The following is a 53843-nucleotide window of genomic DNA, read 5'->3' on the forward strand; positions in this document are numbered from 1 at the left end:
TGGTCAGGCCATAGAGAAAGAGCAATGGACAAAGGACAAAAAGGTCAAAGGATATGGACAGAGGGATGCTGGATCACGGGGAGAGAGGGCCAGACAGGTAAAGGGCCTGGAGAAGTGGCGTAGGAAACAAAGAGGAAGGAGAGGACGGGAGACAGAGTCAATAATTCAGGATTCCATTCTCCTCTGTCTGCACCCCCATTTTTGCAGCCCTGTACCACCCGTTCTCATTTCTAGTTCTGGCTTATGGAATCCAGATCTTCAGTAATGGATCCAAATCCTCAAACCTCTTCCTGGTCTACCTCATACATTCATTCATTTGACAAATATTGATTAAACACCTACTACGCACCAGACACTGTGCTGGGCATTAGGGACACCTCAGTAAATCAGACTGACACCAGCCCTGTCTTCATGGAGCTTATAGACTGATGAACCAGAGAAGAGTCAATTTATTGCCCTTAGGCCCAGGCAGGAGTGGTCCGTGCCCTAGGCCCTGTGATTTGAAAGGCTCCACTCTGGCCCTCTTCTGGCTGTGTCCCTTGGAGTGAGGGGTCCAGGCATCCCCTGCCCACACCCCTTCTGGGGTCCCCTTCTGGACCACACTCCAGATACTTAGGAATTCCTTGTCCAAAGATCCCCAAGCCCACTTCTAGGGCCCACGTGGACCTCTTTCCTGGGTTTGCCCTCCCGAGGGTAGATCACACTACTCGTACACACATTTCTAGACCCAGTGGGTGGCCAAGGGGTGGCTGTTTGCAGGAGGCTGTGGACAGAATTGGGATGTACAGACAGGAGGTCCACGTGCATGCACATGAGGTGTAGAAGTAGAATATGGTGTCAGAGGTGGGAAAAGAAGTGGGCCCGAAGGCCAGTGGCTGAAAGCTGCTTCTCTCCACACCACCACATTCTGCTGTGGAATCTTGAGGATTCCAAACAAAATCCACATTTGAACCAAATTCCAGACCACTGTGTGTATATTTGTCAAGGTAGAAGGATAGAATATATTTTATTTAATAGTTTGTTAGCTTGAGTCATACATTTAAAATATTTAAACACAAGGTTTGTGAGCCTCTATCTGTACTCTTGCCCCAGGCCCTACATATGCTAGGGATGGGCCTACATAAAAACAGACCATTAGAGCTTCCCTGGTGGCACAGTGGTAGAGAATCCACTTGCCAATGTAGGGGACATGGGTTCGAGCCCTGGTCCAGGAAGATCCCACATGCCTTGGAGCAACTAAGCCCGTGCGCCACAACTACTGAGCCTGCGTGCCTAGAGCCTGTGCTCTGCAACAAGAGAAGCCACCGCAATGAGAAGCCCTCACACCACAACGAACAGTAGCCCCCACTCCCCGCAACTAGAGAAAGCCCATGTGCAGCAACGAAGACCCAACACAGCCAATAAATAAATAAATAAATAAAATCTATTAAAAAAAAAAACCGTTATAACTGTTTCAGGAAGAGGGACCCCTTCCAGGGCCCAAGAATGGGCTCTTGTCTAACACTTGGAAATGAATTGTCCAAGGAGACACACATGCTGACAAAGCAAGAGACTTTATTGGGAAGGGGCACCTGGGTGGAGAACAGGAGGGTAAGGGAACCCAGGAGGACTGCTCTGCCACGTGGCTCGCAGTCTCGAGTTTTACGGTGATGGGATTAGTTTCTGGGCTGTCTCTGGCCAATCATTCTGACTCAGGGTCCTTCCTGGTGGTGCACGCATCGCTCAGCCAAGATGGATTCCAGCTAGGAGGATTCTGGGAGGTTGGTAGGACATACGGACTGGCGTCACCTTTTCACCTTTCCCAAATTCTTCTTGTTGGTGATGGCTTGTTTGTTCCATGTTCCTTACCAGGACCTCCTGTCATAAAACAGCTCATACAAATGGGTTAGTGTGGTGCCTGGCCAGGGTGGGCAGTTTCGGTCAGTGGTTCCCCTAACATAACGAGATGGGTGCTATGCAGGAGAAGGGCAGGGGGCTATGAGACTTTATTTCATGAGGACCTAATCTAACGTGGGGGCAGGGGAGGTAGTAGCATTGCAGGGACAGCTCGCCTAAGAAGTCACATTAAACTGAGACTGGTCAGGGGAGTAAGAAGTGACCATGCCTGGTGGTGTGGAGAAGATGGAGATTCCAAGCCACAGGAATAATGTATGCAAAGGCTCTGGGCAGGGAAGAGGTAGACACATTCATGAAACTGAAAAAAAACCCCAGTGCAACCAGAAAGCAGATACCAAGGAAAGTGGGAAGAATGGCAGTAGCTGAGGGTGGGGCTAGATCATGCAGAGACTTGTAGGCCAAGTTTAGGATGTGGGGACTCTACTCGAAGGGCAATGAGAAGCTACTAAAGGATTTTCAGCAGGGATGTGGAATGATCAGATTGTGTCTGAAAAGATCACTTTGGATCTAGGGTGGAGGATGGCCAAAATGGAATCAGAGTCAGATTAGGGGGTTAATGCAGTTATCCAAGTCGAGTTGGGGGGATAGCTTAAGCTGGAAAAAAAAACCCAAAAACAAAAGAGTCTCCGAGACGGAAACTTGTGTACAGGTGATTTGTTGGAAGGATTTTCCAAGTCAGTGAGAGAAGTGGGACTGGGCAACAGGAAGAGTTGAAAAGCATTACAGCTGAAACAGAGGCTTCAGCTGACCCCATAGGAGCTCTGGAGCTGGGACGGACCTTCAGAGTATCCCAAATTGAGGCAAGGGGGCCAGGACTTTGGAGCCCTGCATCAACCAGTCATTGGATACCAGCTGCCCCAGGAAAGGGGGCATTTGGCAAGACAGCTCCCTTCAGCCACAGGTGGTGCTCAGGGAAGTGCTCAGCTTTGCACCATCAGCAGCCAACACTCAGCCGCTGGGACATGATCCTGAAGCGGGCATCTGGGCAGCACACCACAGCACCCACTGCAGGGAGTCTGTGAGATGTCCAATGGCTGGGCCCAGAAGGCCCTGGGGAGGACAAAACGCAAACTAAGGCAAAACTGGTCACACTCTGCCCCTGTTACTGAGCACAAGTTCGCATGCCCAACAACGCACAGTGAGGCCAAACAAACTGAAACGTTGGAGTCTGAAGTAGAGGAAGGTTTACTGCAGGGCCAAGCAAGGAGAAAGGGTGGCTTGTGCTCAAAAACCCCAAACTTCCCAGTGGTTTTCTGGGAGTTTTTATAGGCAAAATCTGGGGTGGGAGCTGCAGGGTATGTGACTTTTCTTCTGACTGGTTGGTGGTGAGATATCAGGGCAGTGTTCCAAGGATCTTGTGCTCAGCCTGAAGTTACCATTCTCCACCTGGGTGGGGGCATTAGTTCCTGCAGAAGAGTTCAAAGATACTGTTATGTATATCCCTTGAGGAGGAACCAGGACCCTGCTTTATCGCTGCCCTGTTGTTTCTTGACTGTTCCTCCTCTGTTTCTGCCTTACCTCCCCTCCCTGATTAGTAACTGTTTGAATCTGCCCTTTGGCACTCAGGGAAGGTCTACGAGGCTGAAGCCTTTTTCCTACAACTAAGAAACCGGGGACACAAAAAGGATTTGTACCTGGGAGGGCTCCACGGAGTCCTGCTCAGTTTCCATGAATGCCGTGATCCTGAAGGGGGGATCTGGGCCACACTCCCCAGCATCCACTGCTGCGGGTCTGTGAGACATCCAAGGGCTGATCCAGAGGGCCCTGGGGATCAGAAAATGCAGACCAAGGCAAGGCTGGTCACACCCTGCCCCCTGGTGGTGGCCGCGGACACTAGGCCAGCTGGTGGACCAGGCTAGCAGGAGGGCTAGAGAACTGAGCAAAACTGTGAGGCACATAAGGGGAATCGTATAAGGAAACCCTCAAGGGAGCCCCTTGTTCAGTCTGCCTAAAGTTAAGGAAGAATGGGGGAGGGGGTTAGAAATGTGGGATTTATTCATTCTTCTACTCCACCAATGTTGAGTAAGTGCCCAATTATTATGGGCCAGATTCTTCTAGGAGCTAGAATAAAAAGAAGACTAAAATTTGGGTCCTTTTGGAACGTCTCTGGTGGTCCAGTGGTTAAGAATCCGCCTTCCAATGCAGGGGATGTGAATTCGATCCCAGGTCGATCGAGGAACTAAGATCCCAAGTGCCGTGGGGCAACTAAGCCCTTGTGCCACAACTAGTGAGCCTGCATGCCGCAACTACAGAGCCCCCATGCTCTGGAGCCTGTGTGCCACAACTAAAGAGAAGCCTGCTCACCACAACAAAGAGCCCACATGCCGCAACTAAGACCCGATGCAGCCAGAATTAAATAAATAAATATTTAAAAAATAAAAGGAAATTTGGGTCCTTTTTTCAAGTACCTAACACTCCAGTGAGGATTACGGAGATACAAAAACAACTACAATAAAGTGTGATTAATTTAAAAGTATAGGTATGTACACAGTATTGAACCAACATAGATGAGACAGATGTTAATTCTAAGGGGCACACTGACCTTCACACAGAAGGTCATGTTTAATTTAAATCTGAAGGGCAGAAAGGTTCACAGAAGTGCTCTGGGAACTGCAGAGTTTGGTATATAGGACAGAAAGCAGCAAGTAGGGAGGTGGGGGTGATACCATTGGATAAATGGGAACCAGATTATGAAGGACATCAGTTGCCATGTAGTAGGAAGCCTTGAAGGAATTTTAAGCCTAAGAGTGATATGATCTCATTTTTTCCTTAAGGACAAATCAAGGAGACAGTATAAGATTGCAGGGGGGAAAAAATACTTGGTAATTAGAGTCAGAAAGACTTGGATTCAGATTCCATTTCTCCTGCTGATCAGCTGTGTGACTTTGAAGAAATGACTTAACCTCTAAGCCTCAGTGTCCACATCGGTAAAACAGGGCTGTTGTGAAACTGAATGAGATTATGCATGTAAAGCTACTGGCTCAGAGCCTGGCACCTGGTGTCCATACAATAAATATTCCTCTCTCTTAATTTTCCAAAGTGAACTTATGCACAAAGTTTGGAGAATAACTTGGTGGGAGGGAGAGGGGGTGGCATTTGGAGAGGTAGGAGGCCAAGGCGCTTGGAAGCTATTGTTTGAAGCCAAGTGAGAGATAAACCCTGAACTAAGGCAGTGGCCAGGGGGCACAGACACAGACTTGAGAGCTAATTGTGAAATACAAATCCAAAGTTCCTGGTGTCCGACTGGACGATAAGAAAGGAATAGTCTAGACTGATCCAGGTTCCTCTAGGGCAACTGGATAGATAGTGGTGCCATTTGCTGAGAAAGGGAACCATGAGAGCAGGTGCAGGATCACAGAAGAGATGATGATCTTCAATAGCTTGGCCATGATGCCACCAGTGTGCACATCTTTAGGCCCAGAGAGTGACCGAAGAGGAGCTGTTTGCAGTGGAGTGGGTATGAACAGAGTTTGGATGTAGGGACTGGAGGGAAGAGTCCCAAATACATACACATGAGGTTGAGTCCAGGATGGAGCCTGGGTGGAAGAGATCAGGATCAGCAGCAAGCCCAAGGCTGGAGGCCAGTTCTTTTGTCCCATTATGTTCCAGTACAGAACTCTGAGAAATCTGAGAATTAGGGTTGTTTCTGCTGCAAATAGCAGAAGTCCACTTGAAATTAGCTTGAGCAAGAGAAGAAATTTATTGACTCCTATACCCGGAATTAGGAATCTGTCACTCTCCATCCCTCAGCCTGCTTCCTCTAGCCTGGTTTCCAGCTCAGGCAGGTTCCTGCTTTGCAGGGCCAAGCTGACACCCAGCAGCATTAGGCTTAGGTTCTACCAGCCCAGCAACCCCAGCAGAAGGAGATCTCATTTTGAAAGTTGACAGAAAAAGCCCCAGAGAGAGACCTCATGCCCATTCCTGAACATTTCCACTGGCTGTGGCCAGAGTGACGGACACACAAATTGGCCAAGCTGAGAGCCCACCGGTAGTAGACCCACAAGACCACACAGACTGAGGAGGTGGTTCCCCAAGGGAACATCGGGGTGCTATTACCAGGAAGGGGGAGTGGATGCTGGGCCAATGCTTACCATAGCCACATTGAGTTTGAGGTGCTATGGCCTTTGGGGTGATACCCGTGGTCTCAAGCTGAAGAGAGATGTCTGGCTGGAGACATAACTTGAGAAATTACCAGAGGACTTTGTGGTGGTGGTTGGGTGGGGCAGATGCATTCTCCAGGGGAATGTGGAGAGAATGACCAGGCTAGAGGCCCAAAGAAGAGATTCTGGGGTGGAGAGACATCACCACTTCACGGTAAGGCAGAAAAGAGCCCTCATCACGGGAAGAAGAAACAGGGATTTGGGAGTTGGGGACTGAGGGAACCATGGCATTAGGGCCCTGGACAACAGAAGAGCCTGGGCTCAGAGTGCCCAAGCCCCGGGAAGAAGGGGAAAGGCAATGCCCAGCCCCCGGCTTCTAGACTTCCAGCGCCCCATGGGCTCCAGCCCCTGGCCTCTCCCCTTGTTCTTAGCTTGTTTGTCACCCAACATCTCCCAGTCGCTCTCTGCCGGGAGCAAGAGTCCTCAAAGTTACATCATGTGCAGGGGGCGAGGCGTAGCGGTGGGGCGGGGCCTCGGGGAGGAGGCAGCCGAGAAGAGGACCCAATCCTCCAATGAGAGACAAGGGTTTGGGGGCTAAGATGCAGGAGGTGGGGCCATGGCTGGGCTGACCTGGGGCTGGAGCCCCGGGAGGAGAGAGGGTCGCGCCGGCCCGGCTGGGTCCCGCCCCTTCGCCCGCCCTCCTCCTTTTTAAGCGCCTCCTGCCTAGCCTGAGCTCCCGCTCTCTGCGCCGCGCTCCCTCCTTCCCCGCCTTCCTTGTTTCCCCGGCTCCGCTCCGTTCGCGCGACCACCCCGCAACCCCCGCCCAGGTGCCATGGCCGCTGTGTACCGCCCCGGCCTGCGGTGAGTGACCCCCAGTCCGGGGCCGACCCGCACCTTCCGCCGCGCTCGCCCCCTCGGGGCTGCCATTTGCGTTCTCCTGCTCGCCTGCCTCCGCCTGGTTTCTCCTCCTCCTCCGAGGAGGCGGGCAGGTGGCGAGTGCGTCTGGAGCCACGGCCTCTCGGGTCGTGCGTCTCGACGGAGATCGGGGCGGCCTCAGCCGCTCCGGGTCTCTCGGTTTCCGTCCCCACTCCCCCACCCCCCACCCCCGCTTTGCTGGTCCCTGACCACACCGTCTCTATCTGCCACCCTCAGAACTTCCTTTCCCCTCCTCGCTCGTCCTCGCTGGGCCCGGTCTCCGTGTCTCCTTTGCTTTACAGATGTAGCGCTTGTGCCCCAGGTTGCGGTGAGGAGCAGTAGGGCCTTGGGGTCAAGGGTGCATGAGCCCCTGGGGATTGAGCTCAGAGCTCCCTAAAGAAGGTAGAAGGTAAACAGCCATTCCCCAGCCTCCCCCCGGCGACTGGATCCTGGCGGGAAGCCCAGCACAGCCAGAGGGGCCTGGGGCCCGGGAAAGGAGGGAGGCAAGGTGGAAGAGGAGGCCAAGTTGCCTTCATTCTTACCTGGCTGGCTGCATCCCCTGTCCAGGACGGGAACCCCTAGGCCCTGCTTGTCTGCCCTCTCCCCCTTTTCACAGCTTCCTGTCTTCCCTCTGTAGCCTCCCTTCTCAGCTTTTGTCCCAGGGTCTGAGCTGACCCTCTGTCTCTCCCACAGCTGGTTCCACTTGGCCAGCCCTTGTGGGTGGTCTCTGGAGAAGGGGAAAAGGAGAAGGTGCTACTCAGGAGGCTGGGGGGTTGGGGGTGGGGGAGGGAGCTTCCCAGGAGACTTCCTGAGCCAGCCTCCCTGTGGAGACAGGTTCTCCCCAAGGCTGTCTGCCTTTAAAATTAATGCTCGGGGGAAATTTCTCTCTGAGGGGGAACAGAACCAGGTCCCAGGGGGCTTCCGCCTCTGCCCCTGGGGCCACACTGGGTCTCCACCCTGCCCTGCCCAATGAAGCCACCCAGCTCACACATTCACGGTCTGAGCGTCCTCCCTTCCCCAGGCTTATTCCCTGTGAGTCTGAGCGCCCTGCAGTCTAATGTTCCACCCCACCACCAAGAGCCAAAGTTCTAGGCATGTGTTCTCTAGGAAAGAGAGCCAAGGGAGGGACAGGGTCATGCGGTGCTGGGAGTGTGGGGCACAGTTTCTGGCGTGCCCCGGCATTAGGAGGACAGCTTCTCTCTCTTGGCCTTTGCTCTCTCTGGGTCACTCCACCCTGGGTCCAGGCCAACTGGAGAAGACCTTACTTTTCCCTCTCCTAGGGGTGTGAAGGGACAGACTCCAGGGACCCTGTTCTAAGAATTGGGGCATGCACCCCAGCCAGTGACATTCTCCAACAGTCATCCTTCCACACAGTTCAAAAATGCCAAACCAGGGCATTGCGCGTCCGCCTGCCGGTGCAGGGGAACCGGGTTCGCGCCCCTGTCTGGGAGGATCCCACGTGCCGCGGAGCGGCTGGGCCCGTGAGCCATGGCCGCTGAGCCTGCGCGTCCGGAGCCTGTGCTCCGCAACGGGAGAGGCCGCGGCAGAGGGAGGCCCGCGTACCACAAAAAAAAAAAAAAAAAAAAAATGCCAAACCAGTGGCAGCACTTTATGCAATCCTTGTTGGCCCAGGTGGGCAACCGCAGATCCAGTGCCTGGAACCCTGACATCCAATCACCCACTCTCTGTGCAAGGGCCCAAATCTAGAAACCTGGGACTTACCATCTCAAAGATCTAGTTCTCTGCTTGAGGCTTTCACAGTCTTACAGCATGCACATCAGAAGAAAAGAATGAAGACAGCTGCCTTTTTGACTTGTAAAAACTATACTTGGGAATAAAAAGGACACCAGACACATGAAGCTGTCAACTGAGCACAGTTTACTGACATTTGGGCCATAGGACACCTGCTCATTTCCAAACATTGACCAGACATAGTAAAAAATGGGCATGAGCTAAGCCTCCAATAACATCAGCATGCCTTATACATACAGCCACACAGCCAGGCATGTGTCTTTATGCTCGTTTGGTGATACCTGTCCCTTGCTAATCAGGAGACACCCTCACTAAGCCTCATAAAGGCCACAAGACAGATGTGGCCTGAACCCATCTTCCTTACCTATTCCGACCTCTTCATGGTGCCTGTACCCAGACCTACTTTAGCACATCCCCAGCAGCCCAGCTTTCTGTCCCCTTGACTTGCCCATCTTCCACAAGAACACCTGGCCCATTACTTCTCTGTTTCTTCTCTCACAGGCTTAGATGGCATGGGCTGAGCCCCTGGGGCTGGCCCTCACGGCGCAGTATCCAGACCCTGCGAGTACTGAGTGGAGACCTGGGCCAGCTGCCTGCTAGGGTTCGAGACTTCGTGGAAAACAGTGCCCGCCTGTGCCAGCCAGAGAGTATCCACATCTGTGATGGGACCGAGGCGGAAAACACTGCCACACTAACCCTGCTGGAACAGCAGGGACTCATCCGAAAGCTCCCAAAGTACAACAACTGGTAAGCCCTGAGCCCAGCGACCTGCGAGATGGGGGCAGCTGCGGGGACAGAGGCCACTTTGGGTTTACCAAGACGAAATCAAATTTAAGTAGACCATCCCAATGGAATGAGTGAGAATGGGAGCTTTGGAGGAAACAATCAGGAATTATTGGGATTGGTCTGTATTTTTATGTTAAGTGAATAAGCTGATACAAATAAAAGCCTTTGCTTTTTTTTTTTTTTTTTTACTTACAAGTTCAGGGAGTTTTTGCCAGGGCAGAGGCCATTAGGGGGCTGGGGCCAAGGGAACTACCCCTTAGACTGGGACAAAATCTGGAGGAAGCAACTGAGATGCAAATGGATGGGAAAAAATAAGGCCAACAGAAGACCTAGAGACAAAGTTGGACTTGAAAGAGTGGGTCTGGGATGAGGGAGATCTACTGGCCACTATCTTCTTTTTTTGCGGTATGCGGGCCTCTCACTGTTGTGGCCCCTCCCGTTGCGGAGCACAGGCTCCGGACGCGCAGGCTCAGCGGCCATGGCTCACGGGCCCAGCCGCTTCGCAGCATGTGGGATCTTCCCGGACCGGGGCACGAACCCATGTCCCCTGCATCGGCAGGCGGACTCTCAACCACTGCGCCACCAGGGAAGCCCTGGCCACTATCTTCTTGATATCCGCTCTCCCCCAGCTGGCTGGCCCGCACGGACCCCAAGGATGTGGCACGAGTAGAGAGCAAGACGGTGATTATAACTCCTTCGCAACGGGACACGGTGCCCCTCCCGGCTGGCGGGGCCCGTGGGCAGCTGGGCAACTGGATGTCCCCAGCTGAGTTCCAGCAAGCCGTGGATGAGAGGTTTCCAGGCTGCATGCAAGGTAACCAGGGCAGGGACACAGAGGCAGGGGCACTGAAGGAATAAACAAGTTGGAACCCTTCAGCCAGGTGGCGTTTTCCTCCACAGGCCGAACCATGTATGTGCTGCCATTCAGCATGGGTCCCGTGGGATCCCCACTGTCCCGCATCGGAGTGCAGCTCACAGACTCCGCCTACGTGGTGGCAAGCATGCGGATTATGACCCGGCTGGGGACGCCCGTGCTTCAGGCCCTGGGAGATGGCGACTTTGTCAAGTGCCTGCACTCCGTGGGCCAGCCGCTGACTGGGCAAGGTGAGCGCCTGCTCTGCTCGGGGCAGGGGGGGGACACAGAGGCCTGCTTGTACTCAGAGGGAACCCCGCATCCTAGCCATCCTGATTAGTGAGATACTGAATTCCCAAGAGCTAGGGCAGCAGTGCGCTGGGGGTGAGGCTGAGCTGGCAAAGCAGTTTGCTCAAGATTGAGAAGAGTGAATTATCCATGTCCAAGAATAGGGGCATGGGAGCTGATGTATATTATGAGGTGGGAGGCCTCAGCCACCCATTGACACCGCCACTGCTGTTGAGTGTCTTTCCTGCCACCCCCTGATCCCTCCAGCCCCTGACACCCCAGTGCCTGATGCCCCTGCCAGCAGCCCCATGACCCCATTGTCCCCAGGGGAGCCGGTGAGCCAGTGGCCATGCAACCCAGAGAAAACCCTGATTGGCCACGTGCCCGACCAGCGGGAGATCGTCTCTTTCGGCAGCGGCTATGGTGGCAACTCCCTGCTGGGCAAGAAGTGCTTTGCCCTTCGCATCGCCTCTCGGCTGGCCCGGGATGAGGGCTGGCTGGCGGAGCACATGCTGGTGAGGGCCTGGTGAGGATCTGGGCAGCTTCGGGGGGCAGGCCAAGGGCGGGGCCTGGCCAGTCAGCCTCAGCCTCGCCTCTCCACTGCCAGGTGGCCAACTGGCGGGCCAGGGACTCTGCGCAAATGCCCAAAGCTTTGGCCCGAGGCTGCTGAATGTCGGGGGGGGGGGCTTCCCCTTGCTGCCACCCCAGGCCCTGTAGCAAGGCAGTGCACCTGTTTCATGAATAAACATTGGTCCTCCCTGTTGACCCCTAGCTGTCCTTCCCATGCAGACCATGCTTAACCTCTGGTGACCTCTTGCTTGCTCCCTCTCCCCACCTGGCAGATCCTGGGTATCACCAACCCCGCGGGGAAGAAGCGCTATGTGGCAGCTGCCTTCCCCAGCGCCTGTGGCAAGACAAACCTGGCCATGATGCGGCCGGCACTGCCAGGCTGGAGAGTGGAGTGTGTCGGGGATGACATCGCCTGGATGAGGTTTGACAGTGATGGTGAGAGGCCCTTGGATCGTCCTCGCCGTTCTGGTTCTTACCAGAGTGTAGGATTCCCACCTCCACTGCTCAGGGTGGACTTGGTCAGTGAGAACCTTCTCCTGAACAACCACCCCTCCCCCATGCCTCCTGGCAGCCCAGCCGCCCTGGAGATGCAAAACCTTTCCCCTCAGATCTAGGGTCCAGCTCGGGGCAGGGAGGGGCTGAACCTCTCGACTCTTCCTGGTTAGTCCTTCCGTTTTTTCACTTTTCCTCCCGACAGGTCGACTCCGGGCCATCAACCCTGAGAACGGCTTCTTTGGGGTGGCCCCTGGCACCTCAGCCACCACCAATCCCAATGCCATGGCCACAATCCAGAGTAACACCCTTTTCACCAACGTGGCTGAGACCAGTGATGGCGGCGTATACTGGGAGGGCATTGACCAGCCTCTTCCACCTGACGTCACCGTGACCTCCTGGCTGGGCAAACCCTGGAAACCTGGTATGGGGCAGGGAGGGGGTATAAGTCAGCCCCCAGGGCTCAGCACCTTGATGACATAAAAGCCTTTTCCTCAACTGCAGCCATCTGCCAGGACCTCTGGGACTCAAAGGGAGTTATGCAACCCTAAGCAAGATCTCAGTTGACGTCCCAGTTCAGTTTGTGGTCTGGCTGAGTCGCTTAACCTCCTGAGCTTCAGTTTCCCCATCACATGAATGGGGGTAGTTATCATAGTACCTATCTCATAAGGTGTTGGAGGGTTAAATTAAATAATGCACGCAAAGGATTCAACGTAGTGCCGAATACATAGTAAATTCTCAATTACTATAAGCTGGATATTTTTAAGGCGGGGGGGGTGTCTTGGAAATTATTACAGAAGGAATTAGACTCAAAGCACAGTCATAAAGTTTGACCCATTAGGAGGGAAGAACCCTGCCCCTCCCCCTGCCACTTGCACCCTCACCCCACCCCGACTCCCCATGTAATAACCATTGTCTAAAGGTCAGTATTGTTACCCTCACCCTTCCCCTGCCCCTCCAACACATACACCCCAATCTTTCCGAACGAAATCAGACCAGCTCTTTAGCCTCTCCCAGAAGCTAGTTTCTCAACCCTGTCATTACTCCCTTGTGCCCTGCAGCCCTGCCCTTTCCTCCAGCCCTGCACTCTGGACCTTCAGCTTTCAGTGGCCTTTGGCATTCCGCGAGCCCAGACCTAGGGGTGGGAGCAAAGAGGAGCCTAGCAGGGGAGGGTGGCCTGTGGTCACTGAAGCCTACATTCCAGTTTTCCAGGCTGGCTTAGCAGTAACCCCCCTCATTTAATCATCCTTCATTTTCTCTAACACCATCATTAAGCCCTCCTTAGCCTCCCCACCCAACTGAGAAATCCAAGAAACTTTCATATTTCACCACAGGCTAGTTGCCCAACCCTTTCATCACCTCTGGATTCAGGGGTGTAACGAGGGCATGTTGTGCCCAGCTTCAGTTCTCAGAATAATACCTTGTGCTGGGTCCTCAACTGGGGGCTGATGAAAGTGCAAGAGAGAAGCATAAGGATGGTTCTTACATGAAAGTGGAGGCAGGAACTGGGGGTCAGAGGGGGGCGGGGGCGCTGGCTCCGTGACTCCCTTGCCCCCCAGGTCCAAACAGTAACCTCTGGCAGAGAAAGCACTGTGTCCATTCAGGGCCCCCGTGATGGTGCTTTATACATATGCCACTGGCTCGGTCCCAGCTCCTCTCCAGGCACCTGAAGGGGCCAAATGACCTGGGCTCCTCAGGTTATGACTGCCCAGGGTATGTCCTCATCTGAGTTCTTCAAGCCCTATCACTCCAGCCGGGTCTGAGCAGACCCAGGGAAACCACCAAAATCCCGCTAGCTTTAAAATCAGTTCCTGTTTGCATTCTGATAGCTCAGGAGATTCTGTCTTCCGCCATTTGCTGATGGAAAGTCAGCTGTCTGTAAACTGAAGAAACAACACAACAAAGACAATAGCAAAGAAGAAAGTCGGTTGTCTGAAATACTGACCTGTCGCAGTTTTTCCTCTAGGTTTGAGTGTTTATTTAAATAATAATCCCGTAAATTAAAAGAAGAGTTCCTGGGGGAAAATTTCCATTATAACACTGTGCCAATATTTAACCCCATTCCCTTGAGCACTGCTCAGTGCCAAGTGGCTGTAGCTTGACATAAACATTAGTGTCCTGCTAAACACCAATTACTCTCTCGCTCTTTTCTCCCATAGTTCAGCTGGCAGTACCATTATGGATAAATAACCTGATCTTCAGGGGAGATGTCCTGGCTCCCTTCTCCCTGCTCCTTACCAACCTCCAACCCGAGATTGTGGGGAGCTGATGAGGCAAAAAGAAACTGTGCCAAGAGTGTCTGCAAATGTCTCTGTGTATTGGGGGTGGACGTGCCCTTGGAAGTGATAATATTTGTATTTGCTCTGCCAGGTGACAAGGAGCCCTGTGCACATCCCAATTCTCGCTTTTGTGCCCCGGCTCGCCAGTGCCCCATCATAGACCCAGCCTGGGAGGCCCCTGAGGGCGTCCCCATTGACGCCATCATCTTTGGAGGCCGCAGACCCAAAGGTAAACATCGTGTGGGCTCCATGCCATCTGGGTTAAGGGTTGGGCTCTCTATCAGGGCCCACCTCCCTCTTGTACTTAAAGCTCAGAGAGCCTAAGCCTGGATCGCCAACTACAGCTGTCTGCCTCTAGAGCACCCCCCTGGAGAATGCAAAATCGAGGTGGAGTGGGGAGGCACGGGGTTTGAAATGGGCAGCTGAGGTCCTAGGAGAGAGAGAGTAAGAGTCAAGATCACCAGAAGGGATGGAGTGATCGTACAAAGATAAGGGCTGCCTTTGACCATGTGCACTGGTGTCCCAGGAGTCCCCCTGGTATATGAGGCCTTCAGCTGGCGCCATGGGGTGTTTGTGGGCAGCGCCATGCGCTCGGAGGCCACTGCCGCGGCTGAACACAAAGGTGAGCTCCACTCCTGTGTGCCCAGCTTGCCTCTTCTCTCCCTTCCTGAACCAGACCTTCTTCCTGCCCACCCCTTCCCACGTGTATCTTTTCCCCATTCCCTTCCCCTCACCCTGCCTCGAGGATGTTCCAGAACCACCAACATTTCACAGCTTCCTCCGGCTGGAGGCGGGGTACCTTTCTCTTCTCCAGTAAGAAGGGAGGTTCCTTACCCATCCTGCTCCCCTCCCCAGGGAAGGTCATCATGCACGACCCATTTGCCATGCGGCCCTTTTTTGGCTACAACTTTGGGCACTACCTTGAACACTGGCTGAGCATGGAGGGGCTCAAGGGGGCCCGGCTGCCCCGCATCTTCCACGTCAACTGGTTCCGGCGCGACGAGGCAGGCCACTTCCTGTGGCCAGGCTTTGGAGAGAATGCTCGGGTGCTAGACTGGATCTGCCGGCGGCTAGAGGGGGAGGACAGTGCCCGAGAAACGCCCATTGGGCTGGTACCAAAGGAAGGTGCCTTGGATCTCAGCGGCCTGGGAGCCATAGACACCACCCAGCTGTTCTCGCTCCCCAAGGACTTCTGGGAACAGGAGGTTCGTGACATTCGGAGCTACCTGACAGAGCAGGTCAACCAGGATCTGCCCAAGGAGGTGTTGGCTGAGCTGGAGGCCCTGGAGGGACGTGTGCGCAGAATGTGACCTGAGGCTACAGCTAGCGAGAGAGAGCATGTCCCCCACCCCCACCCCCCGGCTCCAACCCTCCCAGGAATAAGCGAGCTACCAGACTTGTGAAAAATATGAGCAACTTGACATAACTATCATCTTCTCGGTGCCATGAGACCAGGCCACAGACCTTCCCCCACATGCTGCCCAATAATGAGATGCTCATTTATTTAATATATCATCTGTGCTGTTTTCATTTCCTGCCTGTCTTCACAGGCTTCCCTTTAACACCAATCTCACAATCTTCTTCCAACCCTTCCAAGTAGCTGGTGTCCCAGTGCAGCCTGGCCTGGCACAGCCTGGTGGTATAAGGACCTCTCTCACAGGCATCTCTACCACCGAGCCACTGAGTAGAAATTGCTGGGAGAAGGCAGTAACTACTCATGTCCTGAGGTCTTAAAAAGGTGGGGCCTCTGTGAGCTGCTCAGTACAGCCTCCAGGCCTAAAATTCCCAGTCTCCCATCAGAGACACAGAAGCCTCTATAACCCCACTCACCAGTGAAGCAGTTCCATTGTCGATTCTCAAACCTGTTCTTCCTCCTGCCTGACCTGAAATTGGGACCCGCAAAGTATTCATGAAAGCTTATTCAATATTAAGGCAGCTTCCGTAGTACCTTCTGTGTGCCAGGTGCTGTTCAGGGGTGTCAGCTGAGAATAACTTCACCCGTGATCTGGATCAGGCTGAGTGAATGTATAAACTGAGATGGGTACAAGGGAAGTATGTACCCAGAAAATCAGGACAAATATTAACAAAATAAAAATTACCATTTTAAAAATGGGAATAATAAAACGGGGAATTCCCTCAGAAGAAAACACTGGAGGAGGAAACACCAAGTGTTCTCATAGAAAACAGCCAATAACCAGTTATAATGTGTAACAGCAGAAAAGAATCTAAAGGTAAGAGTGGATCACATGCTGAAACACAGCAGTGGAGTCCATTGTACTTAAAAATATCTAGCCAAATCCTCAGCTTCATAAATAGCATGTGACAACTGAAACAATATGATCAGAGGCGGCATAGTATAGATGTTAGGCACCTAGCAGACTCAGGCCAGGGGTACCTCTCAGTTTCTTCAGCTGTAAAATGGGGATGTGCCTACATCTAACAGTGTTGTTTGGATTAAGAGTCAGTGAAGCCAGGCACTCAGAACTATGCCTGACAAGGAATAACCATTGAATATATGTTAGCTGTCCTCACCTTTCCGCTCTACACTTATTAGAGTGGGCCCTGTAGGCATATGTTATACATTGCTGGCTCCACAGTTTAAGAGGAAAACGAGCAATGTAAATACAATTTAGAGGAGAAAGAAAAATAGGTTTGGAAATAAGTCCTTCTTGGTAAGAGGCAGGGAACTGGGGTTCCAGACACCTCTCTGGTAACTAAATGTACAGGGTGTAGGAAGATGTTAGCCTTAAAAATGATTTAGCCTTAAAAATGATTTTGGGGACTTCCCTGGTGGTCCAGTCATTAAGACTCCGTGCTTCCACGGCAGGGGGCACAGGTTCAATCCCTGGTCGGGGAACTAAGGTCCTGCATGCCGCGTGGCACAACAACAAAAAAAAAAAAGAGAAGATTTTGTTTCTCCAAAGGAGACATACAGCTGGCCAACAGGCACGTAAAAAATGCTCAACTTCACTAATTATTAGAGAAATGCAAACGAAACTACAATGCGGTAACACCTGATACTGGTTGGAATGGCCATCATCAAAACGTCTACAAACAATAAATGCTGGAGAGGGTGTGGAGAAAAAAGAACCCTCCTACTCTGTTGCTAGGAATATAAATTTGTGCAGCCACTATGGAGAACAGTATGGAAGCTCCTTAAAAAACTAAAAATAGAGTTACCATATGACCCAGCAATCCCACTCCTGGGCATATACCCAGAGAAAACTAGAATTCAAAAAGATACATGGGGCTTCTCTGGTGGTGCAGTGGTTGAGAATCTGCCTGCCAATGCAGGGGACACGGGTTCGAGCCCTGGTCTGGGAGGATCCCACATGCCGCGGAGCAACTAGGCCTGTGAGCCACAACTACTGAGCCTGCGCGTCTGGAGCCTGTGCTTCGCAACAAGAGAGGCCGCAATAGTGAGAGGCCCGCGCACTGCGATGAAGAGTGGCCGCCGCTTGCTGCAACTAGAGAAAGCCCTTGCACAGAAACGAAGACCCAACACAGCCAAAAATAAATAAATTAATTATTTTTTAATAAATAAATAAATAAATAATTTAAAAAGATACATGCACCCCAATATTCATTGCAGCACTATTTACAATAGCCAAGACATGGACGCAACCTAAATGTCCATCGACAGATGAATGGAGAAAGATGTGGCACATATATACAGTGGAATATTAGCCATAAAAAAGAATGAAATAATGCCATTTGCAGCAACATGGATGGACCTAGAGATTATCATAATAAGTGAAGTAAGCCAGACAGAGAAACACAAACATCATATAATACCGCTTATATGTGGAATCTGAAAAAAAAAAAAAAAAAAAGAAGATACAAATGAACTTATTTACAAAACAGAAATAGACTCACACACAGAAAACAAACTTATGGTTACCAAAGGGTAAGGTTGGGGAGTGGGGGGGAAGGGATAAATTAGGAGGATGGGATTAACATATACACACTACTATATATAAAATAGATAACCAACAAGGACCTACTGTATAGCACAGGGAACTATACTCAATATTTGTAATAACCTATAAAAGAAAAGAGTCTGAAAAAGAATACACACACACGTATGTGAATCACTGTGCTGTACACCTGAAACTAACACAACATTGTAAATCAACTACACCTCAATTTAAAAATTAAAAAAAAAAAATAAAAAGTCTGGAAAAACCCCAGTAAAAATGATTCTGTCAATGAGAATAAAATTGGGCTCCCTGCCCTGCAGCTCCAGATAAATGATAAAATATAGTTAACCTTTTAATTTCAAAATAAAACAGATAAACAAGACCATACAAAAGTATAGCTTAATAAGCTAATATAAATGGAACAACCTTGAAACCATTACCCAGAAAAAGAAACAACTTTGCCAAACACTAAAAGCCCCCCCCACCCCCTTGCCACGCTCCTCATCTTCATCACAGCCCCTCCTTCCTGGTGGAAATGTACACCATGGTTCATGATAGTCACATCCTTGCTTTTTTTTTTTTCCCCTGGAGTTGTATTACCCAAATCCAGATCCCTAGACATTATAGTTTTTGTAGTTACAGTCTTGCACAGTTAAAAAAAATGTATATGCCTTGTAAGTCTCTTTCAATCTACAGGTTCCCCCTCCACTCTTTAATTTTCCTTCAGTTTAACCATTGAAGAATCCAGGCCTAGACGCTCAATGCCTAGATTCATTCATTTATTAGGGATTTCAAAACAGCTGTACTCAAACTCTGTCATAATAGTTGGAATAATTTTACAAAGGGACACTCCTTTTATCTTCTGTTTCATTACTCAAAGGTACAGTTATATAAGAACAGCAAGTAACTGCTTGATTCCTTTCCTTTATTTACCATCTTCAAAATAATGATTTGGCTTCATATCATTCTTCAAAAAGGTGACCAATTAGTAACACACACACACACACACCCATTATGAACTCATGGATTTAAACATACTTAATGTTTATTAAATTATCCTTATAACACTCAAATTATCTCATCTTTGGTCATAAGCTTGGCTCCTGAGTCCTTTTGACATCACCCTGATGATGTTTATTGGCTTCTTTGCTACCTGGAATGGTAAGTTGTTCCATGCTCATCTTGTGCATTTCCTACCCCAGACCTAGAATCAACCATTACCCCAAGCTCTGGTTTCTTTCCATGAGAAATGGTATTTTAAGATTTAGGTGGTAGGAGTGTTTATTGCTACTAGATTGTTTCTAGATCTTTTCAGTGAATAGGGATAGGAAGATAAAACACCTCATGAGTTCATACTGATAGTTCCTATTCAAACTCAGGGCTAAAGGGTTTTTAACTTCTATATCACATTTGTAACTCCTATCACCACACAAAAAATTCTGGTTCCCAAGGACATAGGAGACAAGAGTATTAGAAATCCCATAATTACTCAATTTCTTTATAGTCAACACATTTTAAGTCCTGGGCAAATTAGCATACTTCCCCCGTTCCTTCTACATCGAACGTGCTGCAAGAAGATAAGTTATAAACACACGTCATCCGTCACTTCGGAAGACAGAACTTTCCCATGTGTTGCCTGAAGCTGTACACGTGTCCCAGGAGCTCTGTGCAGTCACCACGCTGGGAGCTGGGACTGGGGAGAGAGAGGATAGGGGTAGCCAGAGAAAGAAAAATTTGCTTTCCTTCTCTCCTCTCAAGCTCAGCCCGCCCCCTGGTGGAGATGCTAATGAGCCGGGAACAGCCCAAGGCAGGTCAGATGGGAAGTCAACTAGCTTGACATGTACAGAGCAGTTACTAGAACCAGTCCTAAAATGGGTGCTAAAGGTAGAAAACCTGTCTGTGGCTTCAAGTGGCTTTAAGTGTAGCTGGGGAGAGTGGAGGTTGCCCAAATGAAAAGCACTTACAAATTGTCACCAAGCAACATGCCAAATTTCAAAATCATGAGAGGGAAGGCCAATAAAGTTTATCAAAATGACTTCATTATTTTTAAAGAAACACCATTGTCTTTCAATGAAACACATAGTATAGCCTAACATATAAAAGCTCATATACAGGGCTTCCCTGGTGGTGCAGTGGTTGAGAATCTGCCTGCCAGTGCAGGGGACACGGGTTCGAGTCCTGGTCTGGGAAGATCCCACATGCCACGGAGCAACTGGGCCTGTAAGCCACAACTACTGAGCCTGCGCGTCTGAAGCCTGTGCTCCGCAGCAAGAGAGGCCACGACAGTGAGAGGCCCGCGCACCGCGATGAAGAGTGGCCCCTGCTCGCCGCAACTAGAGAAAGCCCTCGCACAGAAACGAACACCCAACACAGCCATAAATAAATTTATTAAAAAAAAAAAAAGCTCATATACATTTTTTAAATAATGTAACTCACAAGTGATATAATCAACTTCATAGGCTTAAAAATCTTTTTTACATTCAAAAATCAACCAATGGATCCAGAGATGAAATCCTATATTCTGTAGAATTTGATGTTAAAGACTCATTTTGGCCATAAAACCTCAGATTTTTCTTTTTAACACTTACCATGACTTTTAAATGTCTTATTCAATAATATACAAATTCCATATTTCAAAGGCTTGAATTTAGATTTTATTCAGTTTTAAACGGCATTTGTAAATTAAAAGGATTTGTAAGCTAAGGAGAAGAGGAAAGAGGTTAATTTAAAAATGAGTTAAGGGGGGCTTCCCTGGTGGCGCAGGGGTTGAGAGTCCGCCTGCCGATGCAGGGGACACCGGTTTGTGCCCGGGTCCGGGAGGATCCCACATGCCGCGGAGCTGCTGGGCCCGTGAGCCATGGCCGCTGAGCCTGCGCTTCGGGAGCCTGCGCTCCGCAACGCGAGAGGCCACAGCAGTGAGAGGCCCGCGTACCGCAAAAAAATAAAAAAATAAAAAAAAAAATAAATTAAGGGCTTCCATGGTGGCGCAGTGGTTAAGAATCCGCCTGCCAATGCAAGGGACACGGGTTCGAGCCCTGGTCTGGGAAGATCCCACATGCCACGGAGTAACTAAGCCCGTGTGCCACAACTACTGAGCCTGAGCTCTCGAGCCTGCAAGCCACAACTACTGACTCCCCCGTGCCACAAGTACTGAGCCCACGTGCCACAACTAGTGAAGCTGCACGCCTAGAGCCCACGCTCTGCAACAAGAGAAGCCACGACAATGAGAAGCCCGCGCACTGCAACGAAGAGTAGCCCCCACTAGCCGCAACTAGAGAAAGCCCGTGTGCAGCAATGAAGACCCAATGCAGCCATAAATAAATATTTATTTTAAAAATTTTAAAATAAATAATAAAAATGAGTTAAGATGAGTGTAACAGAAGTTTTTGTTTTCTGTGGACCTCAGGTGGTCGAATTGTGTTAACCATGATGCTTTGTTCATACTGTATCTTTGTCATTAGTTCATGCAAGGCCTTCTCCATTTTATTATTTAATGATGTAATGAGCCTAGGTATTTTTATACTTTTTAAATGCAAATTTAAACCATATTGTTTTTGCATCCACCACATGTCACCAGAAGAACTACCACCTTTTTTAAACCTAAAAATGTAACTTGCACAATTTCCCACAGCATAAAAATAGAAGACTACATCATTTTAATGGCTACCTGGCATTTTTGTCTAACATATGGACCATCATTTATTTAACCAATCCCATCCCGTAGCAGTGTGTTTGGATCTATTTTGTTTCCAGTGTTTTACTACTATCAATAATTGCTCTGCTGAACATAAACATTTTTGCTAGATTTAGCATAGAGGTCAGGGCTAGATTTCTTAGAAGTGACACCACTGGGTCATAAGGAAGGGAGTCTGACTGGTAGAGATAAAGCTTCCCCCAGATAAGAAATTCTCCTGGGAAGGTGCAGAAGGGGAAACAAGCAAGGAGTTTATGGCCATATTTGCTTGGCAGAAGTAACAAAAAATGAGGCTAGTGAAAAAGACAACCAGGTTTGGAAGTTTGTATTTGAAACAATAAACAATAGCGAACCATTTGTAGGTTCTTAAGAACTAAATGCTATTAGAGAAGAATACTTCTAGCAGATCAACTAACTAGGAGAGGCGTGAAATAATGAAAATTTGATGTTGGGTGATGACCCTGAAAAACCACCTCAACTAATCAGCTAAGAATCCATAGGACTTGAAGAACTGAATTAAAAGGGCAAAGAGGAGGGAAAGATCATTTTGGAAAATGATTCCAGATTTTCCAGGCTGGACAACCCAGAAACCAGACTCCTAAGATTCTGTGATTTATAATTTAGAATTATTTTATAATTTATAAATTTAGAACTTATTTATTTCTAAATAAAGCTAAGCTTTATTGAGACAATACTATAGGGCAGATAGTAACCTGGCAATAGGAGATGGCTGACTGGCAGAGCCGGCTACATAATTAGTAGAGCCCAGAGCAAGAGGAAAATGTGGGGCGCTTGCTCAAAGACTTTTAAGAATTTCAAAGGGTGACAGCAGAACATTAAGGCAAGTGTGGGCCCCTGAAGCCGCCCTGGTGACCACAGATAGATACTAAGGTCCGATCTAGCGATCTAGAAACCAGGAGGCCTCACCCGAAGGACTAACCACACCCTCTCCCTCCGAGGGAGAGCGAGCCTCAGAAGGAGATGCCAGGGAATCCAAGGGCCCCCCGCTCCCCTAAGCAGCACTTCTAAGAGAGTGCGGGCTGGGGGCGCTGAGGTGCAGCTTGGACCCTGGGCCTATGCTCCCGGCACGGTCGCTCGACCTACCCCCGCCACCCCACCCAGCACGGGCGAGGATCCCGAGGTACACAAGTCCTGGCCTTGGACTCAGCTGGGTTACTCATAAACCCGGAGGAGGGGGTAGGAGGCGCCGCGTGTGCACACCCTGGACCAGCGGCCCGGGGCGGAGAAGCACCCCAAGGACAGATGGTCTAAGAAAAGTCCGCAAATCCCTGAAGGCCCAGGAGGAGTCTGAGTGGAACAGACGAAAGGCTGGCGGAGACCCTTGGGGATGCTAGGAAGCGTCTGCAAAGAGCGCGGAGGGAAGCCAGGGGTCATCTAAAAAGCTGCCAAAGCGGCTAACGAGCGGTCTAGAAAGGGCGGTCCCCACAAGAACAAGGCTTCCGGAAGCTAAGCCCGGAAGGACGGGTGCAAAGGCCTGTGACTTGAGCACATTCCAAAAGCGCCGGGCACCCCTTAGGGCAAGGACGGCTGTAGCTGCAGCCGGCGAAGAGAGAAAAGCTAAAGCCGGACAGGGACCAGGGGAGGAAAGAGTAGGCCCTTACAGATCGTCTGAAAAGTGAGAAGCCCAATTAACCTAAGGGACCGACAGCAAATTGTACCCTTTGCTAAGACACCTCTCGGAAGCAAACAAACTTCTTTTGTAAGCCCCGCCCCTCGTCCATTAAGTCTAGTTCCGTTGTCTCTGATTCAGGAAGCAGCCGGTTCCCTACTTACTCCTCCCACAACAGGAGCTACTGCCCATACTGGGTCGCGCGCTTTCTCCTCCCCTCAAACCCCTTGCGCACTTTCTCCCGCCCATCTGTCAATCACCGCGCTCAGCAGTCCAGTGAGCGGGCCAAGGGGGCGGGGCCATCAGGGGCGTCGCGTGACGTCTACAGTCCGCCAGCCGCGGAGCCGGGAGATGAGTGTCGAAGGAGGCGCGTGACGGAGGAGCGGTTGGCCGACGCCGCGGCGGCAGTCGTTGTAAACAAGGCCTCGCGCCGCTCCGGGCCCTGCGACCGCTCCTGGCTGGTGGGTGGTCTCGCGCGGGGCGGTAACCGCCGGCTTTGTGGGAGGTGCTTCTCAGCTTTCTCCCTGCCTACCCCCGCTTAGTGTACACACCCCCGGTACACCACGTGGGCGTGAGGCAAGGAAGGAGGGGGGATGTAGGCCGAATTTTAACCTCATTGGTTGTTGCTGCCTCCGGCTTTCGCAAGGGAGTGCTCTGATTGGCCGGTAAGGGGGGCGTCGGGGGGAGGGGGCTCTGACTCCTAAGGCTTCTGATTGGTTAAATATGGTAAGCTAATGAGACGCTTTCTTCCGCGAGGGGTTTTGATTGGCCGGCCAGAGAGGTTACCTGGGAATCCACCCCCACCCCAGGGACTTCGATAGGTGAGTTTGAGGGAGAAACTGAGAAATTCCTCTTCAAAGGATTCTCCCTGGTGAGCTAGGGTCGTGCCCTAGGCGTCAGTCTGCTTTTTTTGCTTCACAGGATCGGGAAAGGTTTGTGTTCCCGAAGCCTTGGGAGTTGTTACAGGCTAAGGAGAAGGGATCTCAGTCTCTAGGAAGGGTCGCCCTCCTAGAGACAGCTACTATCGTATCTCAGGAGACTCTGGTGTTTCTAGAGCAGGCTTTGCTTTCACCAAATCCAAGGAGGTGACAGGAGGAGTCCCTGCACAGGACTTAAGGATGCTGTGACCAGAAGATGGGATCACGGAACAGCAGCAGCGCAGGAACTGGGTCCGGAGACCCCTCCGAGGGCTTGCCCCGAAGAGGGACTGGCCTGCGTAGGAGTGAAGAAGAGGAAGAGGAGGATGAAGATGTGGATCTGGCCCAGGTACTGGCCTATCTCCTACGCAGGTAACTTACCCCCTGGTGTGTCCCCACCAGGTGCCACCACAGCCCCTTGATCCCAGCTCCAGTCAGGGAAGTTACAGAGAATAGGGAATGAGATTAGCCCAGGACAGCTGTTCTGTTTGAGCAGAACAGCTTTCCCTGCTGGACACTCGCCGCACTCAGCTTCATACCCAGTAAGAGTGGTTCTTGCCTGGGGAGGGTCAACAGGATGACTGGCTCTTGTGTTTGAGAGGACTGTTCAGGGGAGTCTCTCTACCTATGACTACACAAATGTAACCTATTTTCCAAGTAAGTAAAAAAAGGGGGGGGTGGGGGGGTTCCCTAGTGGGAAGGGAGTGATGTGAGGGGTGAAGAAAAGAGTTAGGGAAGTGGGTGTTGAACTTAAGTGAAGTTATTGACACATGATATGAGGCCACGTGGATTTACTTGAAAAACAAGTTTAAATTAACCTAACTCTAATCCTGTTCTTGAGGAAAGAATGCTTTGAGGGAAGTGACCACCAGGAATTGACTGGAAAGGGGTGCAGCTGGCTTTGGTTCTTAGCTATGGCTCCCTGGAGAGAAGACGAGCTTGGGAATCCCTTCAGAAAACAACGTTCTATGCTGGACTCTTTGGGCAGAGGCTCAGAAGGAAATGCTCTCAGAATTTTTAGCTCTCTGGGAAGTCAATTTAGTAGATCTGTCAACATCCATGCAATGTTGGGGTTTTCTACTCCTGCTGTAAAAGTGAGAATTAGTTTCCCAGTGTGTCTTATAGGAGACAAAATAACAGCTAAGTTCTAGTCAGCCTCAAACCTCAAAATGGGGACAGTATGAGGGTTTGAGGACAAGGTGGTCTAAGAACTGCAAGGCTATTGACTCTGAATTTGGTTGATTTGGGGAAGGGATCCTCCCCTTTATCATGGGGGCTCTCTCCACAGAGGCCAAGTGAGGTTGGTGCAGGGAGGAGGTGCAGCAAATTTACAGCTCATCCAGGCCCTGTCGGACTCGGAGGAAGAGCATGACAGTGCCTGGGATGGTCGTCTTGGAGACCGATACAACCCACCCGGTAAGATGAAAGGCAGACTGAGACCTAATATCAGAGGACTTCCATTAGAAAGCCTTTTTTTAAAACTAACTTCGGCAAAAATTGAAAGAAAAAGATGAGATAATTCAGGGAATGAGGGAGTCTTTGCAGCCCCAGTATATTCAGCCACATTGAGTAGACTGAGCACAGCTCTGCTAACTGTCCTCTGAGGCTGGAAAAGACCTAGGATGAAACTTCTGTTTGGTACTCACAGTGGATGCAACCCCTGACACCCAGGAGCTGGAATGCAATGAGATCAAGACACAAGTGGAATTGGCCACAGGGCGTCTGGGGCTTAGGCGGGCAGCCCGGGAGCACAGCTTTCCTCAAATGCTGCACCAGGTAGGCCTCTCTACTTCCAGCCAGCCTGGCAGCAGGCCTATCAATGCAGCCAGAAGCTACAATCCCAGAGAAGAGGGAAGTAAACTTCCCAAGGATGCCTCAAGTGCTGGAGCTGGAGAGCTCTTAGCCAGCCTGAACTGGAGTTTGGTGGGACATACTACTGTGTGTGGGGTTCATTTCTGTAGCAAGAGCAATATTTTTGGAGGACAGGGGTTGGTGTGGCTGAAATGGCCCTCTGTTTCTGCTAGCAGTATTCCCCATTCCCTTCCTTTAGAGAGAACGGGGCCTCTGCCACCAGGGAAGCTTCTCCCTTGGAGAACGGTCTCGAATGATGTCTCAGTGAGTATGGGGCTTGCTGGAGAGGTTCCAAGGGCCAGATAGGTCTTATTTCCTAAACTGTGAAGGGATCAGTGTTAAAGGATCCTCAGGGATATGAAGTTTAGGTTATGTGGGGCTGAGGCTTTGCGAGTGAACAAAGTGGAAAAGTATAGCAATTGAGAGGATGATAGAATGATTCAAAGAAAGAGGCTTATACCCAAAGCCAAAGGGAAGAATGCCCTTGTACTCACATCCAGCTCTGTTAGGATTCTGCAAGCTGGGACATTCCCCATCCTGAGCTCCCCTTACCCTCACTTTCCCTCTGCTTCCCAGCTTCTTGCCCAATGATCTGGGCTTCACTGATACCTACTCTCAGAAGGCTTTCTGTGGCATCTACAGCAAAGATGGTCAAATCTTCATGTCTGCTTGCCAAGGTACCAGACCCTAGTCCTACCAACTGCCCTAGAACAACAGACGTTCTCCCTGACTGAGGCTAGAAAGCCCCAGACCCAGGGAGCTCAGACCCTGGCTTAGGGATGCTTAGCTAGAACACATGTCCCATGATCAAGGGAAGATTCCACAGATCAGTGGTGAGTGAGAGAGGTCTGATCTAGGGAGGTTTCCAGGAGGGTGTTCCCTAATTCTGCCTGATCCCCACTCACACAGACCAGACAATCCGACTGTATGACTGCCGGTATGGCCGCTTTCATAAATTCAAGAGCATCAAGGCCCGGGATGTAGGCTGGAGCGTCTTGGATGTGGCCTTCACCCCTGATGGGAACCATTTCCTTTACTCCAGCTGGTCTGATTACAGTGAGTGTGCCCCAGACCACCATCATCTCTTCAGCCTGGGACCTGAGGTCTCCAAATGCCCATTTCCTCCATGCCATGACTCCACGCCTTCTCCTGGGCAGATCACTCCCAGGGTCCAACATCCTTCCCCTTTGTTCCATCTCCTCCCTAGCTTCACTTCCACCCTCCTAACCTCAGCTCTGAAAGATTCTTGTTTCTTTTGCTTCTCTTAGTTCATATCTGCAACATCTACGGGGAGGGAGACACACATACTGCCCTGGATCTAAGGTACTGGCTTCCTTTCCTGGTTAGACTCATCAGAAACTTCTCAAGGAAGGCTCTCCAGGAGCAAACCTCTTGAACTGGAACTCCTGCTTAGAGGGAAAAGTGCACTGGTTGCAAGTTTCTCTTTGTGGATTCCTGGGAGGGGACCACCCAGCCTGTCAGCCAGAGGACCAGAGTAAAATAGATGGTTGCAGGATTCTTCCCGGCTTCTCACTGAGGTGCTCCACGTTCTGGCACGTGCTGGCACGACTTCTTTTTCTCTCAGCAGTGTGCCCCACGGCCCTCATCAGATTCTATATAGATTAACCAGGGCTAAAGAGAAGTCCACTTAATGCAGCTCCTCCTTTGCTCTTTTCAGGCCAGATGAGCGTCGCTTTGCTGTCTTCTCCATCGCTGTCTCCTCAGATGGGCGAGAAGTGCTAGGAGGGTGAGTGTTTGTGGGGATGCCTCTGTTACTTAATGAGATAGGAGTTCTCCTAGAGACCAGCTCTGCCGTCACAGAGACTGCACTGGACACCTGTACCCAGGCAGCTGTGGAGAACAACCAGGCCTTCTCCGGGGCCAAGGTTTATGAGTTGCTTCACTTCTCACTCACCATTTCCGCAGCATGAGATGGGAGGTCTCAAACCTCCTTGCAAACACAGCTAACTCTTCTCCCACCTCCTGTATAAGAAGAGAGAAGGGCTCTCCCCTCAGCAGGACTTCGAGACAACAGTCTCTCCAGAGCACACGTAGCATGGGTCCTCTCGGTCCTGGCTCCAGAACCCTCTTTTTCCCTTCCCTTTCAGGGCCAATGATGGCTGCCTGTACGTCTTTGATCGAGAACAGAACCGACGTACCCTTCAGGTATTGCTCCCGAGACTTCAAGCCTCTGCCTCCTGGTCCTTGGCCTATTGGAAGACCTAGAAAGACCTGGCCCCCTTCTCCCCTAGATTGAGTCCCATGAGGATGATGTGAATGCGGTGGCCTTTGCTGACATCAGCTCCCAAATCCTGTTCTCCGGGGGTGACGATGCCATCTGCAAAGTGTGGGATCGACGCACCATGCGGGAGGATGACCCCAAGCCCGTGGGTGCGCTGGCTGGACATCAAGATGGCATCACCTTCATTGACAGCAAGGTGGGCGTGGAGTCAGGACCACACAGCCAGGCGACTGAGGTTGTGGTTGTCCAGGAGGGCGTCAGAGTGGACAGGTGTGGGAACTCGCCAAGCTGCTCATTAGCCAAGGTTTGCAAGAGCAGGAGTTTAGGGAAGAGGCTTAAACCACGAGACGTGAGGTCCATCGGTACCCACCATTCCTCAAGGAGCAGGGCTTTCTGTACAAGAAAAGTAGAAGACGACCTGACCCAATATAGAACAGGAGCCCAGCCAGCTCCCTAGGCAAAGAAGGGGAAACCTAGCCAGGGTGTGGGGTCTGTGGTAGGAAACCAATGGTGAGGCCCACCTGGATGAAGAAAGAGGCAACCAAAGTCAAAGGACCAGGGTTCATATTCCTCAACTGGGGAGGGGGAGCTGGACTGACAGACACTGACATCTGCAAGCTCCGATGCTTCATTATCCATCTTGGGATTCACAGGGAGATGCCCGGTATCTCATCTCCAACTCCAAAGACCAGACCATCAAGCTCTGGGATATCCGACGCTTTTCTAGCCGGGAAGGCATGGAAGCCTCTCGCCAGGCTGCCACACAGCAAAACTGGGACTACCGCTGGCAGCAGGTGCCCAAAAAAGGTGAGAGCAGAACTAGAACCCGAGATCTGGAGAGTGAAGGGTTGGGGGTGATGGTTAAAACATTTAACCCCTGGCAAGGCCTGGCATGGGCACCGTGGATGGGCCAAAGCCTGGAGCCCTCCCCCTTGCCAGGCATTAGCTCCTTGTTTGCTGAACCATGGGAGAGCCAGGGGTTCCCAGTGTAGGGGCTGGGGATCCCTCCAAACCTATGAATGCAGAAGTAGTTCAGCGTCTTAACCACCAGCAGAGCCATATTGGTGTGTATCAGCTGACCGTTAGATGGGGAGAGAGCCACCAGTTGGGAATCGGAAAGGAGATGTCTTTGAGCATCAGTCTTTGCTGAGGACCAGTGATACAGGGGAATCCAGACCCCCTAACCCAGGGCTTACCCTGCATCCCTCCCCAGCCTGGCGGAAGCTGAAGCTCCCAGGGGACAGCTCCTTGATGACCTACCGGGGCCATGGGGTGCTGCATACCCTCATCCGCTGCCGATTCTCCCCCACCCATAGCACCGGCCAGCAATTCATCTACAGTGGCTGCTCCACTGGCAAAGTGGTCGGTAAGGACTGTGTCCAAACAGGGGGCCTCGGGAAGGGCAGCAGTGTTCCCCTGGCATTCTACCTGTGACCACCTTAAGAAACCCAGTGACAATTACAAGTGAAATTTCATTTAGCCTGGAGCGGGGAGGCTTAATCGGAGAAAGAGAAAACATTCTATTCATCAGCATTTTAAATTAAGAAAAGGAACACAGAATTCTAGTCAGTAAATATACTAGATTACCAAAAATATACTCAGTTCTGTTTTTCAGCCAGTCAAGGGAAGAGATTGCAGATGAAAGGTAGGAGGGAACAGAGACAAAAAGAAAGACACAAAAAGACAGCAGCAAGTAGTAAAAGATGTACAGCCACTGAAGTAGGAGGAATGCACAAAAAGAAACACACAGTCATAAACACACAGTCACAGGAGCCTAAGACAGTGCCAAACCTAGGGAGGCCCTGAGATGGAGGCCTATCCAGGGAGAGAGAAAGGTGCACCCACGTCCAGAAAAGGAACAGCACGTTCACATGTCTGTGGGAGACAGCCCATTGTTCACTTTTTGGTGTCTTCCATATCTTGTGGGCTTTTAAGAAAATGGCTACTTTAAAGCCACATTTCATTTTCTTAACTGTAGACCCTGTGACATTTAGCTAAGGGCCAGAGATACCCAAGCTCTGCTAGACCATACCCTCAACCTGAGGTAGGGAAAAGAAACTAACACCATCCTCTGGCATGGGCTTTGCTCCCCTGGGAAAATGGGAAGTTGCCTGAGAGGCAGGTAAGTGGTGCTGCTCAGAGAGAGATGAGGGATGGCTCGAAGGTCTTCTGGCAGCCCCTCTCCACTCTGGCCTTCCCTGGACAGTGTATGACCTCCTCAGCGGCCACATCGTGAAGAAGCTGACCAACCACAAGGCCTGTGTGCGTGACGTCAGCTGGCACCCCTTCGAGGAGAAGATTGTCAGCAGTTCGGTGAGGATGCTGGGGTTAGGGGGGCCAGTGTGTGTCTGGGACTAGGACCTAGGAAGGGGCGGTGCCCCCTGACTACTTGCCACCTTCTGCCCCGCAGTGGGACGGGAACCTGCGTCTGTGGCAGTACCGCCAGGCTGAGTACTTCCAGGATGACATGCCAGAGTCTGAGGAACACCCGAGCACCCCTGCCCCAATGTCCCACCCCTCTACAGCCTTTTCCTCGCCCCAGTAGATCTGACTTCCAGCCCCATTCATGGGTGAGCCTCTTGACATCTCTCCGCCTCCTCCCTTTCTCCCTTCTGGGGGATCTTTGGGGAATCACTGGCATTGGGTGGGGAGAAACAGAAGCCCAGGCTTCGGCCCCCTAGCTAAGCCCCGGGAGGGAGATCCTCCCCTTGGGGCAGAGTGGTCTTCTCACATGCTCACACCCATCAGCTTGGGTCTCTGTCTCTGGTCAGGGTCAGGCAGGACTGCCATTATCTGGTCAGCAGGAGTAACGTGCTGAGTGTTTTTAATCTTGTTTGGATATTAAGTCTTAGCTCCTAGAGTAGATGCCTGGGGCCAGGTCTGAACTGAACCAGGCCGATTGCCCAGGCCTTCACGTTGAGGACTAAACTGGTCAATCAGGGCCAGGCGTCCTGGCCTTTCTTCCAGAGGTCCTAATGGCTAGAGCTCTAGCCCCTCAGGGGAGGGGGGGATGGGTAAGGTGTGTCCTCAGCACCGTCCCTGGCTGGGAATTACGTCTTCTCTCTCACGTGTCTGGGTCTTTGGGGTAGGCAGGCTGTGGTGTGAGAGGCTCCATGTGACCCCACACAGGGCGGGCCCTCCCCTCCCCGAGTGTTCCCTCGTGCAGGAGGCCAGCAGCTTCGAGGAGGGATGTTGAAGTAGGACTCCTTCGTCCTCTCACTGGCTTTGGCTCCCTCAATAAACTCTCTGTGGGAACCTAGCTCAGTGTCCGTCTGTCTCTCTCTTTTTCCTGCCTGAGATCTTTTATCCTCTCACTTCAAGAAAACAGTTTCAACAGAGCCTTCAGATATGCTCCTCTGTGGGAGAAAACACTGCTTTGATGCCCCAAGATGAACGGAAATACCAAAATCATTAGTTAACTGAGCTTTGAAACAGGGAGTCCCTCACCAACCTCAGAAACTTCCCAGCAAGTAGAAATTGAGATAACAGGAAATAAACACATTTTAGATGAGAACCTGGAACACCCACATCAGCTCTGCCCTGGAGCTGGTCCAGTCTATGGAAGGAAGTAGCCCAGAGCCAGAGAGCACCTGGTGGGCACTGATGCCATGTCCTATCTGGGTACTTCACACTTAGAACCTTATCCACCTCACAGCCACCCTTTTTTACAGGTGAGGAAATGGGAGGTGTGCAGAGGTCAGGCACCATGCCCCAGGGCAGACCCATGGTATGGTCAGTAGGGGAGCAGCTCGGATTGATCTTCCCCATTATCTCTAAGGAACCTGGATGCACACCTCCAGGGGGTCTTAAAGACACAGCAAGGCACAGCAAGGAGTTAAAAGATGTACCTATTCAGCAGCAAAGCAGGTAGTTTTAAAAGAATAAAGGGACTTCCCTGGCGGTTATGACTCTGAGCTTCCACTGCAGGAGGCACGGGTTCGATCCCTGGTAGGGGAACTAAGATCCCACATGCCTCGCGGTGTGGCCTAAATAAATACAAAAATAAATAAACAAATTTTTTAAATAAAAGAATAAATTGTCCAGATGCTTGGCCTCCATATGCTCTCTTTCCTCCAGTTGATCCGCTTGTGTGAAACTGTCATGCAGATCTCCTTTCCCACCAGCCCTTTTCGTTCCCCCTCTGCCTCTTCACCCAGAGATGCCAACCCGTCTCACCCAGAAATGCCAACCCGTCTCACCCAGGACTGTTTTACCTCCCGGATGCCAAAGGTAGAGGCCAATTAAAATTATTAGTGTCCTCAAAGCCTCATTTAGTCAAGGGCCCAAGGGCCGTCTATTCTTCTCATTAAGAAATGCATTTCCGGGCTTCCCTGGTGGCACAGTGGTTAAGAATCCGCCTGCCAACGCAGGAGACACGGCTTAGAGCCCTGGTCCAGGAAGATCCCACATGCCGTGGAGCAACTAAGCCCACACGCTGCAAGTACTAAGCCTGCGCTCTAGAGCCTGCGAGCCACAACTGCTGAGCCCACATGCCACAACTACTGAAGCCCGTGCACCTAGAGCCCATGCTCCGCAACAAGAGAAGCCACCGCGCTGAGAAGCCCGCGCACCGCAACGAAGAGTAGCCCCCGCTCACCACTACTAGAGAAAAGCCCATGCGCAGCAACGAAGACCCAATGCAGCCAAAAATAAATAAAATAAATTTTTTTAAAAAGAAAACTATAAATTCCATTTGAAAAAAAATGCATTTCCAATACAATTTTAGTTTATTATTAACTATGAAACTGTGAAATGTTTGTTGTACAAATAATACATTTTGTACTACTAACAATTTTGAAATTTGTACTAGTTAAAAAATAGGAAATTCAATACAGAAAAAAAAGTTTAACCTTGTGATCACAGGAAATGTGTAAAAATTGTTTCAAATTATCTACTTCTTTTGGCAGATAAGTGTGATCAATGAAAGACTTTCAGGCATAAAAACATTAGGATAATTTCTGTGGGGAAAGAATGGAAATGTTATTTCTGACTCTTAAGATCTTGTCACATGTTTTTATTTTTATTTATTTATTTATTTATTTTTATTTATTTTTTTTTTTGCTGTACGCGGGCCTCTCACTGTCGTGGCCTCTCCCGTTGCGGAGCACAGGCTCCGGACGCGCAGGCTCAGCGGCCATGGCTCACGGGCCCAGCCGCTCCGCGGCATGTGGGATCTTCCCGGACCGGGGCACGAACCCGTGTCCCCTGCATCGGCAGGCGGACTCTCAACCACTGCGCCACCAGGGAAGCCCTGTCACATGTTTTTAAATGAAAAACGGTGAGGTATATAATCACTGTAGTGTTTAGATTCCATTGGATATATTTAAAAGAGTGATAAAGATAGCTTTATTTTTGAAATGTCAACATATACGATACACTGGAAATTATGTCCTTTGCAACTATTTAAAATTACAATGTAAAGTTTTGTGTCAACTTAAAAATGTGTGAGTGCTTCTGTAGGTCTTCAGGTATAGGATCCTTGAGCACAGACTATGTCAAGGTATGGGCTGTAGGATCTGCAAGGATCCTGATTGGTTAATCCATCTCGGTCAGTTTGCAGATGATGGCACTGAGGACCACGGATGGTCAGTTGATTTTCTCAAAGTCACAGAATTGGGCCAGAACCCAGGTGCCCTTTCTTGCTCATTCCTTTCACGACTTCATGGGCCTCCACTGTGCTCTGAGATCCCACCACCAGTTTTGAGGAATGAGGAAGGAAGACAAAAAGGGATCTCAAAACAGTTACTGAATATCAGGGACTTCCCTTGGGTAGGTTGCTCACTGCCCTATGGGTCCAGCCTCAGTGGTCAGGCTGGGACGCCAAGTCCCAGGGTAATTGGTTGGGGGACACAACCTTAGGATTTGATGGGTTTCGGGCTGGGGATCTTCTAGGGTCTCCACCACCCACTATCACCTGGGAGTGAACCTGATCTTCGGGGCTCTGAGAGTCCGACCTGGGCGGGGTGGGGGTGACTTTGGCTGACCAAACAGAGACAGGCAGACCCAAACAGGCTGTGGCCAAAAACATCCCATGTTTCGGTCGTGGCCCTGAAACATGAACTAGGACATGGTTCCAGCCTAGAGGGTAAAGGAGGCACAGGACTAACAGGCAAGGACACAGGCTGCTGTCAGGACACACATCCAAGGCGAGAACACTGCTGACGTGGCAGCCCTCCGCCCCAGCCCCTTACTGCCCCCCGCCCCTCTCCCCCGCCTGCCAGCTGCCAACAGGGCTCTGCCCTGTGTCTGCCACACCTGTCACTGTCTGTCCTTGTCCAGGGGGAACCCCATCAGCCCCTCCTCAGCTGCCCAGCAGAGCAAGCAGTTAGTGGGGAGGGGAGGGAACATGGAGCGGGGGCCGGCGGTGGGGGCAGGGCGGGGGGCCGGGGCCCAGATCTGGGTACTGCTGGGCTGCTTGGTCAGGGTGCTGCTCTGGGTGGCCTCTGCTTTGCTGTATTTTGGAAGCGAACAGGCTGCCCGCCTCCTGGGCAGCCCCTGCTTACGGCGCCTCTACCATGCCTGGTTGGCAGCAGTGGTCATCTTCGGGCCCCTTCTGCAGTTCCATGTCAACCCTCGGACCATCTTTGCCAGCCATGGCAACTTCTTCAACATGTGAGTCCACTCGAGGCCGTGGGCGCTGGCTCCCTGGGCTCTGGGCTCCCAGCTCCCTCCTCCAGGTTTCTGTGCTCCTGCCAGGCCAGGACACTAAAAATAGGCTAGGAGGTTGAGGAGAAGGTCAGAGGGGGAGGGGAACAGAGTCATGGGGGTACAGGAGCAGCGACGAAGAGGAAACATGGGCCCTAGAAGGCTGAATGGGCCGCTAAGGAGATGGCCAAGTTCAAGTGGATGGGGGGAGAGGGGGGAGAGGGCCCAGGAAACAGAGAACCGGGAACAACAGATGCGACTGGAGGCAGAGCCATGATGGGAATGTAGAGCAGGGTGGGGAGATGGGGCTGAGGGGTCTCAGCAGCCCTCCCTCTTCTCTGCCACAGAAAGTTTGTGAATTCGGCGTGGGGCTGGACGTGCACCTTCCTGGGGGGCTTCGTGTTGCTGGTGGTGTTCCTGGCTACACGGCGCGTGGCAGTGACTGCCCGGCACCTGAGCCGCTTGGTGGTTGGGGCAGCCGTGTGGCGGGGTGCCGGCCGGGCCTTCCTGCTCATCGAGGACCTGACAGGCTCCTGCTTCGAGCCTCTGCCCCAGGGCCTGCTGCTCCGCGAGCTGCCGGACCGCCGCAGCTGCCTGGCGGCCGGCCACCAGTGGCGGGGCTACACCGTCTCCTCCCACACCTTCCTGCTCACCTTCTGCTGCCTGCTCATGGCCGAGGAAGCAGCAGTGTTCGCCAAGTACCTGGCCCACGGGCTGCCCGCTGGCGCACCCCTGCGCCTTGTCTTCCTACTCAACGTGCTGCTGCTGGGCCTCTGGAACTTCTTGCTGCTCTGCACCGTCATCTATTTCCACCAATATACTCACAAGGTGGTGGGCGCCGCGGTGGGCACCTTTGCCTGGTACCTCACCTACGGCAGCTGGTATCATCAGCCCTGGTCTCCGGGGATCCCGGGCCATGGGCTCTTCCCTCACCCCCACTCCAGCCACAAGCATAACTGAAAGAAATAAAGGCACTTCAGGCCTGGCTCTGGCTCTGCTCATCATTGGGCTGGCGGGACCTGCAAAGGGTGGGAAGGGTAAGAAGAGAGTGTGATGGTCGCCAGGTTTCCTCAGCCAGACCTTGCTGTCGCTGACCTTGAATGTCCTTGTGCTTGATCGCTATCCCTCCTGTTCTTTCAGTCTCCTAGTCCCTGCAGACATCAAGCTCTTTGGGGCTCTGATGTCAAGGACTGGCACTGGCAGGTCAGGCAGCAGTGCCCTTAGGTATGGGTGGCATTCCCACTGAGCAGATGCTCCATCTCCAGCCTGGTTGATTTGTTTTCCCTGCCTCCAGCACTGAATCCCCCTCTGCCATCTTCAGGGGCCTGCCTATCTGGGCACCCTGCTCACGGACGCTTCCTACCGTGTCTTCCCGTAGAGGGTCTATATGTGCTCATTTACTTAAAAGATGTTCATTAAGCCAAGCATAGTTCCTTGCCATGTGAATAAGAAAGACAAGGTTTCTGCTGTTTGGGGGCCCATGGGTTACTGCCTGATGATAAACTCACAAATAATAATAGCAAACACTTGTGCTTACTGTGTGTTGGGCACCATTCTAAGTGTCTATAAATTCATGTATTTAGCCCTCACAACAACAACACTATGAGCTAGGGCTGGTAGCGTTCCCCTTGTACACTTGTGAAAATGGAGGCACAGAGTTTAAGTAACTTTTTCACAACTAGTAAATATCGGAGCCAGAATTATTAAGCCAGGCAGTATGGGTCTGTTGTTTGTGTTCTAAGTCAGGGATCAGCAAACAACAGCCCTCCTGTGGCCAGTGTTTGAATGGCCTGAGAGCTAAGAAATGGTTTTACATTTTTTAATGGTTGAAAAAAAAAAGAATATTTCATGACAGATGAACATTACATGAAATTCAAATGCCAGTGTCCATAAATAAAGTTTTATGGGAACTAGCCACGCTAATCCATTTAACCGTTTACCTGCTACAATGGCAGAGTTGAGTAGTTCCTACTGGCACTACAAAGTCTAAAATATTTACTATCTGGCCTTTTACGGAAAAGGTTTGCCAGCCCCTGGTCTAAACCACACTATCCCCCAAAAATAAACTGGCTAATATCAGAGAGATAGTGCTATGAAGGTACTAAAACAGGCTGCTTTCTAATAGACTTGGAGGGAGTTACTTTATGAGGAAGATAGAGTTCTCTCTGCAGAAGCGACACTTAAGCTAAGAAAGGAATGACATCTTGAGGCAGGGGAAGGGGTGTGTCAGGCAAAGGGATTAGCAAGGACAAAGGCCCCGAGGCAGGAAAGAACATGTTGCAGACAGGTTTGAGAAACAGCTGGAAAGTCCAGGTATTTATAACTGAAATGAAAGAGGGAGAAAGCAGTGGAAAGTGAAGTTGAAGGGGAACAGGTGCCAGACAGGCCTTTGGGGCCAGGAAAGTCCTTTGGATTTCATCCTAAGGTCAACAAGAAGCTGAGAAAGTTTTAAGCAAGAGCAAGGTGGAATCCTGCTGCTGTGTGGAGAGTGGATTACAGAGGAATGGAGCCCACAAGGGTCATAAGAGAGCTGACCCTCTCTTATGACCCTGTGATGGGGCGATGCCAGAGTCTGAATGTCACTGAGCCAGACGATGCCCGTGGAGCCAGGGTTCCACGCTGGCAGGGCAAAGGAAGGGAGGCCAGGTCTTGCTCCAGCACCGAGAAAAGAAGGAAGAGAGCCAGATAAGGCTAATCACTGTCCCAGGACGAGCAGGGAAAGAAGAGAGCCAGAGCGCTGTCAGGAGGCAGGAAGATGGGAGGCGGGGAGTTCGGAGCTGGGCACTGGCCTTGGGGCCGGAGAGGCGGGGGCGTAGAAGGCAGGGCGGGGAGGGAGGAGGTGGGGTGGGCGGAGTCGGTAGGCGGGGAGTCGAAAGACTGGCAGCTGTGGGGAGGCGGGGAGGCGGGGAGGCGGGGAGGCGGGGAGGCGGGGAGGCGGGGAGGCGGGGAGGCGGGGAGGCGGGGAGGCGGGGCGCTGGGAACGCGCCTCGGGCTCTAGGGGGAGCAGCGGCTGGGCCGCCTCCCTGAGCCCCTCCGCTCCTCGCCTCTCTCTGGTCTGTCCCCGCCTCCTCCAGTGCCTCCACTCCCACTACCCAGGAGGGCAGTGCGGGGAGCGAGTGCTGCTTTCGCTTTCCCTTCCCCGTGCCCACTCCTCGCTCCGCGTGCGGCCCTAGGCCGCCGCCCCGGTCATGGCCACGCTCAGGGTCCTGCCCGAAGCCCAAGCCAAGGTGAGCGCTGCGGGTTCGAGGAAGGGCCCATCAGGGAGGCGTGGCTCCGAGAGGCTGAGGGCGTCTGTGACCCGCCCCCACCCAGCCCCCCGACTCGTGTCGGGGTCAGTCATCCGAACCCTCATGAGCCTCCGTGCCCAGAGCACCTGAGCCTGGGGAGCCCGGCCAGGTCTGCCTGCCGGGAGAGAGAGAGGCGAGGCGGCCGAGGTTCAGCGGGGTGAGGTGAAGCGGAGCGCTGGCGTGGAGGGGAAGTACACTGGCCGCGAGCCCAGGCCCACACACAGACGGGGAGCGGACCCTGCCCTGCCACCACAGGAGGCCCCGGGGCCCACTCCACAGGGCACTCCGCCCCTTCCCCAGTCTCAGCGGTTCTCTTACGTCCCTCCTCCCACAGCCCAGGAGACACTAGGGATCTGTTTCCGCTTGAACCCTTCGCCCTTCACCTCCAGGAATGTTCTCATTTCCCAAATCCCGCCCCACATGGGTCCACTCCACCCTTCCCCAAGTCAGACCCTGCACAACCCTAAGGGTCCTTGAATAGACTGGCCATAAAGCCAGATGTCTGAAGGGCTGCCTGTGTCCCACAGGTGGATGTGTTCCGTGAAGACCTATGTACTAAGGTAAGACCTGACCCGTCATCACCCCACGCCTCCCTACCCTATCCCACTGCTCAGCCCTTCCCTGCTGGGCAGTGGCAGCCCTGCTTCAGTGCCTAGGAGGGGCATTTGATTCTGACCGCCATCCTCCCCTACCCTTACCCTACACACAGACAGAGAACCTGCTCGGGAGCTATTTCCCCAAGAAGATTTCTGAGTTGGATGCGTTTTTGAAGGTACTGGGGCTGGGCAGGGAATAGAGAGTAGGGGCCAAAGGGAGAGCCTGGTGGGCCATGAGAGTGAGGAGGTGAGAGCTCGCCCCTGCCTCCAGCCCTTCTCCCCACCTGCACCAGGAGCCAGCTCTCAATGAAGCCAACCTGAGCAATCTGAAGGCCCCGCTGGACATCCCAGTGCCTGATCCAGTCAAGGAGAAAGAGAAGGAGGAGCGGAAGAAACAACAGCAGGCAAGTTGGCAAGAGCTGGGAGGAGGGACCCAATACGGGGAAAATCAGCCTTAGGCCTGCCTAAGAGACCCCCTCTCCCTTCAGAAGGAAGACAAGGATGAAAAGAAGAAAGGGGAAGATGAAGATAAAGGTATCACTATGGTGAAAGGGACTTGTCTCACCTCCCAGGAGCTCCTCCCTAAGGATGCCTGTTCCCTGCCCTGCACAGTCCCAGTCATGTGACTGACCCAGTGCCCACCTCCTAGGTCCTCCTTGTGGCCCAGTGAACTGCAATGAGAAGATCGTGGTCCTCCTGCAGCGCCTGAAGCCTGAGATCAAGGATGTCATTGAGAAGCTCAACCTGGTGAGCCCTCCCACTTCCACCCTCACCCTTTGTCCTCCTTCGTCCCTGCCAGTTGGGCATGGCACCTGCCAGGTCTTAGCAGGAGAGGGCACAGCAAGTGAAGCCAGAATTCCAGGCCCTGGGGTTCAGGACAGACGTGGCATACTTCCACCCACCGTGGGCAGGGAAACAAAGGAGGACAGGAACCTGGGAATTGGGTTGGGGGCTGATGGGGTTTCAATGCCGTTCCCTCCTCCCAGGTCACCACCTGGTTGCAACTGCAGATACCTCGGATTGAGGATGGGAACAATTTTGGAGTGGCTGTCCAGGTGAGGACACTGCCCCACTCCTCTGCCCTCCTTATTTCTCCTATCCATGCTGCTTTTCCACTTTCCCCCTTGCTTTCTTTCCCCCAGGAGAAGGTGTTTGAGCTGATGACCACCCTTCACACCAAGCTGGAAGGCTTCCACACTCAAATCTCCAAGTGAGTGATTGCCCACTGCTCTGCCTTTGGCTGGGACTGAGGCCTGTGCTCCCTCCTCCTCCTACTCCACACCCTTCTACTTCCCACAGGTATTTCTCTGAGCGAGGTGATGCTGTGACCAAAGCGGCTAAGCAGCCCCACGTGGTAGGTGAGGCCCAGGTCAGGGTGCATGGGAGGAGGGACACCTTTGAAGTCGGGCCTGACCCAAGTCTCCCACAGGGTGATTATCGGCAGTTGGTGCACGAACTGGATGAGGCAGAGTACTGGGATATCCGGCTGATGGTCACGGAGATCCGCAACGCTTATGTGAGGAGGCGAGGGCAGGGGAGGGCAGAGGCAGCTTTCCCAGGCCACCCACTCCCTGACCCTGCGGGCTGGGGGTGAAGGGTAACAAAGCTCGACCTCTCCACAAGGCTAGAAATGGGGCACAGAGCCACTGGGGACCTGCGGCTGACCCCCATTCCTCCCTGGCCCCATAGGCTGTGTTATATGACATCATCCTGAAGAACTTCGAGAAGCTCAAGAAGCCCAGGGGAGAAACAAAGGGAATGATCTATTGAGAGCCTCCTCTCATTATGTGATGGGTCCAGCAGAGACCTTCCTGACTTTCACAGGAGACTCCAGACTTTCCCCACCTTCTGTCTGTTGAGGTTTCTCCCTCACCTTGCCTCCCAGGCACAATAAATATAGTCATACCATCGCCCAACAGCCCAAGTCTCTTTATTGGACCGAGCCTCCCCTCTGGCCCTGGCTCAGGTATTTCCATTTGTGGGACCAACCCACTGGGTGATTTGGGCGTTGAGCTGCTGGTTGGTCCAATCCTCCCGGATGTCATCAAGGTGGCAGTCAAAGTCCACAAGGTGCTGGTGGGCCCGGCCCTCTAGTAATGCTCCCACCATCTGCCGTGACTCTTCCCAGTCCCTCCACATCACTCTGAAATAATAACCCCCATGGAGGTCAAACTCAGCAGGCAGAGGGGCCAGACACTTGGCAGAGGTTAGCTTCTAGAGAAGGATGCTTAGGGCAGCAGAAACAACAACAGAGGAGGCTCAGGAGCTGTGGGCTTCCAAGAAGAGGTGGAGGGAGTGGGGCACTCACAAGTTCTTGTCCTTGGGGACCCAGCAGAGACCATGGCTCTCCAGGACAATAACTGGGGGCACGTGAGGCTGTGGCACCAGTTTCTGATTATCCAACTGTGTGGACAAGGAAGGGCAGGTGAGGGTTTCGAGGATTCCCCCTTCCTACTTTCTTTCCAACTCCCCACTCTGAAATCCAAGCCTCACCATAATAAGTACTGCATCAGGGAAGAATTCTGCAATCCGCCCAGCGATTTTCAAGGCCAAGGGCCCAGGGCTGTGTAGAAGGAAGATCAGAGTTGTGAAGAGCCTCCTGTGGGCAGACCCCGTCCATCTGAGCTGGGCCTCCCAGGGCCCATAGACGTGGAGGCAGTGACAGCCTTTCCCTGTAGTTGGCCTGGGGGCATCAGGCCTGCCTGACGCTTCATGCAAGACTTAACGCTTGAGCGCTGTGGGAAACAGGTGCTCAGACACTGCTGGTGAGAGTGGAAATCTAAGATGGTCTTTTTGGAGAGTAATTTGGCATAACCATCCAGATTTATATTGTATGTTAACCCAGAAACCCTACTTACGAAGAATTTACTGTAATAATAGGATAGTGTCTGTAATAACAAAAAAATTGGAAACAACCTCAATGTTTAATGTAAGACACTAAATAAATTATGGTACATCCATGTTCATAGTGTATAGCTGATAGGGTAAGGTAGATATTAGTGTAGGGATGGAAAGATGTCAGATATTTATTAAGGAGAGAAAAGCAAATTACAAAACAGTATAGTTTGCTCCAAATACGTGACTACTGTATAAGTAGATAACTTTTTCTGTATACAGTTGACCCTTGAACAATGAGGGGACTAGGGGCCACAGAACCTCCCACAGTTGAAAATCTGCAGGTAACTTTACAGTGGGCCCTCCCTATTCTGGATTCCGCATCGGAATTCAACCGACCTCGGATCCTGTAGTACTGGAGTACCTATTCAGTGAAAAAATTTCGCCTATTTGTGGCCCCAGGTAATTGAAACCCGTGTTGTTAAACGGTGAACTGTATATATAAAAAGAAACTTCCTTTTTTTAGAAGCTGCTGGTTGGGCTTCCTTTGTGTTTTCAGCACTTGGGGGGCATCTCAGTTACAGCAGGTGTCAGCCTGTTATTGTCCTTCCCACCCCACCGCAGCTCCTCCAGGAAAATAATATTTCTTTATATTTTCTCACTGCCTACCCAGCCTCGTAGGGACCTTAGCTCTACAGTGGCTAAGCCTTGGATGAAGGAAAGATGGAAGGAATGACCAAGAGGGGCTCTCTTGACATCCCCCACCCCATAACCCTTAGCCCTCTGCCTCTGGCTTCCCCACTCACCTCTGGTCGTCCAAAGCTGCATTGGCATGGTAGTACCCTGCTACTACCAGCCCGGCCTGCGCGCCCCACACATCCACCTGCCATGGGAAAGCGCCATCAGTAACTAAATCGTGCCGCCCGCCCTATGGGTGCGCACTACTGCCAAGAGGCCAGGGATGGCCTTGGGCTAGGGGTGTTGGGGGGTTTCGCGGTGGTCGGTGGGCGTCCAGCGGCGGCACCTGGTTGAGGGCGACCTCCAGCATGACAGACAGGGCCAGGTGGCTGTGGAACAGGGGCACACAGTCGGTGAGGCACAGGCATTCTCTCGACCGCGGCGCTGGCGCCAGCAATAGCCCGTTGACAGCGGCGTGCGGGTAACGGGCGGCGTGCAGGCACATCTTCACGTAGGCCCGGGCCGAGATCTCCACCTCCCCCATGGCGAGCGGGGCCCCAGCTCGCGTCCGCGAAGCCCCCTCCAGCGCCCCCAAGCCCTCCTGGGCCCTTCCCCGTGCCCCCTCACTTAGGTTCGACGGTGACGCTGAATTCACTCGAAAGCAGCCCGCCGGCTCCGGCCGACCTCAGCCCGGCGCCCGGCCCCCGGCCCCCACCCGGCCCGGAATGCAGGCGGCCGGGATTGCATGTTGCAGCACAGAGCTCCGCCTCCCCCGCCCCCAAGCGGCGGCAGCAGAGCTGCGCTTGCCTTGGGGACACTTAACCAGGGCTCCAAGTCGGACCGGCTTCTGGAGTCCCGCCCACGTGGTACTCTTTGATAGGCTTAGAGGGTCTCGTTTTGCCAAATCAGCATCCAACATTGTCCCGCCTTTGACTGTAAAGAGAGCTACCCGCACGCTGATTGGCTAGGCTACCCCAATTCGGCTCTTGATTGCAAGATGGCTGCGTCTGTTACCTTTGCCTCCCGCCCCTACAGGCCCCTCTGAGCCACCTGGGTGGAGCCCGCGCCGCTCATCTGGTGTCTCCCCGAGCCGCGGAGCTTCGAATGCCGGTGCGTAAGCGGACAGCTTGGCTCCAACTATGGAATGAGTGGATTTGTACTCTAGAGCGGTTTTGCCACTTACTAATAAGCCGTGTCACTTTTGCAACTACAGGTTATCTGGCCCTTGCTTTCCTCAATGTAATGACTGCAAAAATAAAGACGGCATTGACTGAAGGAGGAGGGTAAAGGTCAAAAAGAATTTTATTGAACCATCCTTCCCATAATGTCCTGTAGTATAATTTCCTTCGCCTTAATGCCTTGGGAGCGTTTTTTCCCCTCCCAGCCCTTGAGAAGGAGTCCAACCATTTACCCGTAATTTTCCCAGTGAAATCTCATTCTCCCTCCAGGCTTGCTCTGAGCTGAAGAAAGGATTGTGCCTTTCTTCATTCCCTGACCTCAGCCTCAGAGCTTTCCCCCAGTCTGTCCAAAGCCTGATTATTCCTATAAGGGCTCTGCCCAGATGCCATCTCTTCCAGGAAGCACTCATGACACCTCCAGATGGAAATAATCCCGTGAAATTCCCAAATACAGGTTATTTTCATGGCTGTCATGGCATGTAACAGTTCCCACCCTGTTCTTTAGGATGACTTCCTAAGAACAGGATGGACCTTTAATTCATCTTCGTCTTCCTGGCCACCCCTCCCTTTCTCATCACCACATTCACATTTAGTGTCTGGATATAGGTGACACTCAGTAAATGTTTTTGTATGAATGACACACACCAGAGGTTATCCACACAAAGTATAGGTCATTTATTTCCCTTCTAACCCTGGGCTCAGTACATAGATGGCTTCTCTTCACCCTTTGGGTTGACAATTTTCTCCAGGTTGCTGCTTATAATATGGTAAAGCTCAGCCTGGAAGAAGGCCAGAGGACAACAGTCAGGTTCTTGGCCTTTCCCCTGCCCCCCTCATCCACCTGCCTTAGGGGCTTACTCCACACTCACATAGAAGGCCCTGAGGTCCAGCACCATGGCCCTGAGCTCTCCATAGGCTGCCTCGTCTCGCTCGTGCACCAGGGCCCGGTAATCCATCTGGGATGTGGAAGGCAAAGCTGAGTCAGCCCCACGGGAGGCTGGGACATTAGTCTGGTTTCCTCATACAGGGAATAGGTAACTTGAGGAATGAGCCCCTTCTCAGCCAAGAAATGGGATCCCAGAGGATCAAACAGAGAAAGGGGTCAAGGTTTTTGAAGCCTAAATCAGTTTTCCTGGGCTTAATATTCTCCACATTGGGAAGGTCACAAATGAGACAAAGAGGACCTCTATCCCCCACTTTCTCATCACCCCCCATCCCCAGCAGCCTCAGCTAAAAGGCTGGTGGACTGTCCACTTACTACGTGGGTCTCCTTAGAGGCCTTGGCCACAGCATCCCCACGTTCTGAGAAGTACCTGCCGGAAGCAAGAGGAGTAACCACAGGAATGGATGTTCAGAGAGAGGTACTCCCTCAGACCCTTCCCAAAGCCCCGCTTTATCCCGATAGGCATGCCCAGCTTTGGGCGTCCCAAAGAAATGTCCCTGCAGACCCCGGTGCTGGCCTTCCAGCTGCCCTCACTTGGAAATGGTTGTCTGGAAGGCTTCCACTTTGGTCTTGACTGCATTTACCCTCTCCAGCACCTTTTCCTGTGGTGACAAAAGAGTGGAAAGCAAAGAAAACCCTTCATCTCTTCCCTCCTTCCCTCACCGTCTCCCTCTTCCTCCCAGTTCTTGTCTAGCTCCTATCCCTTACTCCCCAAGTCTCTCCCTGCTGTCAGCATCCTCACATACCCCTTCTCACCTGGATTGCCACCCCAAAGTCATTTCCATCCTCAATTTTGGGGATGAGGTGCTGGATCCATGTGATCACCTATATTAAGAGATATCATGTAGGAATCATTCAACAAACCCACTATTCTGATTACTACTACTTCCTAATAATAGGTACATTTAACTGAGTACTTATTATATGGCAGGCACTGTGCTATGTATTATATATCTCATTTAGTCTTCACAACAACCTTTCAAGGTATATATATATATATATATATATATATATATATTTTGCTTGTTTCAAGGTATATATTCTTATTGTACCCACTTAACAAATGAAAAAACTGAGTCACAGGATGTCTAAGTTACTTACTTAAAGTAACCAGTTAGGTAAGTGATAGAGTCAGGATTTGAACCAAGACAGTCTCCCTCTAGGGCCCAAGCTCTTAAACCAACTCACTGTATCATAGCATCTGTGCTCTGTACCTGGTACAGCAGTAGGTTCTCAGGTTATAGAGATGGATGCAACACAGTCTGATTTGGGGATACCATTGTTATAGAGAACAAAAGGTATCTAAACCCAAGACAAAGAAGGAAGCTTCCTACTTGGGGAATAGTTTCCTAAATGAAGGAATTGAATCTCTGAAGGAGACCAGGGCCTGGCCTTGCTCGTTTTCTCTGTCCCCCAGTTCCCAGGCTTACCAGAATGCATTTTTCTTTGAGAGTCCAGACTTCTGGCTTAACCAGGGCAAGCAAGGCCAGGACCTTCTCATTCCCAGGGAGAAAGCCGCACTTAGGGACTTCTTTCTTCCCTTGCTTATCCGTTTCCATCTCATCATCCTTGGGTGGAGGGTCTGGGATGGCAGAATGCATTTTTCTTTGAGAGTCCAGACTTCTGGCTTAACCAGGGCAAGCAAGGCCAGGACCTTCTCATTCCCAGGGAGAAAGCCGCACTTAGGGACTGTGAGAAAGAGGGGACTTAGACCCTTTCTCATGCAGTAGTCAGTGTGCCATTTCCCTTTTCCTAGCCACCCCTTCCTCTCTTACCTTCTTTCTTCTCTTGCTTATCCGTTTCCATCTAAGGAAAAAAGGGGGAAAGTAGCTTTAGAAAAGTCATGGAGGTTGGAGGGCCATCATTTACACTGGGTTTATAGCCCAAGCCCTACACCATGAGTGCCTCACCTCATCATCCTTGGGTGGAGGGTCTGGGATGGGGATGTCCAGCGGGGCCCGGAGAGAAGTCATGTCAGTCACGTTGAGGGAGTCCTCCTGCACAGATCTTACTGTCAGGGGCTGCCCAGCCTCTTCCCCTCAACCTGAGTCAGAGCCTTCCCTCCACACATCCCACCCACCCTCTGCCTCCCAACCTAGGCTCAGGCCTCACACTATCCTAATGTTCCCAGTCCACCATTTGCTACTGTTCTCTGCATTTGGAGCCCAGTTGTAGCTGGAGAGGGTGGATGGAGAGGAGAGAGGCCATGGGATGGGGCAGGAGGGGTCCACACTACTCACTTGCAAGAGCTGATTCAGGTATATGATTTTCTGAGGTAAGAATCTGTAGAGGAATTCCTCAGCCTGTGGGTTACATTGCAAGGGTCAGAATCACAGAAGACGTTCAGTGAGATGTCTGAGAAGTGAGACTGGAAGGGCCCTTGGAAATCATTGACTCCAGTACTTATAAATGAGGGAACTGAAGCCCTGAAAATTGAAGGGACTTCCCCAAGCTGGGACGCAGCAGAACCAAGGTTAGAACTGTGGTATTCCTGCTTTGGGGCCATGGCTTTTCCCTCCACACCAAAAGAGGGGAGAGGAAGTGGTGGAAGTGCAGAAGGTATTAAGAGGGGTAGAGGTAAAAGTAGAGATCAATAATTAAGAGCTTATCTTGGGTGGAGGCTTGATAAGTGAAGTAGGGCGTGGGTGGAGGGTGGGTTTGGGGATCAGTCTGAGAAGTTGCAACCCTCAAGTATTGGCCTACGATTCTGGGTCAAATCGCTTGAATCCAGAAGACTTACCTCCTGGAAAAGATTTTGCCTGAAGACATCCACCTGCACAGAGAGCGGTACCCGGATGTTGGTTAAGGGTCTCAGTTGTCCAGAGTAAGATCCCACCCCAAATAGGATGCCCTCCAACTTGGCTCAGTCCTTTGCCACCACAAGCCAGATTTCCCTGGAAGCCCATGCTCAGTGCAGAGATTGTCCGGAGGGCAGGAATCTGGTAATCCCCGGGCAGAAGTGAAAGCACTTAGAGAGGTTGGGAGATTTCTCTGGCACGGCCTTGGTCCCTCGGAGCACCCAGTATGGCCTCCATTTAGGAGGGCTCCTCGGCCCCTTCCTGGCCTCCCGGTCCCCCGTTACCTGTTTGCGGGCTTCCGCGCTCAGGCGCACCCCACAAGGCTTGGCCATGCTGCTCCAGTTCCCGCTAGGTCTCCGGTCTCCCTGTTCGCCGCCTGGGCTTTCGCTTTCACTCCCCACGTCCAGGCCCGCCCCCCTCAGCCCCACCCCCTTCCTTCTTTTCCCCCTCCCCCTGGAAGGCCGCAAACAGTAGGGAGCCCCTCTGCCATTCTCGGCCTGTGAGACTAGGAGAGGCGGTGCCGACTCGGTCACAAACCCAGGGGCTGTCCGGGGGAGGGGCTAGGACAAGTGGGACCGGAGGAGAGTGAACAGGGGCTGTCCCTCGGAGAAGGGGAGGGGCTTAGAGAGAGAGGGGAAAGAACCGTCCAAGGACAGTCAGGGTTGGGGTGAGAAGGGTGGGAGAGTGGGAAAGCGGGTGTTAAGTGGTGGGGCTCCCCCAGGAAGGCTTGACTGCGGGGAAGGGCCAGAGAGGGATCAGAGTGGGCGGGAGAAGTAGTAGGAGGGAGAAGGGACAGAGCATCTGGAAGGGAGAAGGCGCGGGGGCTTCCTCCCGGAGGGCGCCCTATCTTCAAGACTGACTGGAGAAGGGGCTTGAGTGGGGCTCAGGCCGGCCAGAGTTGAGTCCCCAGCTGAGTGGGATTTCCCCTGTGGGGTCCCGGATAGAGAGGATGGCTTTGAGGGGAATAAAGTAACCCCGCACCGGGGTCTATCCGAAGAGGGGTGGGACCAGCCTGGACCAAGGAGGGGAAGAGCGCCAGAACAGGGTTTGCTGCCTAGGCGCTCTGGGGGAGGAGCCATGGATTATTCATCATTATCATTGGCTGGGACCCTGGGCCACGCCCCCCATTTCTTGGCCTCCGCCCTTCCTCAAGCTTAGACCCCGCCCCTTCCCCTGAATCTGTGTCGCAGTCCCGCCCTCTTTCCTAGTACTTCCTGTTCCCGCTAACCCTGGCCTTGGGCCCGGGGCCGAAGAGTGACCGTGCACTGAGTGACCCGGGGCGTCCGAGCCGACAGGGTCGGGCCGCGAAGCCAGACCCCAGGCGCTCCTGGCCGCGCTCGGGCCGCGCACAGCCTGCGCCGGGTCCCGTCGGGCAGCGGGGTGGGGCTGACTCCTGTCTTAGGATGCCGGGGGAGGAGGAGGAGCGGGCCTTCCTGGCGGCCCGCGAGGAGCTGGCGAGCGCCCTGAGGAGGGATTCCGGGCAGGCGTTTTCGCTGGAGCAGCTCCGGCCGCTACTGGTCTCCTCTCTGCCGCCAGCAGCCCGCTACCTGCAGCTGGATGCTGCACGCCTGGTCCGCTGCAACGCTCATGGGGAGGTGAGGCCCGGCCCGGGTTGGGAGGAGGTCAGAGGACCTGAGGCCGGGCTGGGGCTCACAGCTCTCTGCTCTCTGACTGCTCCCAGCCCCGAAACTACCTCAACACCCTCTCCACGGCCCTGAACATCCTGGAGAAATATGGCCGCAACCTCCTCAGCCCTCAGCGGCCCCGGTACTGGCGCGGGGTCAAGTTTAATAACCCTGTCTTTCGCAGTACGGTGGATGCTGTTCAGGTGAAGCCCCTGGGCGCCTAATGGGAGAAGGGAACTTAGCCTGGGCTGGGGGTTGACTAGAAAGGGCCTGAGGCTGTGCTGAATGGGTTGAGGTCCAGCCCTATTGGGAAGGGGACCTGCTGGGCGGTGACTGGTTTGAATGTGTGGCAGGGGGGCCGGGATGTTCTGCGATTGTATGGCTACACAGAGGAGCAGCCAGATGGGTTGAGCTTCCCTGAGGGCCAGAAGGAGCCGGATGAGCGACAAGTTGCCACAGTCACACTGGAAGTACTGCTGCTTCGGACAGAGCTCAGCCTGCTGCTACAGGTGAGGTATCTCTAGTCCTGAGGACTTAAGCATCAGGGCTGGGAATCCCAGGCTAACAACAAAGCCAGTGTGGGGACTCCCATGCTGAACCATAGGCATAGTCCCCACAGTAATTTAGGATCTCTCTGTACTTCTCACTCTGTGAACGTTGGGGGACCAGGGCTTTGAGGGAGGGCCTTGTTCCAGGGCTCTAGGTGGGAACTCTTCTTATTTCGTTTGCAGAATACTCATCCAGAACCACAAGCACTGGAGCAGCTGCTGAAAGACAAGGGTGAAGATGATGTAAGGAAGGCAGGAATGGGGTTCTGGGGCCTGGCGAACAAAGGGAACCTGTTGTGGGCCTCTGTCCCCAAGCCCTTGCTCATTCCCTGTCCTTTTTCCTCAGATACTGCAGCTCTCAGAGTTTGCCCCCTTACTGAGAGAGATTGCTCCTGGCCCCCTCACCACACCCTCTGCCCCAGGTATTATTGTCCTATATTGAGGGGTGGGAATGCTAGTAGATCATACTGATGGAAATTTCCTCTGTCTTCTTGGTTATGTTCCTTTCTTTTTTAAAAATAGATTAAAATTGTTTCCTTGGGTTGAAAAGATATGCTGAAAAGTTGTCTGTGATTTGTCCCCCTCCACAGCAGATTCAAATGTAACCTGGTCTTTTTTAGAAAGGTGTTCTATTTTTTCCTGTTCTCCAGCCTCCATTCCTGGTCCCTGCTTCTTCTGTGGTTCTGCCCCAGGCACATTGCACTGCTCAGCTTGTAAACAGGCCTTGTGCCCAACTTGTGATCGCCTCTTCCATGGACACCCAGACCGTGCACATCACCTCCGCCAGACCCTGCCTGTGGCCCCCCAGGCCACCCACCTGACCCCCAGGTGAGAGGCCTTTTCTTCTGAGTGGGAGCGAAATTGAGAGAACTTAAAATTATTTGAGTATCTACTATGCGCTGGATTCTGTGCGAAAGAGTGTCTCATAGAGAGCAAGCAGGCAGTTACTGCTCTCCAGGAGATCATAGATATACATATCAAGCAAGCAGCAGTCATAGCAAAATAGATTATTTGGGTGTGCAAATAGGTAATAGGAGGATGCAGCTTAGTCAGGAAGCTCAATTAGTTGGTAGTATTTTAAGCACCTAATAGGGGTCAGGCCCTATGTTAGGGATATTTACCAGCCAGATATGGACTTTAAGTTGCCATTTAAATGTTGAACAGGCTATGGGTATGGCAGTGTTCCAGACATGTGCAAAGGCCAGAGCCATGTGTTGTCCTGCAGGGAATGAGGGATGCCCATGGGTAAGGGTCCCAGGCACCCCCTCAGTAGGCCATGTCTGCTTCTCCATTACAGCTTACCTGCCTCAGCTCCACCACGGCCTCAGTCAACCTCCCTGCTGGCCCTGGGAGACAGCTCTCTTTCTTCCCCTGATCCTGCAAGTGCCCGTCTTCCCTGGCACTGTTCTGCCTGCGCCATGCTGAATGAACCTTGGGCAGTACTCTGTGTGGCCTGTGATCGGCCCCGAGGCTGTAAAGCGTTGGGGCTGGGGATTGAGGGTCCCCAAGGAGCTGGGGGCCTAGAACCCGAGCTTGCACGGGGTCACTGGGCCTGCCAGAGCTGCACCTTTGAGAATGAGGCTGCGGCTGTGCTGTGTGCCATATGTGAGCGACCTCGGCTGGCTCAGCCTCCCAGCTTGGTAGTGGATTCTCAGGATGCCGGTGTTTGCCTGCAGCCCCTTCAGGTAACCTGTTCCTGGCCTTCTCAGCTCTTTATTTGCACCTGTTACCACAGGCCATTCTCTACTTCTTCATCTTCTATTTTCCTTTAGTTCCCTGGTATCTTCCCCCTAGCTTCCTATATTTCCATCTTGAGCCTCAGCCAACCTTCAATGGGATAATTCTTTCTGCCTTCCCAGCAGGAGGATACTTTGCTCTCCTCTGCCCAGACTCCAGTGTGGTACTGTATTCACTGTACCTTCTGCAACTCGGGCCCTGGCTGGGTGTGTGCTATGTGCAACCGGACCAGCAGCCCCATCCCAGTACAGCGTACCCCCCGGCCCCTTGCCAGCTCTTTGGAAGAGCGACTCCCTGAACCAGGGCCTCCACAACGCCTCAGTGCCCCCCTGGCCAGTTCCTGTGGGGACCTTGAGAAGCAGCGCCAAGACAAGATGCGGGAAGAAGGTCTCCAGCTAGTGCTTAAGATCCGGGTGAGGATTTGGGCCTGGGATAAGCTTGTGGGGGAAGGGAGAGGCTGCAGTTGATTGATGCAAGTTCTCAAAACCTGTCATTGTTAGCAGCAGCTGCCTCTTATTGAACCCTTCCCCCACGGCAGGTATCATGCTGTGTCCTGCTCACATGATTCGTGATCTGAGCTCAAGCACTGTCAGCATTTTGGTTGGGGCTAAGGGTGGGTGGAGTGTGCCCTTCCTGATGGGCGCTCTGTCTGAGCGGGACTGTGCCTTAGGAAGGGGAAGCCGGAGGCGCCTGTCCAGAGGAGGTCTTCTCAGCTCTGCAGTACTCGGGCACCGAGGTGCCCCTGCAGTGGCTGCGCTCAGAGCTGCCCTATGTGCTGGAGATGGTGGCTGAGCTGGCTGGACAGCAGGACCCGAGGCTGGGTGCCTTTTCGTGTCAGGAGGCCCGGAATGCCTGGCTGGATCGTCACGGCAACCTGGATGAAGCTGTGGAAGAGTGTGTGCGGGCCCGGCGGAGGAAGGTAGCAGCAGCTGTGCTGGAGGGGGTGCAGGATTGAGGGCTGTGGATCTCAGAGCCTCTCACATTCTTCTTCACTCCTTCTCGCCCCTCCCAACTCACAGGTGCAGGAGCTCCGGTCCTTGGGCTTTGAGCCTGAGGAGGGGTCTCTTCAAGCCTTGTTCCAACACGGGGGTGACGTAGCACGAGCCCTGACTGAGCTACAGCGCCAGCGCCTAGAGCCCTTCCATCAGCGCCTCTGGGACAGTGGTCCTGAGCCCACCCCTTCCTGGGACGGGCCAGATAAGCAGGTGCTGGAAGGAGGTGAAGAGCCCACTTAGTAGGGCTGAGGGCAGGCTGAGGGGTAGGCTCTCTGCGGTCTGACAGCCACTTCTTCCCTCTCCACCTGAATCGCCTTGCAGAGCCTGGTCAGACGGCTTTTGGCAGTCCACGCACTCCCCAGCTGGGGCCGGGCAGAGCTGGCGCTGGCGCTACTGCAGGAAACACCCAGGAACTATGAGTTGGGGGACGTGGTAGAAGCTGTGAGGCAGAGCCAGGACCGGGCCTTCCTGCGCCGCTTGCTTGCCCAGGAGTGTGCCGTGTGCAGCTGGGCCCTGCCCCGCAACCGGGTAAGTCCCTCCCAACTACCCCTGGCCTTAGAACTGCTCAGTTCCCTTTGGACCCCCCCTCGACCCCAGCCCCTGTCTCTGATCTTGTCTTTTGCTCTGCAGTTGCCTATGTGCCCCTGAAGTCTTCTGGGAAGGGGAGGGCAGGAATAGGCCACCTCCCTCTCTTTTTTTTAAATGTTCTATTATGGGAAATTTCGAACATGCAATAGTAGAGAAAACTGTATAACGAATTCCACTCTCCTTCCCCCCACCATGTATTCATCATGAAGCTTCAGCCATTATTAATGTATGACCAATCTTTACTTCATCTACATATACATAAGATTATTTTGAAGCAAATCTCAGATGTCAGGTAGTTTATCTGTAATATTTCAATATGTATCTCTAAAAGATAAAACTTTTTGAAAATATAGCCACAAATACCACTGTCACACCAAAAAAATTACCAGTAATTCTTTAATGTGATCATCAAATACCCAGTTGGTTGGAATAGGCCCCTTTTATCTCCTGAGCCCCTTCTGACTTACTCTAGGTCAGAAGTGGCAGTTCTTCGGCAAAATAGTTTAGTTAGGCTGGCTCTGTATGTTTTTTGTTTTCACTTTTTATTTTGAAATAATTGTAGAGTCACAGGCAGTTATAAAAATAGTACAGAGTCCTGTGTGCTCTTTATCCACCTCCTCCCAATGGTGACATCTTGTATAATCATAGTGCAATATCAAGACCAAGAAATAGATATTGGTACAATGTTAGCTAGACAGCAGGCTTTGTTCATTTTGTGCATTAGTGTGTATGTGTGTAGTTGTATGCCGTTTGATCCCACATGTAGATTCATGTAACCACCACTACAATCAAGATACCACAATGCAACCCCCTTGTGCTACCACTTTATAGTTGTAACTTTCTTCCCCTCCTCCTGTCATATGGCAGCCACTAGTCTGTTCTCCATTGCTATAGTTTTGTCATTTCAAGGATGTTGTTTGTGTTTGCTTTTTTTTTTGGCCACACCACACAGCTTTCAGGATCTTAGTTCCCCAACCAGGGATTGAACCCGGGCCCTCGTCAGTGAAAGTGCGGAGTCCTACCCACTGGACCACCAGGGAATCCAGCCCCCTCCCCGGCTTTTTTTTCCTTTTTAAATTAACTTTTTTTTTTTTTTTTGCGGTACGCGGGCCTCTCACTGTTGTGGCCTCTCCCGTTGCGGAGTGCAGGCTCAGTGGACATGGCTCACGGGCCCAGCCGCTCCACGGCATGTGGGATCTTCCTGG

At 52.2% G+C, this 53843-nt stretch overlaps 7 protein-coding genes across 11 annotated transcripts in view; 5 read left to right on the forward strand and 2 right to left on the reverse strand.

Annotated features, from left to right (window-relative positions):
- The first annotated feature begins 6643 nt into the window (after positions 1–6643).
- PCK2 (phosphoenolpyruvate carboxykinase 2, mitochondrial) lies at positions 6644–15441 on the forward strand. Of its 2 annotated transcripts, XM_007130077.4 has the most exons (10): positions 6645–6857; positions 9165–9410; positions 10079–10263; positions 10350–10553; positions 10918–11105; positions 11433–11595; positions 11858–12076; positions 14023–14160; positions 14458–14553; positions 14787–15441. In XM_007130077.4, exons 1-10 carry the CDS (start codon positions 6829–6831, stop codon positions 15239–15241), a joined length of 1923 nt encoding a protein of 640 aa, XP_007130139.1. In that variant the 5' UTR covers positions 6645–6828; the 3' UTR covers positions 15242–15441. The 2 variants fall into 2 exon arrangements, with proteins under 2 accessions (XP_028339105.1, XP_007130139.1); XM_028483304.2 differs by lacking the exon at positions 14458–14553 and having other exon boundaries at positions 6644–6857.
- Positions 15442–23326: 7885 nt separating this feature from the next.
- Positions 23327–31444, forward strand: DCAF11 (DDB1 and CUL4 associated factor 11). 2 transcript variants are annotated; one of them, XM_007130065.3, is made up of 15 exons: positions 23327–23636; positions 24230–24464; positions 25381–25508; positions 25741–25868; positions 26143–26207; positions 26520–26620; positions 26853–26999; positions 27212–27266; positions 27622–27690; positions 28052–28109; positions 28196–28381; positions 28839–28992; positions 29399–29551; positions 30392–30498; positions 30596–31444. In XM_007130065.3, the coding sequence occupies exons 2-15, from the start codon at positions 24310–24312 to the stop codon at positions 30728–30730; spliced, it is 1641 nt and encodes a 546-aa protein (XP_007130127.1). In that variant the 5' UTR covers positions 23327–23636; positions 24230–24309; the 3' UTR covers positions 30731–31444. The 2 variants fall into 2 exon arrangements, with proteins under 2 accessions (XP_007130127.1, XP_007130134.1); XM_007130072.4 differs by having other exon boundaries at positions 23513–23636; positions 24235–24441.
- A 2172-nt stretch (positions 31445–33616) lies between these two features.
- On the forward strand, positions 33617–35816 carry FITM1 (fat storage inducing transmembrane protein 1). The gene is made up of 2 exons (XM_007130074.3): positions 33617–34797; positions 35178–35816. The coding sequence occupies exons 1-2, from the start codon at positions 34532–34534 to the stop codon at positions 35788–35790; spliced, it is 879 nt and encodes a 292-aa protein (XP_007130136.1). The 5' UTR covers positions 33617–34531; the 3' UTR covers positions 35791–35816.
- A 2003-nt stretch (positions 35817–37819) lies between these two features.
- On the forward strand, positions 37820–40622 carry PSME1 (proteasome activator subunit 1). The gene is made up of 11 exons (XM_007130075.4): positions 37820–38057; positions 38645–38677; positions 38827–38889; positions 39007–39117; positions 39202–39247; positions 39363–39460; positions 39700–39768; positions 39856–39923; positions 40013–40067; positions 40143–40229; positions 40403–40622. Exons 1-11 carry the CDS (start codon positions 38019–38021, stop codon positions 40481–40483), a joined length of 750 nt encoding a protein of 249 aa, XP_007130137.1. The 5' UTR covers positions 37820–38018; the 3' UTR covers positions 40484–40622.
- A 1-nt stretch (position 40623) lies between these two features.
- On the reverse strand, positions 40624–42785 carry EMC9 (ER membrane protein complex subunit 9). The gene is made up of 5 exons (XM_007130076.3): positions 42573–42785; positions 42355–42431; positions 41207–41276; positions 41022–41116; positions 40624–40856 (listed from the first exon to the last, which is right to left on the reverse strand). Exons 1-5 carry the CDS (start codon positions 42768–42770, stop codon positions 40676–40678), a joined length of 621 nt encoding a protein of 206 aa, XP_007130138.1. The 5' UTR covers positions 42771–42785; the 3' UTR covers positions 40624–40675.
- A 1272-nt stretch (positions 42786–44057) lies between these two features.
- PSME2 (proteasome activator subunit 2) lies at positions 44058–47546 on the reverse strand. Its single transcript, XM_024116968.2, has 10 exons — positions 47430–47546; positions 47088–47120; positions 46588–46650; positions 46258–46344; positions 45778–45906; positions 45104–45172; positions 44882–44949; positions 44663–44717; positions 44274–44360; positions 44058–44183 (listed from the first exon to the last, which is right to left on the reverse strand). Exons 1-10 carry the CDS (start codon positions 47475–47477, stop codon positions 44103–44105), a joined length of 720 nt encoding a protein of 239 aa, XP_023972736.1. The 5' UTR covers positions 47478–47546; the 3' UTR covers positions 44058–44102.
- Positions 47547–48372: 826 nt separating this feature from the next.
- The window catches only part of RNF31 (ring finger protein 31), a 10438-nt gene continuing 4967 nt past the window's right edge, over positions 48373–53843 (forward strand). For 2 of the 3 annotated variants that reach the window (XM_024118414.3, XM_007130061.3), the window contains exons 1-11: positions 48373–48740; positions 48827–48973; positions 49124–49279; positions 49502–49561; positions 49665–49740; positions 49969–50146; positions 50616–51003; positions 51178–51468; positions 51726–51974; positions 52075–52260; positions 52372–52578. In XM_024118414.3, the coding sequence (XP_023974182.1) occupies positions 48549–48740; positions 48827–48973; positions 49124–49279; positions 49502–49561; positions 49665–49740; positions 49969–50146; positions 50616–51003; positions 51178–51468; positions 51726–51974; positions 52075–52260; positions 52372–52578 (2130 nt within the window). In that variant the 5' untranslated portion in view covers positions 48373–48548. The remainder of the gene's footprint in view (positions 48741–48826; positions 48974–49123; positions 49280–49501; positions 49562–49664; positions 49741–49968; positions 50147–50615; positions 51004–51177; positions 51469–51725; positions 51975–52074; positions 52261–52371; positions 52579–53843) is intronic. The other variant, XM_028483301.2, reaches the window with a different exon arrangement.

The sequence above is a fragment of the Physeter macrocephalus genome, unplaced genomic scaffold (assembly GCF_002837175.3).
Source record: "Physeter macrocephalus isolate SW-GA unplaced genomic scaffold, ASM283717v5 random_16, whole genome shotgun sequence".
NCBI classification, from domain to species: Eukaryota; Metazoa; Chordata; class Mammalia; order Artiodactyla; family Physeteridae; genus Physeter; species Physeter macrocephalus.

What these genes read in the sequence shown, in the direction of transcription:
- PCK2 (XM_007130077.4), top strand. Translation starts at nt 6,829, where the DNA reads ATGGCCGCTGTGTACCGCCCCGGCCTGCG. An exon ending in GTGTACCGCCCCGGCCTGCG is followed by an intron (nt 6,858 to 9,164) that starts GTGAGTGACCCC and finishes CTTCTCTCACAG; the next exon opens with GCTTAGATGGCATGGGCTGA. An exon ending in GATGAGGTTTGACAGTGATG is followed by an intron (nt 11,596 to 11,857) that starts GTGAGAGGCCCT and finishes TCCTCCCGACAG; the next exon opens with GTCGACTCCGGGCCATCAAC.
- DCAF11 (XM_007130065.3), top strand. Translation starts at nt 24,310, where the DNA reads ATGGGATCACGGAACAGCAGCAGCGCAGGAACTGGGTCCGGAGACCCC. An exon ending in CGGTCTCGAATGATGTCTCA is followed by an intron (nt 26,208 to 26,519) that starts GTGAGTATGGGG and finishes TCTGCTTCCCAG; the next exon opens with CTTCTTGCCCAATGATCTGG. An exon ending in CTCCAGCTGGTCTGATTACA is followed by an intron (nt 27,000 to 27,211) that starts GTGAGTGTGCCC and finishes TGCTTCTCTTAG; the next exon opens with TTCATATCTGCAACATCTAC.
- FITM1 (XM_007130074.3), top strand. Translation starts at nt 34,532, where the DNA reads ATGGAGCGGGGGCCGGCGGTGGGGGCAGGGCGGGGGGCCGGGGCCCAG. An exon ending in CATGGCAACTTCTTCAACAT is followed by an intron (nt 34,798 to 35,177) that starts GTGAGTCCACTC and finishes TCTCTGCCACAG; the next exon opens with AAAGTTTGTGAATTCGGCGT.
- PSME1 (XM_007130075.4), top strand. Translation starts at nt 38,019, where the DNA reads ATGGCCACGCTCAGGGTCCTGCCCGAAGCCCAAGCCAAG. An exon ending in TCATTGAGAAGCTCAACCTG is followed by an intron (nt 39,461 to 39,699) that starts GTGAGCCCTCCC and finishes CCCTCCTCCCAG; the next exon opens with GTCACCACCTGGTTGCAACT. An exon ending in CGGAGATCCGCAACGCTTAT is followed by an intron (nt 40,230 to 40,402) that starts GTGAGGAGGCGA and finishes CTGGCCCCATAG; the next exon opens with GCTGTGTTATATGACATCAT.
- EMC9 (XM_007130076.3), bottom strand. Translation starts at nt 42,770, where the DNA reads ATGGGGGAGGTGGAGATCTCGGCCCGGGCCTACGTGAAGATGTGCCTG. An exon ending in CTGATGCAGTACTTATTATG is followed by an intron (nt 41,117 to 41,206) that starts GTGAGGCTTGGA and finishes TTGTCCACACAG; the next exon opens with TTGGATAATCAGAAACTGGT. An exon ending in GTCCCCAAGGACAAGAACTT is followed by an intron (nt 40,857 to 41,021) that starts GTGAGTGCCCCA and finishes TTATTATTTCAG; the next exon opens with AGTGATGTGGAGGGACTGGG.
- PSME2 (XM_024116968.2), bottom strand. Translation starts at nt 47,477, where the DNA reads ATGGCCAAGCCTTGTGGGGTGCGCCTGAGCGCGGAAGCCCGCAAACAG. An exon ending in TTCCAGACAACCATTTCCAA is followed by an intron (nt 44,718 to 44,881) that starts GTGAGGGCAGCT and finishes TGCTTCCGGCAG; the next exon opens with GTACTTCTCAGAACGTGGGG. An exon ending in TGGACCTCAGGGCCTTCTAT is followed by an intron (nt 44,184 to 44,273) that starts GTGAGTGTGGAG and finishes GCCTTCTTCCAG; the next exon opens with GCTGAGCTTTACCATATTAT.